The sequence below is a fragment of the Camelina sativa genome, chromosome 9 (assembly GCF_030686135.1).
Source record: "Camelina sativa cultivar CO46 ecotype springtype chromosome 9, ASM3068613v1".
Taxonomy (NCBI): domain Eukaryota; kingdom Viridiplantae; phylum Streptophyta; class Magnoliopsida; order Brassicales; family Brassicaceae; genus Camelina; species Camelina sativa.
Genome location: NC_141888.1, coordinates 15,902,349 through 15,963,855, shown reverse-complemented (window position 1 = coordinate 15,963,855; position 61,507 = coordinate 15,902,349). Strand labels below are relative to the sequence as shown.

The following is a 61,507-nucleotide window of genomic DNA, read 5'->3' as shown; positions in this document are numbered from 1 at the left end:
TTGTTTTGTGCATATTCATGAGCATTTAGGTTGTTTAGGCTGCATTGTGCATCCATTTTGGTATCTCATGTGTTGGAATAGAGTTGTACAAGAAAAGTGTGCTTTGCAGCTAAATAAGTCAAGAATTAGCATTATAATGGAAGCCACACATTTGGATGCGCACAAGATGATTGATGATTCGGAACCAGTCTGCAGTCCCTCAAAGATCGACTCGTATGAAGACCTTTCCTTGGGATTTAGCTCTGGAGTTCTTCACCAAAGTTATTGGAAATTGAGTAAGCTTTGCAATGGAGGTTATTTCAGGACAATCGGATGTGTGTGTAAGTATATATACCTGTTTTAGTGAACGTATATACAGCCAGAGTGAAGACTGGAGCCACAGGACAAAACGATCGACCATTTGGTCGATCGCGTGGTCGATCAACTCATCCCCAGACTTGAACGGACTTCAGATTTCAATAATCGACATCATAGGGTCGATCAACTTGTGCTGGACTTGAGCAGACTTCCGAGACTTGACCAATCGACCAAGAGATCGACCTATGGTCGATCAAACACTATTTTTGGAACCAAACCCGGTTTGTTCCGGTTATCTCTGATTTATTTAATTGCAATCCGGTTTGTTCCTGTTTAGTTTCTATTTTCCTATAAATACTCTAACCCTATTAAGGGGAGACTCATCTCATCTCTTATCTTATCTATTATCTCTTGTTTAGCAGCCTCTTAGGTTCTTAAGCATTTCCATACTTGGTTTTGTTGAATCTTTGGTGGATTTTCCAGTTTTAATAGCAATTTTTCTTTCTAATCTCTTAATCTACAAGCTTTTATTATGATTTCACAAAGACAAACCTCTTTCCTTTGTGTGATCATGATGATTAGTGAGTAGATCTTTTAAAAACTTTGGGCTTGGTAGATTAGGGAGATAGATGGTTGATCTTTGATGTCTAGGGTTTATTTATGCATTTCCTATCTTGATTAGTGATAATAATGCTAGATAGCTTTGATCAAGCTTGAATCTAGACTTTAGGATTTCCATGCCCACAAGGTGTTTGATGAAATTCCTGAACCAAACTTTTCAAGAGCTTTGCATACCTAGCCAATTGAAATTGATGATTAGGGTGCTTAGTGGTATTTAGACTTGATATTAATGCATGCTTGTCTTGTGATTACCTTTGGAAATTGTTGATTATCACTTGATTAGCATAGAATCTCTATCATGGAAATGGATTGATGTGCATAAGTGTTCTTAGCCATAGGATTGTTCTTGATTGTTGCCTAGACATCTAGGATTGACTAGCTATCTCCCAAGTCAATTACCTTGCCCAATGTTCTCTTGTTAATTCTTGATTTTCAGTATTGTTGCTAGTTGTGTTCTATTGCCTTGAGTTTGCATTGTCTTGTTTTCCTTTGTTTGAATCATTTTGTTAGCTAAAATTGTGATAAAAGAACTTTTCCTTGATTAAGAATAGATTAAGCATCTTTGTGTATTCTTGGTGTGTTGGTTAATGCAAATTGTGGATTGATAATAATTGATAAAAAGTTACTACATCAGTCCGGTTATCTTAGTAAACCGAGATTATATTCTGGTTAGTGTTGAGTATATAAGCTCAAGGATAAACATTAATTGAATTAAGATCTTGTAACAAACTTTTGATCAGATTAATAAAACGGTGTTTCCCACCTTTACTCTTCTCTGGTCGTTCTTCATCTTTTCCGGTTAATCGGAGTTTAATACCTAGTCTAGTTGTTGACATAAAATTGATTTTAAGCTTGATGTTTATACATGTGCAGTACATAAACTTATTATGTTATTTATCTTCTAAGGAATTATCTTCTCTACATAATAAAGAACATATTTTTTCAAAGTCGTAGGCTATGTGATGCCAGTTTTCTCGATGAACTACTTCCAACTCCCTGTGGAACTCTGTTCTGAATTGGATAGTATGATGGCACGGTTTTGGTGGGGAACAACTACAAATAAACAAAAAATGTCTTGGTGGCATGGAAGAAGATGATTGTACCAAAAAAATAAGGTGGACTCTAGTTCCGTGACCTTCACTTGTTCAACCAAGCCTTGTTAGCAAACCAAATGTGGAAATAAATCCAATGGCCTCACTGTCTTTTATTCCGACTCCTAAAAGCAAGATACTTTCCAGATGAAAGCATTCTCACAGCAAAAAAAGAAGATTAAAGCATCATATGGATGGAGTTCGTTACTGTTTGGACGTGAGCTTTTACACAAAGGACTCAAAATTAGAATAAGAGATGGCCATAGCATTGTACTTGGTATTGACCCATGGTTACCAACTATGCCTCCACGTGCTCCCCAGCTACTACCTACGTCGGATACAACTCTTCTAGGAGAAGATATTATTGATCCACTAACTCGCCAACGGAATGATGACAAAATTTGTTCTGCAGTGGTTCCTGAAGATCGATACTTAATACACAAAATCTTCCTACCTACAACACCAGTTCCTGATAACTACCTCTGGAGTTATAAAAAAGATGGAAACTAAACTGTTAAATCTGGATATTGGATGGCATTGCACAATACAAGTGACGACCGTGGCCCAAAACCGCCCCTAGCAACTTCCCCTGCACTTGCTTATGGCATATGGCAACTACCAATAACTCCAAAGATCAAGCATTTTCGATGGAGGGTGGCATCACGGGCCATTGGAGTGGGCAAAAATCTGCTCAGACGAAACATAAAAGTCAATCCATAATGTGCCAGATGCTGTTCAACAATAGAAACAACATATCACATGCTCTTTTCATGCTCTTATGCTGCTATGGTCTGGAGAAAGGCGGGTTATCCAACAGATCAACTTAGTGACCCAAGGAAATCGTTACAAGATAAGCTTATGGATCTTATTATCTTATTCAAAGACACAACTGTGGATCCTATGGTTCGCTCTTTACCTTTTTAGCTGTTATGGAGAATCTGGAAAGGAAGAAATGATCTTTTTCAATAAAAAGAACATCACGGTGACAGCAATCACCACTCAAGCTTCAACAGATGCAAAGGAATGGTTAAATCATATAGCTACGCATGCAGTCCAATCACCCAAAGGACACTTAGTTAGGAGAAACTCAAGGTGGACCAAACCACAGCCTGGGTTGGTTAAATGCAATTATGACGCCTCACACCATGATGGTGACAAGGCCTCAGGACTCGGTGGATAATCAGAAACTCAAATGGTCATGTGTTACATTGTGGCATGGGAAAATTTCAAGGACGTCCTACTCCAGCATAATCTGAATGTTCTAGTCTATAATGGGCTATACAATGCAGCTGGGGTCTAGGCTACAGATCGGTGATCTTTGAAGGTGATAACTTAAATATCACACGTCTACTCAACCAAAACGGTCTCAATCACAGGTTAAAACCTTATCTCGATACGATAACACAGTGGCGCCATCTATTTACATCTGACCTTCTTCTTTCGCCATCGAGAACAGAATACATGTGCAAGATATGCTAGCAAAAAAAATTGTTGCAAACACCTCCCCATGGGAGATTTTTAATTTTTGTCCAAGTTTTTTACAACAGTCTGTAAACATTGACCTCAACTCTGATCGTTAATAAAATTATTGGAGGGAAAAAAAAACAAAGAACAGATGTGTTTGAAGAGAATATGTTTTGGTCGTGAGCTTATAGACCACTTCATAATTTAGTACATAGTGAGTGTACGAATCAACTAGTGAAAATAGAAGTCGGAAATGATAGGGAAGGATTTGAATTATTGTAGTTGACAAAAGGCAGGGAGATTAGTACCAAACCCTAATTGTTAAATGTTTACATTAATTGTGTAAGATGGTACACATTATTCAATCTTATTTCCATAAGACAATAAACTCTCACATATTGTAATTACCATCTGATAAAGATATTTTAACTTTTTTTTTTGTCCCCACCTATTTCATTAATAGTCTTAAAAAGTTTACATGGTGAATAGGAGCCCAATTACAAAACATAAAAGTTCAATTAACCCAAAAGTATTATAAGTGCATAACAAAAAGAATGGGTCAATAAGGGACATGTATATAACACGTGTTTGCGTGCATGTTGAAGGGAAATTGCGACGACCGACTCATGTTACTGTCACTGCCTTTCCACCGGAGCTGAAACTCCGACCACAGCCAAATTTTCCGGTAAGTAAAAGTACTTTCTCCACAATACGGGTCTGTCAAATTTCAGCTTCTAACTCCGAAATTCACCATAATCTTTCTGCAGCTTTCTCCGAGTATGAAAGAAACAGAAAAACTTGAATTTTCAGATTTGTTAAGCTCCAGAAGACGCGAGAAGGTGAGATGTCAGATCAGTCGCAAAATACGCTCTCTTAATCTGTTCTTCACCAGCCACCGAATTTCTTTCTTCACGATTCACAAACTCAAGGAGAAACCGTCATCCATAGCCAATCTAATGGTCCTAATAAGGTATGAGGATTTACACCCCTCATGAATGGAATCGAGCAATCCAACGATCTAGAAACTCCGTCCACTATTTGGCTTTGACTTCCTTAAACCACAAGGAAATTTATCAGGTTCTGCAAAAAGAAGAGAAAACAAAAGAAATAGCCACTAAGACTATGATAAACTCGCACTTAGGCGAGAAATATATCCGGGTTTAGCTGGAGACAAAAACCCGACGATAAGTTTCGCCATAAAATGAGAACGAAAGCTTTCCCTCTCTAAAAGATTTGAGAGAGAGAAGAGAGAGAAAGTCTTTTAGATATTTTAACATTTTGGTTGAACCAATAAATTTTCTATCTCTTGATAATAAAAGAATTATTAAAACATATATAAGAGCAAACCCATTGCACAACCTCAAATTAGTGTCTCTAAATTTTAATAATATTAAAAATAATACTAATTTAAGTTTACATCTTCATCCCATTGTTTTTAATTTTTATCCTCCCATTAGTCATCCCCAAATATGGGTGTCTTAATTCCAAACTCAACAAAAAACTAAACACAAAACTGAACACAAAACTAAACATTAATTTCTTGTTCTATGTTGAAATAATGCAAATCACAAAAAAACGACAATAAAGTTATATCCAAAAACATTTCATCTGTTTTAATTGACAATTGCGTTTGCGTTTCAAAACACAAAAGCCAGTTGTAGATAGGAGAGTAAAACACCTTAGGAAGTTGATGATCACCAAGTGGAGGACAGAGTTGCAGAAAACAAATTAGTAGAAGCTCTCTCCGGTGCCAAATCCTGCAGTTTGCAAAGCTCTCTTCACCATCTTTCTTATACAACCCTTAATCCTATTTCATTTGACCTTTCTACATCTCTTCTCCTATATATTCAACTTCCATCTAGTTAAAGCTCTCTCTCCATCTCAAAGAAAAAGAAAAATCCCATCATCAATGGCTAACCGAGGAGGAGGAGAGGTCAATCAAGCTGGCCATGGAGCCAATCCACTTCCCTTGGCTTTGTGGTCATCTAATATAAACGTTGAAAAATGATTCAGTGTACATACATGTTCTCAGATTTGCAAAATCACAAGTGTGTACTTATTTAAATGGACTTATGCTCCCTATCGGATCTTTAGATGACTCAAATGGAAATCAGAAACTTAAAAGTTAAAACAGAGGACACAAATTGAAGAATCATATATATAATACAAAATAATTTCCCCTAATTGAGAGATCATCTTACTACAAATTGATTTCAAAATAAACAGATCAGACAAACGATTACTGATATTTTTATTTATAAAATCAAAGATCTCTATCAATTTCAAACTAATGATTCTGGATTCTATCACAAAGATACAATCCAATTCCACTCTCAGAAAACAATTTAACAATCATAAGAAACCAATCTGTCTTGTATCACATCTCCAAATTGTAACCAAGTTTAAATGAAACAAGAATATTTGTTCTTTATCAAACAACCCAATCGACAATCCCAAACACAAACGAATAAGGAAGAAACACGAGAGATAGATAAAGAACAACACCCTAAAATTGAAACATATTCGGCTAAAAAACCAAACAAATTAATAAGGAATCAATGAGATCAAGAATAAGCAATTGCGAATATCTTTTCTAATTTGGCAGCTGTGGATCGAATCGAAGATGAAGACGACGAGGCGAGATCTCTTTCTCAAGTTTATTCAGCAACCGATCTCGATAACATCTCAGAAAGAAGAAGACGACGACGCGAGATCATTGATTCTGGAAAACGATCAAAGGTTCGCACAATTTTGATTTCGATTTCTTGTTCCATCCTTTCGATTTTTGATTGTATCGAAAGAGTTTTGATAGTGACAAGCGAAGGAAAAGAGAAAATATTAAAAAAAACAAAAACATAACGCAACCAATAATTTAGTGACACGTGTGGTGTCTCTGAGGATCTAAAAGGATCTGGGCAGAGAGACCGGTGTCTCTGGAATATTGAGATTAAAACTTTTTTTTTTTGGATTATATTAGTAAACAAATCAAAGACATATTGAGAGTAGAGATTTTTAACAAATGTGCCACATTTGCAAACCAATTTTGTGGGTTCTACCACATTCACCTCGTTCTTTTGCTATTTACCACAGTAAAGAAATAAAAAGACTAGTATATCCCTCGAGCTCGGTTTCTTTATTTTTCCGCTGAAAATAAATATTTAAATTTTTGAAAATCAACCGTGCATGTCCCGTCTTTTCGTCTGACAATTAATATATATTAAGTTTTTTTATTTTATTTTTTGTGGCTTTAATTCTCGAACTCTTCCTCTCTCCAGAGTTTCATTGTGCTCGAACTCATCCAATTAATACTCAACTCTTCCTCTCTCCGGAGTTTCTTTGCGACCGCCGGAGTTTCTATGCCTAACCCTAATTGCGCGCGGCGGAGCTTGTTAGTTTAACCTTCCTTTTTTCATTTTTCACATAATATCCCTTTCGTTTATTGCTTATTGGGATTCTCTTTTTATCCCATCAGATTGCTTATTCTCTTTTTACATAATATCCCTCTCAATTTTCACATAATATCCTTATCAGATTGCTTATTCTCTTTTTATCCCATCAGATTGAACTGCAACTTTAACGGTGGCCTACCCCCGGAAATAGAAACTAACGTTGACGCCGGTGAGCAGACCGTAGATCCGGGAGCAGTTGGCTCGACCCCCAATTTTAATCTTATTCCCGAAGAAAGTACTTTTCGAGACCCTCTCGATTCTGCTGTACCAGTGTTGTCGTAAATTGTGACCCAGTTTCATCTTTTTCTTTCTCCTTCGACCACCTTATTAAAGTCGTAATTGTTTTTGTCTACACAGATGTCCCCCCCAGCTGAGAACAACGTTGATCCTCCACCTCGGGTCCCTTCGCCCAACTTTGTCCTTATTCCCGAAAGTACATTTGTGGAAGCCCTTGAATCTGCTGACCCAATTGATGGAGATCTCGAATCCGCTGACCCAATTGTGGGGTAAGTGGCAACCGACATATATTCTCTAATATTGTCGGTGGACAACCATATACTAATTCCATCTTCTTTTGTCTACACAGAGATCTTCCAGATTCGACATCAGACCGTGTACAAAGAGTCGATGGACATCTTCCTCCGCGTGTTTTTGTCGGAGATGTCCAATCTGGTGACCCAATTGTGAGGTAACTGGCAACCGTCATATATTCTTTCATTTTGTCGATGGACAACCATCATATATTCTTTCATTTTGTCGATGGACAACCATATATTAAGTCCATCTTGTTTTGTCTACACAGAGATTTTGTCGATGATACCAACGAAGGACATCTTCCCCCGCGTCTTTTTGCAACGGATCGCTATCCTTTTAAGGGCCGTATAAACTCATATTCCAAGCCTGAGTATCTGCTGGACATCGTAGAGGCGTTAGATGGGACCCCAGAGTTAGATTGGCTCAAACGGTCTTGCTTTGGTCGTCTTCTACAACTTCCTGTCCGTAAGAGTTCCCTCTCCTGCAAACTTGTCAACCAATTTCTTTGTCGATCACTGGTCACCAGGAAAAACATGAAATGTGGTTCGTGTATGGTGGGCATCCGATCAGGTTCTCTCTTCGAGAGTTTGCAGTCTTGACTGGTCTAAATTGTGATCCATTCCCTTCGTCTGAGGATGATACATCTTCTTCTGAATCTGCTGCTTTTGCTGATCCTGATTACCTCAACACTCTTGTTAGTCCGAACAAGAGTTACACAATTAGGCAAATTGTGGATATTCTTAAACAAGACAAGAGGTTGCCGGTTTCAAAGCGGATGGATGGTGATCGTAGGCTCCGACTGTGCCTTGTTGTAATCGTTGATTGCATTCTAATCTGCAATTCATCTAATGTTAAAGCTAGCAGCAAAGTTGTTAATTTGGTTAAAGATCTAGAGTCTTTTGTCAAATATCCATGGGGGAGGCTGTCTTTCGTAAGGACCTTGGAGAGGGTTTCCATTGGCGAGGTCATTCAAGGTACGGCAGAATTAGCTGACCAGTTAGCACAATCTCACACAGCTACTCACGGGTTCATTTTATCATTTCAACTGCTTTTTCTCGATGCAATCCCACTTCTTGAAAGAATCCTTCCAGATGGAGACGATGCCCAAACATTTACTGATCGTTCTGTGGTTCACTTATCAAAGCTGAAGAGCTTTCATAATTCTAACATTTTGGAAACCAAAATTCATCCATTGGTAAGTGTTTTAACTACTATTTACATTTAAACTAGATCATATATTCATCACATTGTGTGTTTTTCCCTTTCTTAGCTTCACATATAAAACATTCTTCTTGGCGAATATCTACCAGAATTTCAAAATTGCTAATGGGATGGTCTTGATGACGAGGATCCTTGTGTTGATTTCATATTACAAAAACTGAAAGATGGTCACATGTTTAGTAAAGAGGACTGGCATGGTGGCCTTTCTTCTTTCCCATTGATTTCAACTATTGTGGCTAAGGACAATACAGCTTTTGCAGCTCCTAAACCTACCAAATCTAGAGGTCCAACCGTTAAGAAGGCCACCAAAACCAAGTCTAATTCTAACCCGCCAGATGGAGGTTCTTCTCCTCTCCACAGAGATTGCTTATCCGGAAGAGAGCTTCTTTAAGAGGTGGATAGGAGGAACGAAGAACACACTTTGAAGATAAAGGAGATGTTAACAGCTGAAAGAGCACAATGCAAAGCTGAAGTTCTTGACGAAGTCCTTAAATCTTTGTCTGCTAAAGGAATCATTCCCAAATCACCTATCGGTATGCATTCAGATCTTTTGGCACAGATGCATCATTCTGCAAATTTGCACCAAAAGACCAAGGAAAAAACACCAATCAACTCGACAAGGTTACCACAAAAGGTATTATGTTCAGTTTAATTTGATAATTTAATTTCATCACCCGTTATCTTTTTACTTTTAAGGGGCTCTAACAATAATTCACTTGTATTCAAGGACCGACAACAACTCGGACCCTGTGGACAACGTCAACAACTCTCGGTGGACAAGCTTAGGTGCAAATTTGTTTGAAAACTCAAACTCAGAAACTCACAGTGGTACCCGTACCCCAGCCAACTCGACTACTATCCTAGAACAGGTTTTATTTTGAGATTTTTATGGGATAGGTGGATTAAATGTCACGTTTTCTCTTCACGTTTAACACTTATTTCATTTGTATTTCAAGGATGCTGTGGACAACCTCAAGGATGATGTGGACAACCTCAACGACTCTCGGTGGACAAGCTACGGGCCAGACACCCCAGGAATCCTAAAGAACATAGGTGAACTATACGGGGAAGAACCTCCTTTGGTCAAGAAGGTATTCATATTCCTTTTTTTTTCAACTACTGGATGTAATGTCCACCTACTGAAATTAAATTGGCAGGTTAATTCCCAAGTCACACTACCGACTCAGGGGATGGTACGTCCGGCAACAATTCTGGTGATCCGTCATTATCTGAAGATCCTACAATGGACGATGTCGAGCTTGCTAGCCCCAAAAAAAAAAGGGGGTCCAATCTATTGGAGCTCATCAATCCCCCCCCCCCATCCCTTCCAAAAGAACGAGGACTATGCCAAGAAGATATGGTCAGTCCTCTTCATCCAAGAAAAAGACTTCACGACCAGTGGAGGACCCTCCGTATGAATACTCCCCTTTCCGTATTGTAAAACCTGCACTGCGAAAGAAATTTCTGACCAGACTATCCTCATATCCTCACAAGTAAGTCAGTGGACAAAAGATGTTAAGGTCTATATCTTCTATTTAAATTTGAAGAAATATATTCATATTATCTACTTTTTATCTACAGAGAGTATATCATAGATGGCCTCGGCGTTAAGCGTTCTTTCTTTGAGGAATTGTACTCACCCAAATATTGGGTCGATACTCTGGTATGTTTTGTCCAAATATACAACTTCTCTTCATTTTTGGGGTCTCTTAATAAGGCACATACCACTTGAACCCTTAATTCTATGTCTCTTTTACTCGGTTTCTATAGCATATGGAAGCCATGCTCACCTGGCTGTGGAGGACGATGGGCCCTTATCTACGCGAGACAAGAGTCGTAGTGTTGGATACTTGGTTTACTCACATGATCAGCACTGACTACGCCCTCTACAAGAACAAGAAGAATAAATCAACATTTCAATGGAACAGCCTCATCAAGAACTATGTCCGTGGCTCTGTCTACAGCCGTCAGTGCAATCTCGCGTGGTTCAGCGATGTAGACACAGTTTACACACCAATGAACTGGGGTAAGCGGCATTGGGTTGCTTTAGCGATTAAATTAAAAGAAGGTGAAATTCAGATACTTGATCCCCTTATTGTAAACCACGACCAGTCTAAGCTGCCTCGTCTCATGAAACCGCTAGTTGAGTTGTTACCTATCATCATCAAGGACCTAGTCAACCCCGACGTTACCAATTGTCCTCTACCTAAATCGTTCAAGGTTGATAGATTGGTGGACGTCTACCAAAACGACAGAACCGGAGATTATGGTCCTCTGACTGTGAAATTCATCGAACTACACGCCCAAGGCTTGGGTCTTGATAACCTCACGGAGAAGATGGTGGACGACATTAGAATGAGTTACGCGGTTGATGTCTACCAAGAATTCGTTGTTCATTTGTAATTTTGTGTCTTCTACTTCCACTACTTATCAAATTTGCGGTTCGATCTTGTAACAGAGAGTTCCTCCCTTTTCACTTTCTCATTAGTATGCTGATTTAAGACCCTACTATTATGTCTACCATGGACTTCTCCATTATTTTTAGTCCACAAATATTAAAACTGTGTCCACACTTTAAAGTCTTTCTTGCCTTTACCAATTAACACAATACCTGTCCACAGGGTATACTAATGCCCACACTTTTAAGTCTTTTTTGCCTTTAACAATTAACAAATTACTTGTCCACATTGAAATAGTAATGTCCACATACAGAAATAACTGGCAACAAGTTGCAATCCTCTTTAGTATACTGGATAGCTAAACATAAGTGGGTATGAAACATAACAATTCTTCTTTAACATCAATTTAAGAACATTACAGAGCTCCCAACTAAAAAACATTAAATACCTCACAACTACAAAACACAGTTCATTATAATCTCTTTTAATGAGGGCCTATAACGTTCCACTATTTAACCTACTACTACGAACACAACTACATCACGAATACAACCATTTTACTCTTACAAAAACCATTTCTTATTTGGGGCAACATCTTTTACTATGTGTCCACTTTCATTAACCACGGTAAATCTCCTCTACTCATTGCCCGATCATCTTCAGCTTTGCATAATCCATCGTTTAGGTAAATATGGTTTCCAGTTCCTAGGACCACTTATGGCTACGGGTAAAAATGGTTTTTCCCTTGTTACTAACTCATATGTCCTCAAACAAACTTGTCTACGTACTTTTTAAGAGGCACCTTTTCTTGTTGACAAGTCTTCAAAGTTCCACCCTTTCTTCATAAGGTGTGTTAAGGCTGGCAACCCGTACACCTGTTACCTGGAAAGTCTTCGTCTTGTAGCTAGAAAAGGTAAGATTGATGAAGCCATCAACCTATTGTTCAATGCAATCCCATTTTCTGAAGAAATACAGTTTGCACTTGGTTTGTTCTTAATATGTGCTGGTCATTACCACGATGGTGTCTCAACGATCAAGTCATTTACGGAACGTGTTGGCTCATATTCAATGGCTGAATATTTTGCTGAATCGGTTTTTCAAAACATTCGTCAACTTGGCCCACGTAGGATCAAAAGGTATTGCGATACTTGGCAGTTTCTAAATGTTCCAAAGTGTGCCGGTTATGGATACACATGCACCATGGATTCCCGTTGTGAAGCTTGTTTTGTCTGGTGGAGGAGTATTCAATTCATATGTATGTTTTAAGCTTTAACGTCTTCCCATGTTACGGTGGACATGACGTTTTCGCCATGTCCACCGTTAAACCAAGTCTACATGTTCGTTTGCATGTACTTCAATGTTCTCCATAAGTTAATGGACATATCTCTATTCAGTTCTAATTACTAACTTCATGTCCACCATAACATGCAGACTAAACAAAACGAGACTAAACAAATATATGTAACCATCATTATAACCTAACTATATTCTGGACCAAAACGATAACGTTTGACTGTACTTGCTCCATAACGTCAGGTCGCCATCAATCAGGTAAGACATTGCTCCTTGCCACACACAATGTCCAAATCACTTTACAGCCTGTAACACATCCTTTTAAATTAAAAAAATAATTTAAAAATAAAGTATTAAAATTTAAAAACCAATAAAGGATGGATAACATACACCATCACTTTCATTATCCCCTTTCTTTCTCTTAACATTGTCTCTGTTTTACCAACAACATGGGTCGATACAGTTACAGTCAGCCTTCTTCCTCCTCGGCTGATTCTGTTAAGTCTCGCGACCGCGAGAATCAAAGGTACGGGATACCCAGGAACTGCTGGTGTGGTGGAAATCTTGAACTAAGTACCCACCAGGAAGGTGTAAACCAGGGCCGTCTTTACTACAAATGTGCTAGATCTGAGGTATTAATTATTCCTTATAATTTCTGAAGCTCTGTTTCCATTTATTTCACTTTAAATAACCAAGATCTGGAATAACAAATTGTGGTCTCTCTTAAAACAAGGATGGCAGTTTACACCTCAACAAGCTGTGGCACGGGGCCATCAACGAGGAAATCCACGACCTACACTCAAAGCTTGATCAGCGTGATGACCTTATCAACTACTTCACCCTTGGACCAAATGGCACGAAGGTCTACCCCTCTATGCTGGCCGCCCGAATGGAACATCATGGAGAAGAGATTGCCCACCTCAAACAACTTATTCGTGAGATCAGTGATGGCTACGAAGAACTTGCTTCCAACGTCCACAACCTTACACCAAGGAACAATCACCCTTCTACTCCATCGACCTTTGGGTTAAAAGGATTCACCATTGCCTTTCTCTTTTTACTACTTATTGGCCTACTTTTTTACATTATTAAGCATTAATGTGTTTGCTAGAAATCACCGTACTTTATGTTGTCTACCAGTACAAGAATCTTGTCTACCAGTCCAAGAATCTTGTCTACCAGTTCTTTCTGTTTCCTTTTATTAAGTTATGTACTCTCTGTTTCCAATGTCCTCTATCTTTTCTTTCTAAGTTATGTACTACCTGGCCATCTATCTTTTGTGTTGTTTTCAGAAGACTAATTTAAGCATGCCTTTAATTGCATATCCACACTTTCAAAATTACTTGTCTATTACCACACTTTCAATATTTCATATTATGTTATGTCCACAGTTAAATTACCTTTCCATCATCAGGCATAACTCAGTCACATGTTCGAATAGTAGCCAAATGCTGAAGGTGTGTGTGGACTAAAACAGTTATAGCCAAAAGAGTCTTACAAGCATATCCCCCAAAAGAGTCTTACAACCATATCCCCAAAATAATCTTACAACCATAATAACCATAGCCAAAGGTGTTTGTCGACTAAATCTTACAACCATAATAGCCAAAAGAGTCTTACATCCATATCCCCCAAAATAACAGCCATACTACCCAATTTGATTTCCCAAATGCCATACTACCCAATTTGATTTCCCAAATGCTGAAGGACATTAAATCTTACAACCATAGTAGACAAAATAATAAGGGACTCATAGTGAAAAATCCATCAGCATCCAAAAAATGGAATGCCAAAAAACACTTCCTTAACCAATCTTCATCTCTTCAAATTAGCGTCGAGCATGTTTTCCTGTTGTGACCTTGTCCAAAACATCTCCCACATTTTGTTACTCCCTTCTTCTTCTGGAAAACATTCATATCCAACCAACAAATGGTTAGTTAAATGGACCATGTTTCATAAGAGTGGACATAAATGTTTAAATAGAGTGACTTACGTGATGAACTTCACCCTGTGATGGAATCCTTCTCTTTTTTGGCCTTCCCCCCTGCCGCTTTGTCCTTGGTGGGTTTACAGGTACCTCTGTCAATTCTTCTGGGATGTCCACGTCTTTCTCATTTGGACGAGGCATTAAAAATCCTTTGTACTTTTCCCTCCATGGTCCAACGAAATAACAGCGGCTTATAAGTGTGTATGGGTCAATGTTTCTTATTCGACCAGCAGCCAGAGCATGACAGCAAGGTACCATAAGTACGTCAAAAACCCTGCAAGTACATGTTTTTTTCTCAAGGTCAACTATAAACTCACACCCAATCTCGTCGTTCACTTGGTAAATCCAGTCAGTAGCTCCATTGACCGCACAATTGAGTGACTCCTTCAGATGGTCAATCAACAATTCTTCAATTTCTGGTGTACACCTTGTCCTTGTCTTCCCAGCGAATGTCCTTCTACACCAAAACCACCTCATCAACATTGCTCTTATGAACTCTACCATTGACACTATCGGATAATCAACAGCCTTTTGCATTGCGGCGTTCAGAAATTCCTTAGCGTTCAAATTTTTAGCTACACGAGGAACTGAAGAAGGAAGCTTCAAATTTCTGTCAACGTGTAGCATTAACAGCCAATTCCTTAGCGTTCCAGGCTTTCATGTACGATATCATTACGTTCAACTCTGACAATACCATTTCTGGTAACTCGCATGCCCTTGGTCCTTTTTTCCCATTTGCAAATTTCCCTCGCAAAAGTCCAGCCAATATCTTCGCCGTTGCTTTAGAACCATATCTAGACCTAGCCGTAACGTCACAGTTGTGTTCCATTGTAACAGTTCTCACTTCCAAATTCAAGGTGTTTGGAAGAGTGACAGCATAAACCCTCCAACCACAATTCTTGTCCACGCAGGCTGCAATTACTCTCGTTTTGTCGGAAGCAACTATACGGAAGCAGAAAATCCTCTTCATAGCATAAAGTGATAGCGCATTGTGCATCTCGGCCTTATCGAAAAATATTATACCTACATAGATTGCATCACCCGCTCATTTGAAATCCATGTTTCTTTCATGGCTTGGCAAGCCTCTCATATTATCATGGCATGGTGGAGCGTCATTCAACAATAAAGGGTCAGTTTCATCTATCACAAGTCCTCCAACAAAATCAACAAAATCAGCATCCCAACATTGATAACCAGACGATGAACCCACTGCTACTATCGCATTGTTCATTGGGATGCCGCTAGAGTTCCCCTCTACAAGAACCACACCCTAATCTTCATCATCAGTTACACCCGTCCTCTCCATGTTAGGATCCCAATCCGGAGGATACTCTTTGTTAATCCGTTCAGTCCACTCATCGTAATCATATTCTGGACTGCTATCCCCAACTATGAGATTGTCCACTGCTACTTCTACAGTGGACAATGGACCTACAACATCACCACTTTATTTGACTATGTCTACATTAATCATATTGTCCCCCATCTCTCTCATATCAGAAACCGGTACATCACAAAGCCAATCTTCCCCATTGACCACCACCTCAACATGGTCACCCACCATTACATTGTGATCAGGTTCTAATGCAGTAACCACATTAACCTCATATAGACCTGCTTCACAATTATTGTCCAATCCAATCCCATTGTCTGACGACGCAGCTGTAGTGGACATCACCTGATTATCCTGGTCCACCAACGGAGCTCTTGTGACACCCCTGAGTATCTTTCTCCACCAACGGGATACTAGTGGACAACCCCTGATTACACTTGTCCACCAACGGAACTATTGTGGACACCCCCTGTTTATCCTTATCAACCACACTAACCTCATATAGACCCGCTTCACAATTATTGTCCAATCCAATCTCATTGTCTGACGACGCAGCTGTAGTGGACATCACCTGATTATCCTGGTCCACCAACGGAGCTCTTGTGGACACCCCCTGAGTATCTTTCTCCACCAACGGGATACTAGTGGACAACCCCTGATTATACTTGTCCACCAACGGAACTATTGTGGACACCCCCTGTTTATCCTTATCCACCCTTTCAGCCATCCTTGCCTTATAACTTGCTTCTACCTCCTCCACAAACGCCACCAAAACTTCATCATCAAGCCCATCATCTCCTTCATCCGCAACCATACCAGCGCACACAAAATCGTCACTCTTTTCTCTATCAGCCGAACCTTTAAAACTCACATAGAGATATAGTCCTGGGTAATCCGCCATCAACCCCTTGAACTGATTCCAATCAATTTCTGATTTTAACGCAACAGGGGGCCATTTTCCTTGACTCATAATACCCGCTTCTCCTTTAAAGCAAAAGCTTAAGATTAATTTTGTCTCCCATAAGCACACCCTGAACGCTTTTGCAACCTTCTCTTCCAACTCTACCAATGTCGTCCCTTGATTATACCCTACACACCTTGCCAATTCTCCCACGCGAGGAACAAACTTCCAAATCCCGCTTGTTGCACAAGTCCAATCCCCAACTAAAACACAAACACTTTCTTCCATCACCTACAAATGCCATCTAAAACATGTTACGACATTTTCAAAAATTGTTCTTTTTATACTATCATAAGATGGACATTTAATGCAGCACAACGAACATACCAATTGGCTATCAAAACACTTGAAATACAAATATTTGTCACAATAAATGTTCACATACCTTCGTACCAGTGTCTTCGTCCACCACAAAAAACACTCTCAATCCTTCTCCTTCTATTAAACGCAAGCAACTTGTCCGTTAAAAACAAGAAATTTTAATATTTTATTCTTAATACTATAATGCTTCCTTTTACCCAGCATTCAACTTCTTTGTCCGCTATTAATGCCAATTTCAGTTACCCATGTCATTAATGCCAATTCGTAGGTTGTACTGACTCGCCGAGCACCTATTTTGTTTCGCAGGAAGCAAACAACTGAGGGTAAAAACGTCATTTTCTGTAGCTCAATTTGGTAGATTTCAAAAGGTTCATCGAATGTGGTATAATTGAAAAGGTTTATATGCAATGTGGTACATTTTTTAAAATTCCCTTGAGAGTATGTGCATTGGATTTGCTCTAAGTAATATAACCTTAATGTGGGATTTTTTTTTTTTTGTCATATGATCTTATATTGCATTATGACCTTAAAAGGCCTCAAGAGTTACATACTATTGTTTACAAAAATGCCCACCCTTTCCCAATCTCTTCTTTCAGTTAGTCTAATCTAACTAACTACACTTCACAAAAGCCAGATTCTATACAAAAGCAGCTCAACTATAAAGCTTATCCTTTTCAGGGATCCGATCCTCACCAAACCGAAAGTTCAAACTTTTTCTTCCTCAAATTCAGTAGCCATCCATGCTGGGTAACCCCTTTCCACATAGGATTGAAGTCTCAGGTCACCTGTGACACTCTGAGCTATTAAGTTTGCACCTCGGTTTGTTGCTACCGATTCACCACACAATCACCAATCCTTCATTCTGCCCAAAAAGCTTCTTATCGCCAATGCTTGAGCTTTAAAGTTTGGCCAAGCTATCGGTCTCTCCACCGCTTGCACCAAACCTTTATCTTGAACCCCAAATAAAACTCTATTTACCTTATGGCTGGTCATACTCTCTATTGCCCATAGAACCACCCTAGCTTTGCGTCTACCGCATTCCCAATATTTCCAAAAGCTATACGGCTATGTAGTAACACCTCCCCCTTTTCATCTCTTAAAACCCAGGCTCCACCTGCAATTCTATTTCTCTTTGACCAGAAAGAACCCACATTACACTTTAACCAATTTTGTGGAGGTTCTTCCCAGACTTTCACTTCCCTTTGGTCCCTTCTATCACCCCTACCATTCTCCCTTTGATCATACACTGGGTCTCCTCCCGTTTCTTCATTATGAGCCTCAAACCATTCCGTGACATCTTCTCTAATTTTTCCAACTGATTCCAAGGCTGAGAAAACGACCCCATCAAAGAACAGAGAATTCTTGTTTTTCCAAACTCTCCATAAAATCCAGGGGAAACTCATGCGTAGCTCCAAAGGCCAATCTTTATTGCTTCTGTTCAATAATAGATGATACACATTTGAGTAAACTGACCCGAGTTGGAAACCCTCCAAGGGAAAAGGAGAATCAGTTAATGCCCATATCTGTCTGGCCGCTGAGCATGTGAACAGAACGTGGTTTATGGACTCACCTTCTTCTCCACATAATTGACAAACACTATCCATCTCCATGCCTCTTCTATTTAGCGCTTCTGCTACTGGTAAGGCTCCTATCAAAACTTTCCAAAGAAAAATTTTTAACTTTGGGTCAGTCTGTAATCTCCAAACCAGTTTTTTCAAATCGAGGGTAGAAGGCAAGGTCGAAACTTCTTTGATCAGACTGTCATTTTTTTCTTGGAAAGCTAGCCAGTAAGCTGATTTGACTGAGAAGTCACCACACTTGTTAAACTTCCATGCAAAGTAATCCTGTTGGGATGCTATAGGCTTTATGGCTCTTATACGAGTTATATCCTGAGGCAGAAAATGTTCTTCAAGCATATCTTGATCCCAGTAGCCTGTTGAATCATCAATAAGGTCATTGACTTTTAATCCAACTTCAAAGAACAAATTCTTCCTCCAAGGTGCTCTATACTCCTCGTCGTAGATCCACTTATCAGTCCAAACACTTAGTGTCTCTCCATTCCCAACTTTCTTAATCAGTCCTTTTTCCAGTAACTCCCTCCCATAGAGAATGCTTCTCCAAGCGAAGGATGGTCTCTTACCCAAGGAAGCCTCTAAAAACCCCGACTCATCGTAGTATCTGCTTTTCATGAGCTTAGCAAGAAGGCAATTTGGAGATTGAAGTAATCTCCATGCTTGTTTGGCTAGGAGGGCTTGATTGAAAACTTGAATGTTCCTAAACCCCAAACCTCCATAGTCTTTTGGTAAACACAACCTATCCCAGCTTTGCCAATGTATCTTCCTTGAATGTCCGTTTGAACTCCACCAAAATGAAGCCATTGCACTCTGAAGATTCTCACACGTTGAAATTGGAAGTTTGAAGCAAGACATAGCGAAGACTGGCATCGCCAACGCTACCGACTTGATCAAAACTTCTTTGCCTCCTTGTGATAAGCATCTTGTATACCATCCGGAAAATTTTGACATCTGCCTATCCTTTAGATAGTTGAGCATCTCCACTTTCGACCCACTGAAGCATTCAGGTAGCCCAAGGTATGATCCTGCACCCCCCTCTGCTTGTATCCCTAGGATAACTCTGATGCTTGCTTTCTTTTCTTCTTCAACCTTAGCTCCAATGGTTATAGAGGACTTAGATGGGTTTATAGATTGTCCAGAAGCTTCCCCATAGATCCTTAAGATATTTTGCAACACTTGGCTCTGCTCATTTGTGGCTTTGCAGAGGAACAGTGAGTCGTCAGCAAACATAAGGTGATGCACACTTGGCCCATTCTGATGAAACCGGATTCCTTCTATCTGTTTTTCCCATTGTACTTTGTTTAAAAGATGCGTTAGCCCTTCGGTACAAAGCACAAACAGGAAGGGAGAGAGAGGATCTCCCTGTCTCAAGCCTCTCTCGGGGATAACCATTCCATACGGGGAATCATTAATAAGAACTGAGTAGGTGACTGAGGAAACACATACCATTACCCTGTCCACCCATATCTGATGAAACCCCAAAGCTAGTAGTAGAGATCTAAGGTAGCTCCACTCAACTCTGTCGTAGGCTTTTGACATATCAGACTTTATTGCCATGAACTCCGAAGCTATTTGAGGATGAACTCTGAGACTATGAACCAACTCGTGAGCCACTAGGATATTGTCGGTGATAAGTCTTTCCGGCACAAACGCAGACTGAGTTTCGGACACAATCAAGGTCAGGAACGGTTGGATTCTTTTCACCATAATCTTTGCAATCACCTTATACAGCACCGAACAGAGACTAATTGGACAAAGGTTAACCATCTCTGTAGGATGATGTGTCTTTGGGATTAAGCAAAGATGAGTGTAGTTCCATTCCAACGGCATTAACCCATCCTGGAAGAATTGTTGAACTTCTAATATCACATTTTGTCCCACAATTGACCAATACTGTTGAAAAAACAGTGCAGACATACCATCTGGTCTCGGAGCTTTTGCAGGGTTGATTGCGAATAATGCTTCTTTGATTTCTTCAGCACTGACCTTCTCAATCAAAACCTCATTCATATCGTCAGTCACTCTTGGATTGAGACCACTAAATCAATCAGAAAAGCTAGCTGGATTTGAGGAAGTGAATAACCTTTGAAAGTAGGCTGTTGCTACTTCGCCTTTTGCTGCTTCGGAGAACTGAAAGTTCCCATTGATATCCTTTAGTTTTTCAATCCGTTTCCTTTGCCTATTCTCCTTGACCGAAGCATGAAAGAACTTTGAGTTCCGGTTTCCTCTCCTTAGCCATTTTTTTCGACTCTTTTGCTGCCAATATTTCTCTTCCTCTCTGTACTCTTTTGCCAATTCCCTTTTTAGCACCAAAACCTTGTGCCATCTTGGCCACATTGTCGACTGTTCAGTCTCTAAGGCTTCTTCCAATAACTGAATCTTTTCTTTTGAATTGGTCTTGTTTCTTCTTTTCCAAGAGCTTAAGGCTTTTCTACAGTTTTGCAATCTTCCCGCTACTGAGACATTGGTATTGAAGGCTCTGGGACTCCAAGCTCTGACTATAGCCTCTTTTACATCTTCCTTGTAGAGGAATCTCTTATCAAACTTAAACTGTCCTCTATACGAGTCTTGGGAAGACATAATTTTCACTAGAACTGGCCTAGGGTCAGAACCTCTCATGTCCAAAAAAATTTGGTTTGAAGCTGGGAAGCAATTAAACCAATCTTCATTTCCAAAAGCTCTGTCTAGCTTACACTGAACCCAATGATCGCCTCTTCTTCCCGCCCATGAAAATGAATTTCCATTACTTGGCAGCTCTATCATTCCACAGGCACTTAACATCTCAGAAAAGTATTTTGAGGCATTTTCACTTCTTCTTGGCCCCCCAACTTCTCACCATTATGCAAAATCTCATTAAAATCACCCAGCATAATCCATCTATCACTTCTTCCAACACCAATCCTAGAGATTCTCTCCCACACCTCGGATCTTTTGCTTCTATCCGGGTCCCCATACACACATGTGATATAGAAATTGGAGGCTCCAAACTGTACTTGAGCATCCAATAAGTTTTTATCCGAAAACTTAATATCTACATTCACACTACTTTTCCAAAAGAGAGCTAAACCGCCGCTCTTACCTATAGGATCCACTGTATACACACCTTCATACTCCAACCATACTTTAAGATCTACTAAAACATCCCTCCTATACATTGTTTCCATCAAGAACAACACCTCCGGGAATTGTTTTTTACGCAATTCCTTTAGGCGAGGAATTGTCAAGTCTTGAGGCCGCCCCAATCCTTGACAATTCCAGCTCAAAACACTCATTGGAGTTTAGGCAAACCCCCCTTTGGGTTCACCTTTTGAGAATTAAGCTTTGCCAACTTTGCAGTGCTTGTATCCTCATCATCTGCTTTCCTTTTTTCTTGACTCCCAAACTCAATTCCCACCTTTAAAACCTCTGACTTCTTTCCATCAGCTTGAGACATCACCTTTGGCTTTCTTTTGCTTTTTGTTGGTCGACCCCTTGGTTTATTCTTTGCCTTATTCAGAACAATCCCGGAAGATCCTACCTCAAAAGGTTTGGATCCATAAACCGTTGCATTGTTCTGAAACGGCTGGGATAACGATAAGAATTTACCAGATCTAACCAAAGAAGAACTAGCCCCGTGCTCACTCCAGCTGGACTTTGAGCCATCACCAGCAAAATCTCCCATATTAGTATCTTTTTGCTCATTCTCTTTAGAGACCCAATCTAGGGTTGGTTTGTCATAGGAGAACACCACCCCCTTATTCTTGTTTACATCAGGGTGAAAGATGGGAGGCGGCTCCAACCTGAGAATGGATTTTGCTGCAATAGGATCTTTTTCCACTTCTCTTACAGACGCTTTAACTTTATCAGCTCTGAGTAATTTCTCTTCTTGTGAAGACACTCTCATGTATTGCCGCATACCTTCTAATACTGCAGGTGCTATCTTCGGTCTACCACTTACTGGATCGACTCCCACTTGGTCTTGTTTAGAATTCCAAAGAGTGGATCAGATTCTTTGAGGATCAGTGTCTGTTTAGTAACACCCACAGATTTCCCTGCTCTTTTTGCATCGTGCATCTCATTCTTCTTCTGGATTACCAGGGGGCAATCATCTACCTCATGTGTCATTCTTTGACATTCAAAACACCTCTTTTGTACTCTTTCGTATTCAAAGAAAACATTTGCCGTTCCACCCTTTGGTAGATTCACCAACTTTGATCGTCTAAGTGGTCTAGACACATCAAACAAGATTTTGACTCTTACATACTCTTCCAGCTGAGGTTTCTCTGTATCAAACGCTACCTCTAACACACGACCAAGTACTTCTCCAAGAGCTGTGATTGCTTGCTTTGTGTAGTAATTGATCGGAAGATTCCAGATCTGAACCCAGATGGGTGTGAATTGCAGATAGTCGTCTGGAATAACTTCTTGCCACCGAGCCACCACCACTGACCAATCGTTAAAAGTATGAATCCCTTTTTGTATAACTTCTTCCAGATCGTGATCCGAATTGAAGAAAAATTGAAATTTCTCCTTTGAAAGTGCAACTCCTCTTGTTCTTCCTTCTTTCTACCATTTTCGGGGCATATTACGGATAAGATTCTTCATCGATTGACATTTAGGGTTTAGTAGCCTCCCCACTAAACTTTGGGCATTTTCTTTCACCGATGAAAACTCAGGCAAATCGGGCATATCAAAGGGCACATCCTCCTCCTCCAAAGACATGGCCATCAAAGCTCGATCCATTGCTGACGACATTTCTCCTTGTGAGAATAACCAAACGAAAAAACCTTCAGATTCTTGTAATATCTTGGCTAATACTGATGAGCAGACAAAGCGGCTGTAAACAGGTTAAAAACAACTAAAGGGAAAGTGTTTTTTTCCAAGTCAAAGCTCTATTCCGACCTAATCTGAAGACACTAGTTCAGAAAGAGAGTCTTAAGCCCAAACAAGGGAGTCTTTTATGATGAAATAGAAACCACTTTAGTTATGGGGATTAAGCCATGTAATAATATGAAAATAAATATGTATTTGCTCTTATTTTTTACTGTATAATAATATTCGTATACACATACTTATTTTGAATAGAATGGAAGATAAGCTATCCATATTCTTATTTATCTAAAAAAAAAAAAAAACGATTTCAATGGTCCAACCCCCAAAATAAAATCAGTAAAGTTTAAGGCAAGAAAACAACAGAAAAAAAAAAAAAAAAATTATGAAGTTTTGTGGGTAGAATTAGATGAAGAAGAAGTGGGAATGGTATCGGTATCATCTTCTTCGCATTGTTTCAGCAATTCACTGAAGGCTGGATCATAAGCCACCACTCTTCTCAAATACTTTGCAGCTTCATCTCTCCTTCCTTCGTTAAATATAGCACTGAACACAAAAATGGTCAACACATTACACAAGACCTAACGCTTGAGAGTTGAGACTAATTTACTTGTTAATCTTTCTACCTTGAGTAGAGAACCAATGCGTCCAAATAATGAGCTTTGCTCTTGGGATCTTCAGGCTCTTCCATGTGTGCTACTCTTTCAAGGTGTGTGATTCCTTCTGATGTCTTTCCCTAAAGCCATGAGCGAATAATTCTTTTGAGTATCAACGTGTACAAAAAGATAGGTGAAAACATAAAGTGTGTCAATAATGCACCTGTCGAATATTGGATACACCTGCCCATTGAGATGCAACAATTAAAAGATCGACTTCTGCAACTTCTGTTGGACAAGCATCAAGAAGCTGAGAGGATCATAATTACCTCCGATTAACATGGTTATAGGTTTCTTATTAGATATCATAAAGAATAAGATCAAAGAACGTCGTCATCTCACCTTTGAAGCAGCCTCCTCTAAGTATTTTGCAGCTTCAGCGAACTGGTCTTTCTGATATAAAGCCTGGCCAAGAATAATCATAGCTTGAAGATATTCAGGATCCTTTTCTAATGCCAATCTGAAAAGAAAAAAAAAAACACAACTTAAGTCACTGGAACAGCCACATCGACAAATACGGATCCAAGGATATGCTTTTTTCCGATGAGAAGAAATCCTAGCTACATAGTTACCTTAATAGCGGAATTGATTTTTCTTTGTGCCCTCCGGACAAGTATTTGGCAGAAAGCTGGTAAGGAAAGCTGTTCACATCAGTAACAAAGATGTGGAAGATTAAATATTGTTAAAAGATCCCGATCCATGACATCGACTTACAGCAACCAACTCTTTAGGGGTTAAGTTATGCACTGAGATCAAGCGTCCTTTCGAGGATGAATCAGTGAGTTGCGCTTCATTAATGTTTGTCAATATAGGATTTCCAGCCTCTTTCTGAACAGTGTCGTTTCCTTGTAGACCCAACTTAGCACTTACAACAGGATGGTTGAGGATTGATTGCTACAAAGCCAATGCACTATATGAGGGAACCAAAGGGTACTTACATATCTAATGTAAAAGGGAAGGTAGAGTTGTTGTGAACAGAGAGATACAGACCATAAGTGATTATTGTAAACTCTTTTCTACCCATAACTAGCATAACCAATCTCCCTAGACAGAGTTACTAAACTTTTGACTAATTACTACAGAGTTATCAGTAACTTAGGGCTAACGTCTACGATAAGCTTTGGGTCCTCAAGTCAAACACCCGCAACATCTATCCCTGACGCAGATGCTGAGTAGAACTTGCCACTAGGTAACAGAGTTTTTAGTTTACATGAATTCAAGATTACAAACCCTAAATAATTTCTTGATTTGGCCAATTTTCACAAATTCTATATCTAACCAGTTTAACTATGATCTCAAGTTTTGCCTGAATTCGAGACTCTCATTTTTTGGTCTAGAGAAAGCGTGTCCCAATAGATACCACATCAGACAAACCATAAATATCACACCATTAGTAGATCTTAGACTGCAATCTTTAGAACAAACCTGAGCTATGCTGAATGACAAATTGGTAGCCCAGTAGAGCAGACTTCCCTGTGAAGTAATTATGACAAGAAAAAAAAAAAGAGAATAAATGAAACTTTTGAACAGGTAGCGATGTAAAATACAGTATTCCCAATAGAAAGAATGGAATGAAAATGGCTGTTCCAGGGAATACTAGTAAACTGAGAGCAGTAGCTCATAACAAAACTCAGCGAGACACTAGGTTTACAATGGAAGATCACATACTCTTGAAAAGGAAAGGGTCTAGTTTGAATGGCATAGTTTCAAGATTAGTCGCCAATACAGATTTTTAAAAAGTATTTAAGTCAAGTAAATAGTTGAATGACCTTACGCTGAAACGGTATCAAAATATAGTAACGATAATAGAAAAGACTATCTGGCTGGAACCTTTTTTTGTACCAACATAACCGGAAACAAGAATATGTGAGCTTCAGAAGGGGGTATATGATGAGAGATTAATCTACCTGAGGCATTTGGAATGAAAGGAAATAAAGAGCAACTGTCAAAAGATTCAGAAATGTCTTGTAAGCCTGCAGATACATAAACACACATCAATTGTTATGTAACATGCATCAAGAACATTTGAGATATTCACGACAAAGTTGAAAAACTCACTTTTGCCAATTCCGCGAATTTATCAACTTTGTGAACTGAAGATGCTGTAAAAGTTATCTACAGGAAAATGTACATATATTTCAAACAAGCAGAAAATACAAGAAGTATAGTTCAGCAGAAATTATTCTAGTTGATACGATGTGGCATGCAACAAGAGAAACAACAGTACATACCTGCGTGTTTGTGTAATGCAAACCAGCAATTAAAAAGGGGAAAAGTGGACCATAAAGACCATTGGGAATTTCAGTCAAATCTTGAAACCATAAAGCTCCACCCTGCAACCAATGGAACAAGGGATTCTATCAAAAGGAGAGTGAGGCAGAAGACATTTTCCAGAACATAAGCTGAATTACGATAGAAGGCCAGATATACAAGAAAACAATAGTCCTTCAATATATAATTTCAAAATATGCTTATAAGTGATCCCAATATACTGGCTGGTGACTTACCGAATCAAATCCAGGATGATGAGTAAGTGACATTCTTCTTACGCTAGTTATCCACAAGAAAAAACATGAAATCTGCCAGACGAAAAAATGAAGGGAGTAAGCCTACAGTTCTTGCCACTCAAAGAACTATATCTCATGTCATTCGATACAATATATTTACACCCACAAAGAATGTTACGTAAGTGGTAATAACTAAAAGACGCACTAATAACACAAAACTAGCCATCTAAGCTCCATAAATATGGTCTCATTGACTCAGACATGGAAGAGTCAACAGGGCTATGAAATTCAAAATTTCTACAGAACTATGAGCGGCATGGAATATAAGATTACTTCTAGTTCCTCAAGAAGATATGAAGTATCACCTGGATGGAGAAATAAGCAGGAACCCACAAAAACGAAGGGCACCCGATAGCTTTTCTTTCCTTCCGGAAAAGCTTAAACTGATCAATAACACTCCTTCCTGAACCCTGTGGAGGCCAGAAAGGCGGTACTACAAAAATACCACTATCAAATCATCAGCATCTAATCATTATCAAGTGAACATAAGATTTCATTTTACAATGCTTTCACAACAACCAATGTTGAGTTCTGAACTTAAAGAAACATTAGCGCCACAAAATGCTCACACTTAGGTAGGAACTGTGAAATCCGTTTCGTTTGCTTGCGCTGCAGAATCAGGACAGGAAGCAAAGCCGTTCTGAAAGCCACAGTAGATGAAGCAATCACTACCCACCTGACCAATTCATCTGAGGCAAATTAACAAAACTAATAAATTTCGCAAAACCCTCAAAAAGACACAAAACTACGAATCTTGACTTGTCAATTAAGAGTTGAAAGCTCAAAACTTTCCATCAATCTGAACTGAAATAAGCAGATAACTAATCATACGATAGAAACCCAAATCAGAACTATGAATTGTTATTACCAAGGCAGTCCAGTAAGGTCATGGTAAGAATCAAGCAACGAGATCACAGGTCGAGTCAAGTAATCATAGTTTGACACACCAGCTCCGATTAAATCTTGGCTTAAATCGCCCAACTCTAACCCATGACCATTGCTTCCAAATCCATCGACTGAAACGTCTCTGAGTCGAGTCAGCTCAGAGTCCATGTCCGGGGGAGTGGAAAAGAATCGGGATTGGAAAAGACCGAGAGGGATTGACGGATGTGCCGGAGCGGAGACATGGTGAGGAGAGAGAGAGGAGTAAGTGTGACGAGATCGGCGGAGGTGAGAGAGTAAAACCCTACGAAATGCCATTTACGGTGAAGAAGACTGTACGTGTGGTTCCTTCTTTGATATATGAAAAAGTTAACTGTTTACGGATATGTTAAGACTTAAAAGACTTTTGACATTTAATTGATAGTATATGAGATAAACATTATTTTTTCTCATAAATGTTTCCATTTTATTTTCTACATAACAAGTGTTACAAGCTTTGACGCTCTCTCTCTTCTCTAAAAATCTTTTAGAGAGAGAGTCCACCGTTTCGATTCCGGCATAGATGGCTTCTATAGCACATGTGGCTGGCTTTATCTCCAGCATAGGTGGCTTCCATAGCACCTGTGGCTGGCTTTGTCTCCGGCGATATCGGCTTTCATAGTAAGATCGGTCGGCTTTACTTATCACTAGCATCCAGTTAAATTCTGGCTTCTATCCACAACCTCCGGCTACCATAGTGGTGGTTGATTGGATATCAGTGGCGTTGTTTGGCTCACTCAGCAATCTCAGCCAGTGTTATTTCCGGCATCGGTGGCTTTTTAAGCGATGATGTCTGGTTTTTCTTCCGACAAAGACTGGCTTATAAAACAGTGTTTGGTCGGCTTTAGTTTTTACTTTTTGATCTCGTTCGATTCTAATCTGCTTCGGGTTTGCTTGACTTTGATTTCTCTTTTTCATTCCTTTGCTCTAGATTTGGAATTCTTCAATCCTCCTTTCTTCTAAAGGGTTTATTTTGATCTTTGAACTTATTGGGTATTTTTCATTTTAAAGATCAACTTTTTAGATGCGGATTGAAGTTTAATTTGGTGTCTTTGGTCTGATTTTGATGAAATTAGAACAATTGTTTGTCTTTCTCACTGCCAACGCTTGTGGAATCGTTTGGGTTGGTTTGATTTCTGGTGTTCTTATGTTTGCATAATAAAGACATGCTCGATAGATTAATCCTAGCAAAAGTTCCTTGAAGATTAAAAGCTTGATTGAAGATGAAGATGAAAAATATTTGCATCAAGTAGAGTCATATTCTCATCAAAGTTCAATTGGAATCTCGCCTTTATTTCTCTGGGCGAAGCTTGAGATCTCTAGCATCTTTCCGGCGAATCTGGCTGGAGTTAAAGCTTTCCGGCGTAACAATACTCTGCCGGTGTTTGAGACTCCCTTCTCTTCAACTTCCCACGTGTCATCCAAATCGTTTTCTAATTTTCACGTATACTATGTGATGTATATTGCTTTTCCTTCAGTCTAGGGTTTCTTTATTTGGGCTTTTAGGTTTTTGGCCTTTTACACTTTGGGCTTTCGTTTGTAAGTTTTTTGACTTATTAAAGTTGGCTTTTCTAATAAAACAACACACTTGTGAAAAAAAAAACAAGTGTTACAAAATGAAATTAACATTCTAGCAAAAAAACAAAAAAATTATGTAAAAACATTATTTATTTGAAAATATTAAAAATAATATTATTTTTCTCCTATTTTTTTCATTAAAGAAGTTACCAGTCGATTGACCAAATTAAGAGAAAAGATTTTCTAAAATAAAATTAGGGAGCATATAATAAAAATTCTGTAATTTAATAACCGATCTTTAATTGGACATGTATAGTTTTGAAAACAATTTGATAATAAAATAAAATAATAACTTTTTGAATATGACCAGCTAAATTTAAAAAGCTTTTACTCTTTTTTTTTTTTATCAAACAAGTTTCCATTAAAACTTAAATCCTCAAAGAGGAGAGTTCATACAAGGAGGAGCAAATAAAGTTACAAAGTTTAACAAGGTTACAAAGCAGATAGAGATATTGGTTCCATGAGTTATCCAAGAAGATGCAAGTCTTTGGGAGGCTAGCAAAGTTTGAAAGATCTGTTGGGACCAAGGTGGAAGCGCCTTTGAAGACAAGCTCCGCGACTTCCTCGATCAACAAGTGATCAACAATAGCTCTTGCAAGATATGCAGTGGAGCGTTTACAAAGGTGGTACATAGGTGAGACAATGGAGGGTGCTCTAGCCAATGAGAGAAAATTCAAGACAACTTGATCAAAGTGTAAAACAGTTTCTGGCTCAATTCTCATAGCATGGGATGAAACTACATCTGGGACTCTAAAAATATATATGCAATATCGTAACAAAATAGGTGGGTCCTCCCTCTCATAAAACTAATGGCCATGGAGGTTAAGGAGTCCCACACAAAGCTTGTAGCCGATATTGCAATGTGATATTAGATCAAACCTGAGTTTCCACCCTATTGGTAGTTGGAGGAGAATGAAGGGTAGGGTTGTTATAAGGTTGAACCTAGGGAGAGACAAACAAGGTCATAACAGAGCAGGTAGGTCCTCCCTCACATGAAGCTCAAAGCCATGGAGGTTAAGGGTTCCCACACAAAGCTTGTTGTCGGCTTTGTTGTAATGCATTAAGATATACACTAGGTTGGAGCCAAGAGGAGAGGCTAAGGGGTGTGGTGGGCGTTTTGTATATACTTTCCAACTAATCTTGACAAATGGATTTATCTAACCATTCTAGGAAGGCAATTACACAGCTATATGATTGTTTGCGGCCAACCAAAATAGAGGCAGAGAGACCTATCCGAGTTTGGTTCGATAATCTTCTAAAGGGTCGAAAGGGCTCCAGGATCAGACATATAACCAATACTAATCGAAGTACTCTATCTACCAGGGTTTGCGGATGAGAGTTGGGTTCAAACCTGGATCGAGAGGACAGAGGAGGAGTTTGTAGGACGCTGCAAAGAAAGCGTGTATCGTCAAAGCTCAGTCCAATAACAGGATCAACATAAAGTAGAGTGGTTTGATTTGTGAGGCAAAACTTCATTAAATAAAGCGGTAGATCGGAGGAGAGCATAGCCAAGACACAAACTAAGGAAACCAAGGATACAGGAGGGGGATACAGGGTCACAATGATTGCCGCTTTTATCGACCAGGTCTTGCGCAGTTCTGGCGTCAGAGCAGAGCTCACTTCTAGCATCGGCCAAGTGGAACACTTGGTGATGGGGTAAGAACCCTAGGACGAAGGAGGTCATGGGACTGACTTCAAGGGGAACCGGTAAGAGAGGTGAAGAGCAGAACACACATGGAGCCTAGAAATCTCAGATTTATCATCGAATGGTTGGGGTCTCGGGAGAATCACCTCGTTGAGACAAACCACCAGTTGAGCAGAGGGGTGGGAACGGAGTTGAATCTTGCGCATGACCGGAGTAGCGTGACAGATCGAGAAACCTCCGGTGGAATCGAAATCTATCCAGAAGCAGTGTTGATACAAGAGGGGAGAGCCGCAGTGAACGGAAAGCAGCCCAGCGGCGCCGATTTGGGACGACGCCACCGGAAGGAGGAAGCTCGGGAGTTGTGCCAGGGAGAGAAACGGCTAGGACGAACTCTTTTGTTTTATCAGTTTTTTTTACACGTGCGAAAAATTAAAAAAAAAAAGCTTTTACTCTATGTTGTATAAGAATGACTAAACAAGGACTCTTAAATTGAAGCTTTGCAGTGAAAATGAAAAAAATTGGATATAGTAAATTCATCTTATATTAAACCAAATTGATCTTAGAACTTGGTAGATTAACACTTCCATTTGAATGTTAAGACAAGGGAGTTTAATTTTGACATACAACATTTCAAACATAACTAAATATAATTAAAGTTTTGGTTCCCATAATTAACACAAATGTTTTGTATTCAAAAGCATTTATTGAAATCTAGTTAATGCATATTTTTTAGTTTAATATCCACCAATTAAACATAGATCTAAGTTTTTTTTTTTGTCAACCATTGGGCCACAACTGGCCGATCCATTAACCAAATTCCTACATTCGTAGGAACCAGGACTCGATCCCGGGTGTGATGATGCTTTTTACAAATGGACTTACCTTATGCCACTATACTAAGGTTACTTCACATAGATCTAAGCTTATACAGTGTAAATTATTTTACTTTTAAATTAGTTGTGGAATGTGGAATGTGGAATAAGACTATTTCACACGTATTAATAATTTTTTTTTTGTTTTATTCCTAATTAATATATTGATATATGCTAAAATTATAGAGATAAAATTAAAAGATTTCTCAAAAATGGGTATTAAAAACATGAAAAGATAACTAATTTGAAACAAAGTTTAACTATTAAAACGACAATAATTTGAAAGTATTTTGTTTTTATGGTTAAGATAGTCATCTTGTATTTTAACTAAGCTAATATAATTCAAAAGACTTTTTCAATAACTGAAAAAAAAAATTAACCACAATCTAAAAATGGTACAATTAAATTAAGTTCAAGTAAGAAACAGATCCATCTGAGACTTATTCTCCTGACCAATAACATCAAGAAAGACAGGATCAACGGTAACGAAACTATCCACGTGGACCCTAAAACTATGATCCCACCACATAACCTTAGCCGCTCCTTCAATCGTAAGCTTAGCCTCAAGTTTCATCTCTCTCTTCGCCACGTCAGAAAAGAACTGCCGCGCGTGTTGCGCAAGCTCCATCCCGTTAAGACGCGCCGGTAGCCGGAGTAGCTGACAAGATCTCGCCGGCTGCGAGCCAGCCTTGACCTCGGCCGAGCCAAGAACCGTGCCATCGTAGAGGATCGTCATGGTGGTGGAGGAGTAATGGATGGGTGCGATGTTAGGGTTAGTGACGTGTACGGTAAGCATTAGCTCTGCGTCGAGGATAGGGAGGTTAAATTTCAGTGAGGTGAGGTCTATGGAGATAAGGTGGAACGTTGGATCTTTTGGCTTGGCGCTGAGGAGTGAGGCCGCTGCTGTTGCTGATACTGCTCCGATTAAGGCTGAGCTCCAGCTCCATTTTACTTTTTGGTCCCTGGATCCCATCTCAAGATTATACACTCTTTTGCCCTTGTAGTTTAAGGAAGAGAAGAGAACAACTTCAATTTCAATTGTGCCGACCAGTACGATGAAGTGATTGACAAAAAAAAAACGATGAAGCTATCGAGATTGGGAAGAGTTTGGAAAATACTGTAATGACCTTGATTTTATAGTTGTTGTCATAAATGTGACATGGGTGTTTTAGTCATTCCCACAGCTAGCTGTGTTAGACTATCTTCATTATTGTGTTTCTTAGTTGTTTTTTAATGCAATTTTTAATAATAAAAAGGAAAGAAGAAACGCAGTGCCATCAAGTATGGCTTCAATCCTTGCCGGAAGTGCAAGCACCAAATCATTTCTCGCAGCAAGCTCTTCGGTTAAAACAAAAGACTCACAGTGGAGCAGGGTAGCGACTATAGAAAAAGCCTTTCCCATCATTTGTCCATGTAATTCCACTAAACTTAACCTGATCCCATAACAAGAATGACCATTCATGTCAATGATGAAGTTTGTAACTAACGAGTGAAATAATTCATCATGAAGGAAGGAAGCCTTACCCAAGATAAAGTATCAGGCTCCACTTTCTTATCTTTAATCTTCATCACTTTGATTGTAACCCAATCACTACCACTAGAGCTAAGACCATAAGCCAAATACTTGGCATCCTCACTGATACAGTAAGTGTTTAAAGAAACAGTTCCATCATCACTAAGGGCATGTGCATCGGTGAAGGACAATATTTGGTCCTTCAAATATTTTATTCTTATTTTGAGAGTTTCTTAAGCTTGGTATTAGCATTGGTGTCCTTCACTTGGTCCTTCAAATCTCTTCATGTAGGAGAATCACACACTGACACTACCCCGATTTCTCTTTCTCCCTATGTTGCTTTCGTAGGTGGAGACATGTTACTCACAAGGGAACCCGTAACAACCTGCATTCGAGACAAGAAAACATAATATTTATAACCCGCAAATGTGTAACTCAAGTAGTATGAGGATGTACTTAGAAGAACTGAGTAGAATCCTTTGAGTGTTTTACCTAATTGAGCACAAATGAACCCTGCAAGCTCAAGCTTCGCTGTTGTTCCCGAGCTATCCCGTTCCTACATCATTTATCGAGAGTGAGGTGATAGCATCAATGCACAAGCTAAATTTCATCTTTTGTGATACCATTACTACCACAATCACCCTAGCCCACATCTAGGTATGCTTTGGATCATTATCGGATCTTTAACATGTAGTTCTAACTAAGCAAAGCTTATCAGCTAATCGACTCATGAGGTACAAGAGTGAAAGTGTTCAGCTAATTGACTCATGAGGTACAATAGTGAAAGTGTGTTCGACTCAGTTCATTTACCTCCATTGTTAATCTGCTCCTAACAGCACAAAACACGGAAAGAACCATAACAATGTTAGATGCAGCCGTATAGAGCCTTAAAAGGTTTACTCTGCTGCGTCTGCAACCTATTTAACAGAGAAAACAAACATATATAAAAGAAACATAAACAAAAAGGATGCATTTCGTTATGCCTAACCGCCAGAACAACAAAGAAGAGACGGTTAAAACCTAATTCTCCTATCAATGAAGACACAAAGCCAGCAGCAGCAGCTGCAATTGCAAGGGTGTTCATCTCCTTAAAATTGAGCTAAAAGAGATGCATACATCTCCATTACAATATCCATCACTTTAACTAATGCTACAACAACTTCAATATCACTACAATCTCAGTGACATCAAAACTTGACTATGAATTTGCTAGGCACTAAACTAAAAGATTTGGTTCATTATAAAGCTGGTAACATTGACAATGTATATGAGATTGAGCTAATTGCAATTTGTTCAACTCCCTCAATTGTGAGAATACTGATCACATACACTACTCCTGAAAATTTTAAGAGTAATATAACAAACATGTATTGATGAATTCAGTTCTCAAGTATGTAACACTTTGCAATGCATCACAAAATCGAATTTTATATATAGACCATATCAATCCAAATCAAAGAGTACCTGAACAAAGATCAAAGGACGGAGACGAGCGGTATGAGAAATCGGATCCATCGGTACCACTGGGTCTTCCCGCCGTCGGCTTTCTCTGCTGCATCTTCTCCGGCAAAATTGGTGAGCTAAGTTTTTGGCGACGATTTTTTTGGTCTCATCCTACCCAAACGACAGAAACAAATAACACGCCGCCACGTGTTATGAAGGACCGACGAAAATACGTCCGTTTTGTAGATACGTTTCTTCAATATTTGGTTAATTTCGATTTAAATTAAAAAAATAAAATGTGACGGACGGTGTGAAAATACGGCGATGCAGATGCTCTAAGAGTATTAGGATCAAGCAAGACCTCTGCTTCAGAATCCAAATCATCCTGGAAAAGTTCAAATCTTAACGAAACTGGAGATGGGAAGAAAAAGTTACAAAAGAAGATGATTTGATAACTCTCTGCTTCAAATTAATTTACCTTAACATAGAGCACGCTCTGAGCTTGAAGACCTGAGTTATGGAAGTAAAAGTAATTGTTCCCTCGCTTAAAGGGCGTACCGTAACGAGGGTAGTCAATAAATTTCGTGAATTTCTCATGGAGCTTTCCCTTGGATTCGCAAGTTTTGAGCACTGAATCAGACAGTTTCACTTGCTTCTCCACAAACTCTTTAACTTCTTCAGCCAAGCTACTAATATAACTAGACATTCAGTGTGTAGCTGAACCCTGAACCAAAGTGTTAAACATGAGAAAGAAAGCTAACCCTCTTGACAGCAAGTCTCTGCAACTTTACAACTTCCTCCGATAATCGACCCTTGGTCCGGCGGATCTCAGCGTTCATAGCAACAACATCAGCTCTATTTTTCTCCTTGGTAACAAGTTCAGCTTTCTGCAAATCAAAAATTACATGTCACATCTCATTCAAGAATTTCAAAGAAGAACCTTAAAGCTGCACATATCATAAATTAGGTAAGGCGTTCAAAAAAATTTCAATTCCCATCACGAAAACTCGATTATCGTATACAAAATCAGGACTACTCATATAAATTCGAGACCGGAATATTTTCAAATTCTATGTCCAACATTGTGAAGCAAACTTCGTTAAATCCTCAGAGATTCATCGGAACCGAATCAAATCAAGTTAAAAATCTCAAGGATGCAACATAGAAAAAGAGAAATCATCACCTCGAGAGCGGTCTCGATTTGAGTTTCACCGGAACCAAATCGACGCTGAATCCATGGAGAATCAGACGTGGGAATTAATTGGAAGAGAAGAAAAAATTCGATCGGAATCGCCGATTTCGTCGACAGAGCGAGAGAGAGAAGAGAGAACACACGAAGAGAAAGAGAAATGCAAAATAAAATTTATCAAATTAATCTCATCGTGCCACCTGTCCACCAAGAAACGTTTCTTTTGATCCTAAAATAAGAATCGTTTCTTTTAATCTTTAAGCTTTTGTTTCATTAATAATTATAATTATACCTAAGAAATTTCCTAAGAAACATCTAAGGACTACCAACGAGGATAGTCTTATATATTGTTTTTGTGGTGGTTCTAAAGTATCATAAATCACGGACCAGGCTTATGCTTTGTGAAAACATGTGATATTTTCTTGTTCAAATTGATTTAGATTATTATTATGTATCGACCTAATCACGTCTAGTGTGAGAGTATATATATGTCTGATCAAATTTTTATCTTTACCAAGAGAAGTGTTCGTTCGCATATAACTTATCATTTTCAAACATGTCAATATCAAAAGAGAATGCATTAGATAGTTTTTTCATCTAAGCAAATAGTAACATCAGAAACGTAAAAGAGTACTAGACTCGGATATTGACATGGAGTAGTGTGCCTCGGAGTTGTTGGCTCTACCAACTAAATTTGTGTAATTTCTTTAGGAATAAAGCTAAGTTTTAGGATTCGAGAAATGGTGGCCGCAAGTAACTTATTGACCTTTAGATATCTAGCTAGCCCGATCGAAGAAACTACAAGATTAAAAATCGATAGTTTCTTGATTAATCGAAAAATTTGAAAATAGGCATTAAAGAATCATAAATTATAGACAGTTTGATGATAACGTTGATAACATAATCTAACGTTTGATCGGAAAATGTCATGTTGTTACAAAAGCATGAATCCTTCACTACACAATTCTCAATCAATATCACTTAATTTTTTAATAGCTAATAAGTTAATTATCCTCCAACCCACGTTCACAAAATCAAACTATATAATAGCCAAAAAAAATAGGTTTGTCTTACCGGCAATTCCATTTACAAATCAATTCAATTACACAAGTGAACTATATGAAACTTTGAATAATTGTATCAGTGGTTCAAAATTCCAAAATCAATGTGAAGATAGGTATCTAATAAACATTTCAAAAACAAGATGAAAGTATTATTTGCATAAACATTTCTCTAAGACAAAAAGGAATCAACAAGAACTCTCAACTCGAAGGCGTTGAGGCCTACTTCCTCTAGCCCCGGCATCATCTCCAGCGTCAGCCATTAACGCAGCTCGAGCAGAAACAATCTGGCTCGAAGTAAAAGCAGCGTCGAAGGCCGAGAAATCCATCCACCCCATAAGCAACCCTTCTTTTCCCCAACTATCCGGTATAGGAACTTTTCCGGCAACCTCATCTCTATGTCTCTTCAGCCTCTCACGTCCTGACAACACCGTTGTCTCAGGCAAACATGTCTTTGTAGCCGTCTTGCTTTGTTTCTCGACCAATATATGATCCCTTTGAGAAGATCTTGGAGAGATTGGTTCCTTGGAATCCTCAGGCAAATGGGTGTTCTTCATTCTTGAACTCTCTTTCTTGCAATAGAGATTTTTAGTGGTTTCGACGTGTGTGTTGTGTATATAAAAAAGAAGTTTTAGAGATTTAGATTCGAATAATAAAGAGAAGTAAAAATAATATACAAGGTTGAAAAGGAAGGAGAGAATGTGACAGAGATTTGTGGTGGCCGTGTCTTGTTGTAGGATCACATATAATAGTATTACCATTCTATGGTCTTTGACGTTTCTACGTCTCATGAGTCGTCGTGACATGTTTTCTTTTTTCTTTTTCGTAATCGGTTAAATTACATAGAGATCTTAAACACCGAAAACAATAAAATGTCTTTTTGTTTCAAATTATTAAGTATTACTTGGCATATATAACAGTTTGCCAATTTGTATATGTTACAAATTAACAATACGTTTCATAATTTTTGAATAATTTATTTGAAAGATATATATTTTTATTTAATTGAGTTGTGTGGTTTTGCTAGATCCTAGATATTTTTTGAGTGTCTCCTCTTCTCAGATCTTTCGTTATTTCCACTTTGGGAAGAAAACAACGTAGCAGGAAGAATCAATTTTGTCTCTCCTTTACGTCACAACTCACACGCCATGAAAGGCACATTTCATCTTTCTTTTCTTCTTCATCAGACAAATTTGATCAATTATGAAGATTCAAAATATGAAACATTCTTTACTCGTTCATACAATAATTTAATAGTAAAACGGATCAATGTGAAAACATCAACCGATAAATAAATAACTGAATGATAATGTTTAAATTAACTCAAATTTATGTATACATAGATTTTAATAACGTATGTTTTGCGAGTTTGAATACGGATAATGACTCAAACAGTCAAACACTATTCTATAAATCTATGTAGTTAGTTTCACTTAAACACTGATTATGCTGCATTATTGGACTTCTTTCTCTAAAGCCAAATCACATTTATTTTTTCTATTCTCTGTGTGGATTGGGTCCATGTAATTTAATTTAAAGCATCAAAATCAAAAGGTTGCATCTTTGCTTCATCTCTCTCCCCTGGCGTCAACTTCATTTGTAAGCCACAAAACAAGATATATTGCAACTTGCAGAAACGTCTGTCCACTCATGTTGTGATCATACTCATAATTTCTTTTTGTCGAGTGAAAGCAAATGTATGAAAACTGACCATTTTTTTTTCTTTGAGAAAAAAAACTGACCATTTTAAAAAGGGAAATTATTTAGAATATTACATAAAATTATTACTAGAACGATGACGTGGACCGGGTTATGGATATATTGGGTCGGGCGAAGAAGAAAAACCCGGTTTTGGTTGGAGATTCGGAGCCGGGTCGGGTGATTCGTGAGATCTTTAAGAAAATTGAAGTCGGAGAAGTTGGGAATTCAGCGGTGAATAACTCAAAGGTGATTCATTTAGAAGAGATCAATTCGGATAAGGCTTTGAGAATTAGGGAATTAGATGGGTTGCTTGAGACTCGTTTAAAGAACTCTGATCCTGGCGGTGGTGGTGTGATTCTCGATCTTTGGGATTTGAAATGGCTTGTGGAGCAACCGAGTTCAACGCAACCGCCGGGTACGGTTGCGGTGGAGGTTGGGAGGACTGCGGTGGCGGAGCTACGGAGGCTTTTGGAGAAGTTTGAAGGAAGACTTTGGTTTATTGGAACAGCTACGTGTGAGACTTATCTAAGGTGTCAAGTTTATCATCCTTCAATGGAGACTGATTGGGATCTTCAAGCTGTGTCTGCTGCAGGCTGCAGCTAAAGCTCCGGTGAGTTCCTCACTTCTTCCAAGCTCCGGTGAGTTCTATGATTTGCTCTGCTTCCACACATTAAAGTCTGTTCCTTTTGCTCTCTCCGATGGTGAGTTCTATGATTAGCGATTCCTTAGTTCTCCGATGGTGGTTTCTTAGTTCTCCGATGGTGTTTTTTAGTCTTAATTCTTTTTGTGTGGTTTCTCAGTTCGATTCGCTGTTTTTATAATAGAATCATTGTGTTTGATTTATGTATGTATCTGAAGTTTTATGAATCTGGACTTTGGAGTGATTTGGTGTTGTAAAGATCAAGACTTTGTTTTTTTATTTATCTCAGAAGTTTTAAGTGTGGTTGGTTGTTCAGTGGAGTTCTTTCCTTAACTCTGTGATTGTTACTTCAAACATTGGATTGAATAGATAGTAAAATAAGATGAAATTTGTACTTGGAAATCTTAGTGAGATGGGTTTTAAATGTGCAGGTTTTGCAAAACAGGACTGTCAAGTGATATCACTGTTGTTGTTGATGATGTGAAGTTCCATCTTCATAAGGTAAATATAGTTTCGATTATTCTTTGATGCTTTGCTTTCTTCTACTGTAAGTTTGGTATCACCTTTATTTATCTTCTACTGTAAGTATGTGTTTGACCGTTAAGCAGTAGAACGTTTGTGTGAATCTCTGAGAAAAACTAGAGACTTTATTATCATGGAAACAATGGTGGATTTAGCTAGCTAGGTGGTTCTTAATCTGCTTACTTGAAAAGAGATAAGTGTAGTTGGAACTAGTCCTCTTTGAATTCCCCTTTTTGCAAAGCTGGTGTTGGAGAATTCTAGTAATTCAGTTTGTATTGAATTAGAATTTGGCCTTTAAGATTGAAAAGGTAGCAACTTTGGGATTAGGCTGAGTTCATCTATAAGTACATAAGTATTGTTTGTGGTTTCTCTGTTTAATGTTTTGTACCTGAAATTATTAAGCATTGTCGACAAAACCCCTCTTTGATTTGATCATATGGATGAGTTTTCCTAACTTTTAACTGAACCGGTGAACATTTGCAAAGCTTTATTTAAGTATTGTCTTAAGATTGAATACCTTTTTTTGCTTCTTAAGATAAGTGTAGTTGGAACTAGTTCCAGTAGTTCTTATTTGTTATTAATCGAGTATGACCCCTGTTCTTAGTCCTCTTTTTCTTGACTGATTGGAACTTTGGTTTTGGTATGGTTGCAGGTGATTAGAGGAAACAGCATTGTCACTGTTGAAGCTCTTGAACCAGTGGGCAGATCTTCTTAGCTCGGTATATGCATTGGTAATCATCTTTTTGTGTTCTAAGCACTAGCTTTGAGAAAATTTGGTGGTAGGTTCGCAGTTATTATGAACTGATTCTGTAAGAAGTATACATGAATACTCTTTCTTGTACTAAAAAGATTGCAGTGAACTTATGTTATTCTAAAATATTTTGAGTATTTCTAATCTCTATTATACTTTTATTCATATATCATTAATCAGAGGTAGCTAAGCAGAAACAGTTGCCACAGTGGCTGTTGAAAGCTAAACCTGTTGATCGTTTACCGGTGAGTTCTTGTTTTTTGAATCTTCTGATATGATTGCAGATCATAGTTTGATCAGTTTCCTAACGTTTGTGGTTTGTATTTTGGTTTTATTACAGCAGGCAAAGATTGAAGAAGTGCAGAAGAAATGGAATGATGCGTGTGTGCATCTTCATCCTAGCTTTCATAACAAGAACAAGAGGATTGTTCCGATTCCGGTTCCTATAACGTTGTCGACAAGCTCTTATGGTCCTAATATGCTTCTTCGTCAGCCGTTACAGCCTAAGTTACATCCCAATAGAGAGTTGCGTGAGAGGGTGCAGTTGAAACCTATGAGCTCTTTGGTGACTGAGCAGGCCAAGAAGAAGAGTCCTCCTGGGAGCCCGGTTCAGACAGATCTTGTTCTTGGACGAGCAGAGGTATGTCGATTTGAATATTCCTATACTATGATGGAAGTGATTATGGATCGAAGTCACAAACCTGACGTTGGATACTTATGTTTGTGTATTTTCAGGATTCAGAGAAAGCTGGGGATGTGCAAGTGAGAGATTTTCTCGGCTGTATATCTTCTGAATCAGTGCAGAACAACAATAAGATTAGTGTCTTGCCTAAGGAGAATCTTGGGAATTCGCTAGACATTGATTTGTTCAAGAAGCTCTTGAAAGGAATGACCGAGAAAGTTTGGTGGCAGAACGATGCAACCATATATTTTTTTGTCGTGTTGTTATCAATTCTTTTAAAATTTGTTTGTGTTCTTTGTACACCTTGTATGGTTTGTATGAATGAACTTGATTTGTGGAATTAGTGGCGCTTATATTAACAATCACCCGCAAGCAAGGTGCTAAGGAGGATGACTGAACAAATGTAGTGATTATAATTAATCTTCTCCCACACTTTCGTAGTTAAGAGTCTTCGAGACGTGACAGCAATTTGTGTGTTGAAGGAACACACCAAAACTGAAGAAAAATGAAACGTTTATCGTTTTTTATCGTTGTTAACTGCACCTTCTGTATCCATTATAGATTCTTTTAAAAATATATATATTGTATACTATTGTAAAATAACATCTTAAGGTATTTGATGTAGAGATGTTTGAGAAAATGGATTAAAGGATGGAGAAATAGTAGAGATGTTTGAGAAAAGAAGTGGGTGAGCTTAATGAAGTGATAGATGAGAAATAATATCTACTTAGAAGCTATAGAGAGTAGAAGACGGAGCCTTTGCAGAAGATAAAAGAGTTGCAAGGAAGGACAGAGATTTGTTTGGTTGTAATTAATAGAATTTTAGGATGAATGTGAGGTTTTATGTACAACTAGATCACTTAGGTGCAACTGAGAAAATTTCAGTATAACTTGAACTACTTGGTGCAACTGTACTAGAGCTATTAAATAAGTTTAAATATGGATCATGTGAAAACAAAAAAAATAGATTTTTTGGCAGCGGATATTCATTTAAAATCATCACACGTGTGATAAAATGAACCAAAGACAACAAGATATTAGTAAAAAATTATTTGGTATACACATAGTTGTCCAATTGTACTCTCATATTCATAGTTGAACATTTGCATTTTTTCGTATTTCCAGTTGGACTATAATATAAATTATTAATTAGCAGTTGGCCACAAGATTTATCACTATTAATTAGCATGTACAAGGTTTTCATAACACAATGTTCATAAAAACTTGGGTTTCACCTCTTTTGCTTCATTTGAGGTGATCACTTACTAAGTCTTCCTTATACTATAAAGAGTGTTTTATGTGAAAACGATAGTATGTATTAGAAAGTAATAAATTCTTGTATTGTTGATTAAACATGGTTCTTTAATAGTTCAATATGTATAGAAATTCTTATAAACCTTAATTATCATTTTCATATTTTAAATATAAATGTAAATCTAAATATATATTTAGTTGTACCTAGTTGAACTGAGTATTATATATTTATGTTATCTAAATATTACCCTCTATAGTTAAAATGTAATTTTGTATGGTTATTGTTCATTACCTCTCGAAAATATGATAAATAAATAAACAATTACGAATTACATAGGTTGTTCTAGTAACATCTCTTACTTTTTTAGTAACATCTCTTACTTGTTCTATTTCCGGTGAACAATAACGACAATATTAGCTAGGGTTATAGAAGAAGATATGTTGAAGATGACTACAAAATTACAATAATGTTGTTCATTAAAACGGATTTATGGACCTACACTAAGCAAAAGAACGTTATGTACGTACACTAATCTCAAGAACATTATGTATGTATAAGTTCATATGTACGTACACGTTTAAATGTACGTACATGTTTGATTTTAGGTTTAATGAACCCGAAATTACCATAATATCCTCATCTTCTACCTCTAACATACGACTGAAAACCCTAATTTCCCCTGCCTCACTTTATTTTTTCACGACTTATGTCTATTTTTTTGGTTTCACTTGTGGGGTTTTTACTCAACTATTATAGATTTTCATCTCAACATCTGATTTCTAAATTAAAAACCTATAAAAAGTGAGTTATATAGATTTCCAAAACGATATCTTGCTCTTCCATGGATGAACCCAAAGGAAAGATTTCCGAAACTGAGTAAGAAAAAGACGTTTGCTCCGGCCGACAAACAGAACATGATTGATGAATCTGCTACAAACTTTATTACATGAACACCATTATTCGGAAGAACAACAAACATGTTTAGATCTTCCTCCAATAAGTCTATTGCAACGCTAGACTGTCTTTGCCAGCTCAAACAAATTCCTGTTATTCTGGTACGACTTTACAGCTGTCAATCTTGCTTACTAAATCTACCACGGACAAGAAGCCTACCACAACACAACGAAAACTATTTCAAAAAACAAACAAAGTACACCAAAAATATCTGTAACGAGAGAAGGCTGTCGCATACATCTGTCGCAATAGACCATTAGTCTACCATAAATATCTTATGGGTCATATTGACTGTTGAAGGTGTACGTCAGATATTTTTGGTACACTTAGTTTTTGATACACATATACATCCACCGATAAGTGTACCAACACTACAACTAAGTGTACCATCTACGTTGACCGATAAGTGTACCAAGACTACAACTAAGTGTACCAAAAATATCTGACGTACAACTTTAATCAGTCCACCTGTATAAATCTACCATCAAAGGCTCGGTAGACTTAGTCCCAGTTTCCAATGTTTTATTTTTCTAATGGCATTAACCGTAATTTCGTTTTTTCCGAACACTAATTTCAGGGATAGTATAGGTACAGTGGTTTATTCTAGTAATTACAAACAATTGTATGTTACTTTTGTAATAAGGAAGCTTTTATACAATATTCTAGTAACTCTCCCTTTTAAAAAAGGAAAAATTAGGTTCATGAAGATAATTTTGTTCATAATTAACACAATAACCTATATTAAAAAATACAGGCTGTATAACCAAGAAAATTTTTATCAACTAACCACAAAAAAATAATTGATGTTTTTTTTTAAACTAAAAGTGATATTTTCTACACAAAAATGATATTTGTCTCTTTTTGCTTTGCTTTTTAATTGTTTCTTTTCATTCTCTTTCTTTTATTTTATAACTAGATAAGGCCCGCGTTATTACGCAGGTAAAATGTTTTAAAAAATATTGAAAATAATTAAGTAGTAGTATACATGTTTTTTAATTTTATCTTGTAACATTTTTATATTGATTATGAACCTCTCATATTTCATTTTAATACTTACTCAGTTCTATTATATAAGAGTTTTAAAGCTTTTTTTACTCTATTTTATAATAATTTCTCAAATTTCTATGTACAATTTTTATTAATATAAAAATTTATGATTATTTGAACTATGCAGTATATTTCCTATTGGTTGAAGTTTTATAAATGACATAATATTTATAGTTTATTAATCTATGTGTTTTTACCCAAAACTCTTATAGGACAGGGAGTACCATTTAAATATCTATACCATCATAATAAACCATATTTTAAGTTTAATTATATATTTCATCTTAATGTATGGAACTAAATATTTTATATCAAACACAATTAATACATCATATCAAATCTCTATCTTAGTAATAATTAAAAATACAAATAAAAATTAACAAAATATAATTTGCAAAAAATCTGAATCAACATTATTTAAGATTTATTTGCTATGTTGTTATCTCATAAGTACTAATTTTACCTCATGTCATAATCAATTTTAAATAAGTGAAATTTATAAAATAAAAACATATATAAAGATATAGAGACATTCTCATCAAATAACTGAAGATCCATTCCTATAATTATAATCTATTTCGAATTATCTTATGTTTTAACATATGCATTACAAAAATAAATGTGTTAAAATTATAAAATCAAACAAAAAAAATATTACTAATATTTTTAAATGATACATATTAATATTTGGAATTTTTTAATAAGAATAAATTTCATTGTTAGACATTCAGTTTAGTAATCACGTTTAACTATCTATTTCATCGTAAAACCATAATTCACTTCTTCATGGATTAGAGTTAAAATTTTAATAAAAAAAAATATGAGCATCATATGAGATTATATGTATATTGGTTAGTATTTTAAATTTAATAATAAAAATAATCAGTAAAAAAATCAGTTAGCAAAACTATACTAATACACATCATGTATTAAAAATTTTTCTTGAGAATTTGTTAGAAATGCCCTTTTTGGCATATCCCTTTTCAAAAATGCCTCTTTTTTTGAACATTTTCATTTTTGCCATCTTTTACACAATTATACTAGGTTATTTTTAGAGTTTTTGTTTTTAGGTTTGGGTACCCAATTTACATTTAGGGTATAGTTTTTAATGTATAGGGTTTAGTATTTGGGGTTTAGGGTTTATAATTTTGTCATTTTATATATTAGAAAGGGGTATTTTTGAAAATGGACACCATGAAAGGGTATTTTTGAAAATGAAAAGTGATGTAAATGATTTGTTCTAAGATGTAACCTCTCTTCTCTCCTTAAGATGTTCTTGTTGAGTTATTTACGTCAGTGATTTTGTGATAAGGTGCTAGCTAGTATGACTGGTATGAATTTGTAAAATACGTTCTTGGATCAATATTGGGGAAATAAATTCTTACTAGGAGAGTTACCCGCACGCTTGTATGGGCAAGAATTAAATAACAAAAAAATATCAAATTAATATCCTATTTTCAAATTAATTTTTTTTCTTTTTAAAAATGTTCAAAATTGTAATTATTCTTGTATTTTAAACTTTTAATGTCACATTTTGAAATGGACAACGAAAAAGAGTATTTAATAAAATGTTTATTAAAGTCTTCTATATATGTAAATTTCTTAAAAATATTTTGAAGCCCATTTGCAAATTTTCAAGAATTAAATGAGCCCAATACATATTATGTGGTTAATTAAAATTAGGTAGAATTTGGGTCAAAATAATTTCTAATTTCGTTTAGACCATTAAGAATAATTAGAAAGCAACCCATAAAAGGATTTCTAGTACTTGATCATACAAACTTTCAAAATAATTATAAAGTTTGCATATACAAAAAGTTTGTTAACTAATGTGCCTTCAGCTTGAACTCCTCAAGTTTACCCTTCATGCTGCATTATGTGCTTTATGTAATAACGTCCAGCAAATTCCGAGCTAAAAAAATTAGAAAACACATTCATAAGTTAAACCCTAGCATGATACACTACTTGATATTTATGAACATTAAAAACTTACATAGCCTTGTGATGCTCAAGTCCTTCAAACTCCGGTTTTATAAAGATCTTGGAGGAGGCCAAATTGTTTACAATACACGGTTCACCTAGGGATGTTTAAAGTGTTAAAAAAGTTTGCTAAATGAGTATACAACCTAGTCTTTAGCATTTGTTCAATCTAGCAAGTTCTATTAATAGTACATACCTTCATACTCTCCAACCCTCCAGAAACGCAGTACACAAAACACCGGTTCAGTTTGATATGTGAGATGGCATCCAGATGACTCCCATGAAGACATGAAAAGGTTAGCATAGTAATTCATTGCACGACACTTTACAGTTTCATTCCTACAGATGAATATACTTGTTACATTCTATAATAAAGACAAACTTATAAATCTTAAAATCAGTAAAGATGGAATAAATGTGTCTTACCTGCCATTTAATAGTGTCAAAACAACTTCATTACCACCATTTCCATTTCCATGATTTCTTCTGTCATCCACAGCTACTACACATCCGCAAACATCTACTTTTGGAAAAAGTCAGAAATTTTCTTTACAATGTATGTCTCCAAAGCTTTTTAACATTCACATGAAACTATTTTGGTAAAAGTTCAATTTGTACTTTTTCTATTGGAGGGACCAATACACAAAGTTCCAAAATTCTTTAAAAGTTTCTAGATAACTCAACACAAAGATAGTAAAAATACAATCAAGTTTAGTTATCCTATGATTTACAAACAAATTTAGAAAAACGTACCGAAAGAGATGTGATGATTGACCCTTCCACGATATATATCATCCAAATCTTCGAATCGGAAGTAATTTTTGGAGATGATTGATTCGAGCAGAAACATGGTTGAATCATCCGTAAACTTGATCTGAAAAGGATGATGAGTATTCCTCTCCCCGAGGGTTGGATTGATGATTTGGAAATTCCGAATTTCATACCATTCGCCCTCGTCAATATACTTCCGGAGCTTTTTAAGTATAGTTGGGACAAAGGCGACCTCAATCGTGTCACCCTTCAAAGTTTGTTAATAATTGTGTAAGTAATCTAGTATATAAACACTTCTAAAATAACAAATATATGTAAAATTGACATTCGATTAACTTCTCTAACCTTTGTATCCACAAGAAGAAGAACACGTTTTGTGAAGAATTCGGTGACATGCCAAGAATTCAAGACTTTAGCGTGGATACACCAGTTCATTCTCCCTCGATGAAGATCAGAAATATAATCGATTATCATGATTTTACCAAATTAGGGTTTCTTCCTGTTTCTTCTCTGTTATCGAAGACGAAAACGGGATTCCGGATTTGTAAGAATACAAATAGTCACGATTAAACGTAGCGTTGCGTCTTAATCGTTTTAGTGTCTGATATTTTTTTTTTGAATATTTAACATTTTTAATATTTATAATTATGATTATAATTACATATTAAATGTATTTTTATAGTCAGTATATTTGATATTAATTTATTATTACAATGTACTAAGAGTTTATAATTAAAAAATACATTTTATGATACATCAAAACTTTTCATTTGCAAAAAACATTATTGTAACTAATTTATCTTATCAACATCGTCATTTCTTGGTCTTAGAATAGCTATTTCACTAAAGAATTTTGGATCAGTCCTACTGGTAGTTAATATATAGACATTATGATACATATACCAATTATTAATTTCATACAACATTGTTGATAATAATAACAAAATGTTTTTCTTCAATATGATATTCTATATCCTAATTTCATAGCAATCTTATCATTTGTGATATGTTACAGCAAAAAATAATATTGAGGATTATGGCAAATTTGTAATGTTAAATCTATTTTTCTGTTATATTTTGAAAACATCTTTGATCTTTTTAATTTTTATAGTAGTTAATATGCTAAGTCATTTTTTGTTTGTCTTTTTTTTTTTGGGAATGTTTCATCATTATTTTATTTTCCACAATTTTGATAACTGACTTTTTAAAGAAGTAATGTTCTTACCAAAATAGAAAAAATATTTAAAACCTATTAAACTTTTGTATTTTAAAGAGAGAAAGGTAGGATCCTGATCAATAATTAAATTATTATATTGAATTGTTTTTATTTTTAGAAATATTCAAAATTTGCAGTTAATTTGTATCTTAAGTATTTAATTTCACCTTTTGAAATGGATATATGAATAAGAGTAGTTAATAAGATTTTTATTATTTTCCTATATATGTAAACTTTTAAATAATTTTTTGAAGCCCAATTGCAATTTTCATGAATTTGATAAGCCCAATACATTTGTTATGGTTAATTAAAATTATGTTGGATAAGGATTTGCGTCAAAATAATTTACTTCGTTTAGACAATAGAAATTATATTAGAAAGCAACATAAATTCGAGGTCATACAAACATTACAAATAGTTATAAAGTTTACATATCCAAAAAAGTTTTTTAAAACTAGTTTGCCTTCATCTTAAGCCCCTTAAGATTATTCTTCATGCTCCATTATATGATTTATGTAATAGCGTCCAGCAGATTCGGAGCTAATATATAGAAAGCACATTCATAAGTTAAACCCTAGCATAATATACTACTTGGTTTTAATAAACATGTAAACTTACATAGCCTTGTGATGCTCAAGTCCTTCAAAATCCGGTTTTATAAAGATCTTGGAGGAGGCTTCAATACACGGTTTACCTAGAATGTTTAAAGTATTATAAAAGTTTAGAAAATGAGTATACAAAATAGCTAGTCTTTAGCATTTATTAAATCTTGTCATACCTTCATACTCTCCAACCTTCCAGAAACGCAGTACACAAAACACCGGTTCGTTTCGAAATGTGAGATGGCATCCTGACGACTCCCATGAATACATGAAAAGGGTAGCATAGTTGTTTACAGCATGACACTTTATAGATTCATTCCTACAGATGAAGATAGTAGAAACATTTTATAAAGAGTGAGACTTAAAACTGTTAGTAACATGATATGTGGAATAAATGTGTCTTACCTGCCATTTAATAGCGTGAAAACAACTTCATTAGCATGTTCTCTGTTGTCCGTTACAGCAACTACACATCCGCAAACATCTATTTTTTGCCAAAAAGTCATTTTTCATTCCAAAAAGATGACAAAATGTTTCCAAATCTATCATCTACATACAACTATTTAGTTAAAAAGTTCTATTTGTACTTTTATATGGCAGAAACCAATTCACAAAGTTTCAAAATACTGAAAAGTCAAAAGATTTACCAACACAAAGATAGCAATATCTATGAATAAATGTTTCCAAATCTATCATCCACATAAAACTACTTAGCTAAAAGTTCTATTTGTACTTTATATGGGAGGGACCAAGTCACAAAGTTCCAAAATTCTTAAAAGTCTAAAGATTTACCAACACAAAGATAGCAAATATCTATATCCACGGGATATAATTGAAATTATTATAAACCGTATTTTAAAAATGTACCAAAGAGATGGGATGATGGATTCTTGAACAATATATATCACCCAAATCTTCGAATCGGAAGTAATTTTTCAAATTTGCTGATTCCAACTGAGTCATGGTTGAATCATCCGTAAACTTGATTTGGAAAGGATGATGAGTATTCCTCTCCCTTAGGGTTGGATTGATGACTTTGAAAGTCCTAATCTCATACCATTCACCCTCATAAATATACTTCCGGAGCTTTCTTAGTGTTATTGGAACAAAGGCCACCTCAATTGTGTCACCCTTCAAAATTTGATAAATTGTGTTAGTAATCTAATATATAAGACTTTTAAAATAACAAATTTAAGTAGAATTTTCATTTGGCAAATTCTCTAACCTTTTCGTCCACAAGTAGAAGAACACGTTTGCTGAAGAATTCGTAGACATACCAAGAATTCAAGACCTTGGCTTGGATACACCAGTTTGTTCTTCCCCGATGAAGATCAGAAATATAATCGATACTCATGATTCTATCAAATTAGGGCTTTTTGTTTATTCTCTGTTGTCGGAGACGAAAAAGGGATTTTGGAATTGCAAGAATACAAACAGTCACCATTAAACGTTGCGTCTTAACGTTTTAGCGTTTCACATTTTTTTTCACTATTAGATATTATTATTTAAATTATGATAACAGATGAAAGATAGAATTTGTTGTTAATAGATATGATGCAAGATTATAAGTTAAATGTGTTTGAGATTTAATAGTTAATATTTAGACTTTATGATACAGTCAACAATTATATTTACCATTACATAAATATATATTCTATCTAATTACATAGCAATATTACTATTTTAGATATATTACAACAAATTGTAATGAGTATTATGACACACATTGTATTTTAAAGATCATAAAATTTGTTTATTTAATTATAGAAAATAAATTTAGATTTAAAAATCCAAAACAAATTTTCAATTACAAACATAATAATTAAACAGTCTCAAAAACCTCTTTGAAAACAACATTAAGTGTTTTATTCTGGCATTTCCCATCTTTATCTGTAATTAACACCTTCAATCCTTTTCTGGTTGTGACTCGAGAGACGGCAACATAAAGCTGTCTATGTGTGAAAACCGGTTTCGGAAGAAACAATCCAACATGTTCTAGCGTCTGACCCTGACTCTTGTTTATAGTAATTGCAAACGCCACGGTAATAGGAAACTGTCGTTGCCTCATACGAAAGGGAAACTTTGCATCAGGTGGACTAACATACATCCTAGGGATAAGTACTCGATCACCAACCTTTTTTCATGTCATGATCCTTGCTTCGATTACATGATTGGCCATCTGAGTAATAATTAGCCTCGTACCATTACATAAACCTCCCTTAGGATCTATATTCCTTAGCAACATGACAGGTGCTCCAATTCTCAACGTCAAAACATGGCTTTGCAGTCCAGAAACTTGAATACTGTTAAGGAATTCCTGAGTGTAGATCATATCATCACGTCCGCTTGTATCAGACGTTTCAATACTATCAGAGCTAAGATATCGTCTCTCCTCACCTGTAAATAAAAAAAAATTTAAAAATTTTATATGTTTTGAATATTAGATTTTTTTTTAAAAGTAAATTTCTATATCCTATTTAATTTGCATACCTGGAAGCTTAGTAAGCATAAACTGATTTATCTTATCAACATCGTCATTTCTTGGACTTAGAATAGCTCTTTCACTAAAGAATTTTGGATCAGTCCTCCTTGTAAATTGTTCTCCGTAGATTTCTTTAACTATTGCTTCAATATGATTTCCACTTGTATTAATTATTAAATCATCCGGAATTTCTATCTCCACATCCCCACTATCTGACTCCTTAATTTTGCCATCCCCGATATCAACAAGCCACTTAGAAAAAGTAGCAAGAGCACCCGCATCCATACTATTACATGCTTTGCGAAGTCTCAAATTTTTGGTAAGTTTAAGAACTTTACAACTATTCCAAAAAACAGACGAGTTGATAGATGTTAAAACTGTCGCTACCCTTCCTCCTTCCGTAATAACTGGTAAAATCTGTCTAAAATCACCTCCTAACACAACAACTTTACCTCCAAAAATCTGGTCACACCTCATGATATCTCGCAAACTCCTATCTAAAGTTTTGTAACAAAGCTTGTTCATCATTGGAGCCTCGTCCCATATTATGAGCTTTGTTTCTCTAATTAAATCAGCAAGATCAGATTCGGCATCTATCGAACACACAGAATATTCATTAAGATTGATTGGAATACCAAATCTTGAATGAGCCGTTCTACCACCTTCCAAAAAGCAAAGCAGCTATATCACTTGAAGCATATTAAGAACAATATTACCTTTAGACCTTATATCAGCACCAAGAATAGTCCACATAAAAGTTTTCCAGTACCACCAAAACCATGGACAAAAAACATACCACCTTTGTTGTGATTCACAGAGTGAATAATTTCTTCATAAACACGTTTCTGCTCATCAGTTAGCATCGGTAACAACTCATCGTACAATTCCTGTTGTTTATGAGGCTTATATATTCTCTCATCTGCGATAAGCCTATTTACTCTTGTGTTCATTATACTATCATCTGGTCAAGGCATTCTCTCGAAGGCCGTAAGAGATGTCCCATTCGATCGTAACATAAGTTCTATTTCAGTTAAACATATATTTTCTATCTGAGTCCGTGACAACATTAGACCTACCACAGAAAATTTAAAACACTTTATTATAATGTTTTCTTTCGGAAAATGAAATAGTTTCATGAAAGAAAATAAGTTTATGAAGTACCTGGATCGTTCCTGTTTCTCCTTTCTTTAAACAAAATATCTTCACACAAGATGTCTTTCGTTTTATTCCAAACTTCAAGAGGAACAGTTAAACTCTTTTTATGCAGAAGGATCTTAAAAATTCCCCAAAACACCATTCACCTGCTTCATTTATAGCTGCAATGTACTCCTTATCGTCATCCATTATTCCCAAAGCATAGCAAGCTTCTTGGAAATCCTTATAAAGTACACCATTGACTGTTTTTAAATAGTCAAAGCTTGTTGGTCCTGGAATTTTATTAAGCAAAACTCGCAAGTAATAGGCTTGTCCTACAGAAGGCGATACATACGTAATTCTGCCTATTGCAAAACTTTTCCGTTTCTCCGACCTTGGCTTCCAAAGTTTTTCTCTCCTATTCCACACAAATTTAGTTGGAAATTCAGCATACGTGAGTTTTCTGGCCTGGGGATAAATCTTGTTGCATTCCATCCAGCCCAAAAATTTAGAAGTTCTATTTGTTGTACGGTGCAAAACATCTTCTATTGGATCATCCTCGTTGTAAATAGCCAATTCTTGTCCTGGACAATGAAACGGGAATTTTTCTATGGCTGTAGTACGATAACAAATCGGGAAAGCAAAAATTCGCCAAGAAGCCTCACATGCAGATACATACCTAAAAAAGCTTGGATTAGTTTGACACACGTTCTTGAAATACTTTTAAACTGTAAATAATTAAATATGAGAATGTTTGACAATTCGAATAAGTTGTTACCTGCAATTGAAAAACTTTTTAATTTCATTATCCTAATCTTCTTCTCCTACTTTGGCTCTAACATAGTCCGGACCTTTAGTGATGTACTTGAACAAATACTTTACTGAACGTGTCTGGTTGCACCACTCAACATTTATATGAGCACGAAAACGGAGTGATAAATCACGATTATAGTGAATAACGTAACTATTATCGTATTGAAAACCCCTTTTCTCCACAACTCTCCCATCGTTTCGTCGTCTATATATTGGATAACCAGCATCGTCGACAATAGTATTATCATGAATGGTTTTGGGAAGAATTTGGTGCATTGCCCATTATTCATGCAGACACTATCTCTGTTCATAGGACCACACGGACCATGGATCATAACATAAGAAACAACTTCGTATAAATACTTATCCACCTCTTTATCAGGAATTTCAGCGCTTATGAATTTATCAATGTCGTCTGTTGTACGCATCTTATTGTCTTGGTGTAAAAACAGAATCATGTGCGCATGAGGCAGACCCCTCTTCTGAAATTCTATTGTATACATCGCTGAAATTTTTGAAAACAAATAAACATTTATATTTAAACATTATTAAGTTACATTTTTCGAAAGACTAATATAAATAATAAATAATAAAAATAATATAATAAATACCAGAATTTACGATACCGAAAGTTTTTTCCTTTTTCACTTGGTCCATTAATCTATCAAGTTTCATCTTGAAAACTCGACTACATATATTAGGTCTATCTTCTTTACTAAGACGATGCCTTTCTAGATAACGATCTATTTCAGGCCACCTTGGGTTGCACGTAAACGTTATGAAAAGATCAGGAAATTCATAATACTTGCAAGTAGCCATGGCGTCTAGATAATGTTGCATCATATATCTCTTTCCACCTGTAAACGATGACGGTATAAATATTCTTTTTCCATATTGTGCAAGATCTCCATGTCCTTTTTCAGCAGCTTCAATTATCTTATCGACTCTTTCAGTTCGGAGTTTGCTTTGGTTCATCCAAATGTAGTTCAACCTGTTTGACTCGATAGTAGTGAATGCATCGACTAGCCGTAAAATCTCCGGGTATTAGAGCAGCAACCTCTTTGCTGGTAGGAAGATTATGAGTTCTTGCATCAGTAGTTCTTTCATTAATCGCAAACCTTTGCTACCGTCTTCCATATTAAATCTTTCACGTGCCGATCTAAACGCCCTAACATGCGAATTATGACTATCAAGCATCTTTTTTAATAGCCCAACAATCTAATGTCTTAAATCTCCAGAAGATCCTGATGTTCTATATCAACATCAAAACACAAAATTTATAATAATCATGATTAGTAGAATATAACAAATTATATAAAAGATATTTAACAAATATTTAATAATAATATGCAGAGATTCTATTAGCTACCTCGTTACATACGTCATGTATATACAATTGCAAAAACATTGGTTCCTTGCCAGGTTCTGGTAAGATATCACCGATACGATGATAGTTTTCTCCGCACATCTGAAATAGATACGGTCCTCTACCATTATTTATTAAATGGTTAATTTTCCTACCTAACGATGTGAACAAAAACATCATGTTGTATGCTCGTATGTTATCGCGGAAGTTTTTACCCCTATCGTCGTTATTATAAAACAACGCTAATATCGTTTTAGGTGCAGTCTTCAAAGTAGGAAGTATTACTTTGCCGCGATGGCAACACAGTGAAAAATCCGGCTTTGCCTTTTTAGTCCGTTTATTCACCTATTCTCCATACCTCATATATGCTCCACAATTATAACACAAAAAATAAGGATCTCCATAATAACCTACATATATTTTTAAAAAATATATTTTAAAATACATTTTTACAAAAATATCGTATAACGAATCAGATATGCATCGAGTTATACCATTATTTAATAACTTAGCTTTTACAGGAGGGAAGCCAAGAAACATTTCAGATGTCGCATCGTTATCATTAATCTCGAATAAATCCCCATCAGTAGAGCTATCTGAATCACTTTCATCGTTCGTATCCGAATCAGTTGCGACGAAACATGCAAAATCTTCCTGTAATCCAGGAAGAAGAAAATTTTCTTCATAGGTAACAATTGGATTAGTTATTAGCATATATATATTAAATTTAAAATTCCTTCCCGAACATATAACCTTTTTTCTTCTTTTTTGCCATATTAGATTTCAGTATTTGCATTCTTTTCAACCTTGCCGTCTTATGTTGATCAGGATACTGTAAATTCAATGCATTCGTAAAAGCAGGTAGATTTATCGTAGAACTAACACCTGTAGTTTAATAATGTTGTTGCGTACAATCTATTAGTTTTGAATGAAACATATCTCTTAATGTAAAGAATAGAAATTGTCTGTACGTTTCCTAGAGACGGCATGTGTCGTTACATTCTTCCTCCGATATGGAATCTTCGAAGGTTTCATTATAATACGTCAAGTGTACCAATCTCCAAAATGAAATTCAAAGTACGATCAAGAATTCATATAATCTACTAATTATGACCATTTTAGTATAAAATTCGCTGTTAGGTTTGTTTATATAAGAAGACGGTGCAGTATATATTTTGTAAATTAAAATGTACTAATTATTGATATATACGAATATTGACATATGTTTATATATATCCTCTTATTTTTTAAAAATATGTTATTTATCTTTCTAATTATGTATGGGGATCTCTAATACGTATTTTTTGAGATTTACTTTCTTGGTCTTTATCAATATATTTTTTTGGTTATATTTCCATAATCTTTAATGTCATTATCGGATCATTATTGAACCATCAGTTTTTATAAAATATTTTTCTAATTTATATATCATTATTGTTATAACAAAAAAATATCTCAACTTCTATTTTTTTCCATTAGTAACATTATACTATTATCGAACTTTCCGCTGGATTGTCATATCATAATTATTATTAAAAGGCAATTTCATTGTGTTATCAAAACTAATATCCCTTAAAAAATCAAAACGAATTATAATAACATCATGATAATAATTATAAGTAAAAATAGATATTATTATTAAATATTTAAATTAAAATTTAAATTCAAAAATGTTTTTTGAAAGTCAATCCTTTTTCATGTTAGATCTTTGCGTCCATATGTTGTTCTTCTCACACCAGAAAAATCCAGTAACACCCTTATCATATGTGTTAATTGACTCATTGATAGTCATGGTATTGTATTCCATCCAAGTTTGAAATCGAGATTTCTTATTCGTTTATTTCAATATACTATCTTCACCGTCAACAATGGATTTTTGAACGTTAAGATGCCCCAATGAGTTATCTTCAGAAGACCTTGATTCTTTACTGCCTTTTTTGTATTTTTTTAACCAGTTCCGGAATGCTATCCTCACAAAAGAAAACAAATTGTTCTGGTTGAAGTTGCGAACGGAGTGCATCTTCATCAGCTTTTGGACTTTTCTTGGTGGATCGACGAACTCCAGATGAACGTTTCATTATGATTCTGCATATATACATTTGAAAAATGTGAATGTAAATTTACAATAATACAAAATAATGTAAAAGATTGATTTTTGCTTTACCTTTTACGTCAAACAGCAAGAACTCAAGAATTGGTTCAGTTTTTTTTTTTCCTAGTTGACATGGTAAAATAATAAGACTTATATATATATAACATGTAGAAGATAAGTTTTCACATTTGATAATATTATATTTCCTAAAATTTCGTATTGAATAAGCACAATATTCAGGAATACCATTAAGTTTTTATTATAATAAAATTTGTTAACATATTCGTTAATGATCATTTTCTTAATTTCTCATATTGAATATTCAGATTATTAAATTTGGCCTTTTATTTTTAACGTATTATCATTATTTATGGAATTTTGATTTATTTCAAAAAAGTTTTACTTTGGGATTTAGAGATATTCTAACTATCATTATTTCCAAACGATTATATAGTATGTTTTTTTTTATTTATATCAAATTATATATATAATTATAATATTTGTTTATTTTTAACATAATTATAGTAAATGACTGAAATAAATTTTTACCAATACCAAAACGTTAAGATGTTTTGAAGCGTTAGTAATTGTCTACATAATTTAAAATTTTATTTCAAAAATTAAACCAAGAAAAAGTCCAAAATAATAATAAACCAATATCATGTTTAGAAGTGATGTAACTTGTTCAATCTCGGGGTTCAGTTTTGATTTTTTTCCTTGTCTTCATGCTATGACCCCCGTTCGATCGAACATTGCTTTCTGTATGTTCTCTCTTAGATAAAGTCAAACTCATTTCAGCTGGTGCGATTTGCAACTTATGATCGTCGACATCCGAAGAATTATTTGAAAGTTCATTCCTTCCATAGAGTTCCTACATTGAAATTATATACATTGAGATTTAAAAGATATAGAAATCATAATGGTATTATGGGTATTTGATTTTTTTTTTTGACTTTAGTACCTTGCCAAATTGCAGATTTGTCGCTATTTAAATTCTCAATTGTAACCGAAATTTTAAACAGCATAGTCTTCCCTACTAAGACAGAGAGACTTTCAGGAATAGCTGCAGTATCATCCTGACCAAAGGTGAATGCTTGATTCAATACTTGTTTATATATTTTAAAACCAAAAGGACTTCAATACTTGTTTATATACTTACTTTAGGTTTTTCCAAAGCCAGTTCTTCTGCCTTTTTTCCAATAAATAGTTGGGCAAGACCGTCAAAGAAGAGCAGCTTAATCGTTTGAGAACTTCCGTACCCATCATGAAGTATGAGTTTATACCTTTTTAACAGTTTGACATAACTTAAAATGTGCGTATAGTTCCAAATCACAAATCTTAAAAACATTTAAACAGACAAAGTGAAACTTACTTGTAATCAACATCCGTAACATCAGCATCACAAACTCCACAATTATAAAGTAAATCTTTTCCAGTTTGAGATTCTGGTGGATACAGCTGCACCTTCTTATTGCAAACTTTACAGGCAATATAATACCATTTAGGCAACAATTCAACAGAATAAATTGTCGCGATTGTCACACATGTTCGCGCTTGTAAAGAATAAATCAAACATTCGTTCCCCCATAGATAATTCAGAAACAATTTAAGTTTCACGATATCAATTTTTCTTAAGAAACATTACCTCAAGTGAATAAATGATTTGGTCCATAGTACTTTTTTCGTTCATAATGAAAAACTCCTCATACAATGTCACTTTTGGTTTCTGAGGGCTTGGATCATCATCAAGTTGTATTAAATCAACAGCATCAGTGGGCAACCTGTAAAGTTATGCTAATAATAAGAATATGTATATGAATATAGCATGACTCGTGGAATAATATAAAAGGGATATATATATATATAAAATATATATATATATATATATATATACTTACTTCTTTCAAAACGCGTCTACTTCAGGCATAAATGGATTTATCAGAATGTTGGTAGAGTTGAACGCATTGGAAATACTATAATTCCCTGTAACATGGATTTTATTGGAAAAGTTAGATTTGACAATCATAAGCTATAAGATTTCATCCGAAAATCAGATATTACCTTTCCATTCCTTCAAGCATGCAAATCGTATTACACAAAGGACAACAGTATCTTGATGTTTTTTTATTTGTGTATCAAAGTCCTTTGCAAGATCACCCCACATCGTGCAATTTAACCGGGTTCCACTATATTACGAATCCATGAAATAAGAGTATAAAATTAGATATGATATTTTAAATTAATCTTAATTTTTAAAAATATTTACTAAGGTTTCATACGTTAAATCTTGCAAATCGACGCTCAATTTGACATTATCCTTCTCTTTCGTTTTGACGCTATCAAGATTTCCGACACCAACGATCTGGCCGATTACATCTACAAAAAAACATTTGAATTAATAAATTTTTTTCTCGTAAATTTAACTTTTAAAAACGAAGTTAACAACTCACCAAACAATACATTCTTGTCTAGTTCTCCAGCTAAGATAGAAGTAAAAGTCTGAAAATATTTTTCTGGAACACGAACTGGGAATTCATTACATGGTTTCACAATAGTGGTTCTATAAAAGACGATTTTAAATCCCAAAGAACTTGTCTTATAACTACTATCAAAATCCACTAAGCTGAATGTATCAACTATTTTAGACTCGCCGACAGCAAGTTGGTTTTGAAATCTGCTGACCAAACTATCTTCAATAGATGCATGTATCCTTGTACCCTATATATAACGATTTGAAGTTAATAAACTATTATCGAGATTCATTAAAAATTTCATAGGTATTTCAAATAAACATGACGTTTCAATTTTTTATTAGAACTTACATCACTATCAACGAAGACCATCTGTAGGGACTTGAATGACTTCCAAAGTCTTATGATACGGACTCTAATCTTTTGATGGTCTAACGCAGGGTTGAGATTGCCTAACTGAACAAAAGGACGAACGTTCATCTTTTTAGAAGTCATATTGAGTTGTGCATACAACTCTTAAACACATTAGCGAGTCAATATTTGTAGAGATGTTATACAACCGACTTGATTTTATTTTTTTAGAATATTTTCTTACTTTATTTTTTTAAGACGATAATGATGAGGAATGTAAACATATCATTTATAAATATTCTCGATATGCTTAATATCATTATTCAAAAAGTAAATTTATCATTTATTTACTCCTACATATTTAATGAAATTCATCAAGCAGTTGTAAATTACCATATGCCGGTCTTTAACATAAACGTTATTTTGTAAATTATAATAATGGACTTCAAATTTTAAAATTACACAAATGTCTTTATGTTATCATTTGCAATTAAAATAATTTTATAAATAATCCGAAAAAATATATTTTAATTAACTTATAAAATCTCAACAAATCTTCAAATACAAATTAACAAATGTGTTTATCAATAAACACTAAAAATACAGAATATCGAAGATCGGATCTGAACATAGTTCTCAATAAGGATTTCGATGCTTCTCAAAGGAGTTGTGAAAACCCGTCCCATGGATCCCACTAGCCAACCCGCTAGCTTGCCCCCATAGGCCCAAAGCTGGCCCTGCAGGGCATCGATCCTAACCCCTCACTGGGCAAATGGAACTATTCATCCAAATCTACAGTAAGTTATTGGTGCACCAGGCGTTCCTGGAACCCTGGTCCTCACCCTTTAACAACCTTCCCACAGGACAAGTTGCCACCAATTGACCTGCATATCAATTGGTGGCAACTTGTCATGTGGGAAGGTTGTTAAAGGGTAGGGACCAGGGTTCGAGGGACGCCTGGCGCACCAATAACCTACTGGTGGATTGGGATATCCACAGTGATGAATTAGGATCGATGCCCTGCAAGGCCAGCTTGGGGTTTGTTGGGGCAGCTAGCAGTGAGGCTAGTGGGCTAGCAGTGAGGCTAGTGGGGTCCACGAGACGGGTTGTTACAGGAGTCCTCAACAGCAAGATGAATATAGGAGTCAAGTGCATCACTGTATTTTGCAGAAGGATAAATTTTAATCAGTATTAATCATATCAATTAATCATTAAACAAATAAAGTTAGATTTGTTTATTACCTTAGGTCCATATCGAACCTATAGTCGGTATCATCCAAATCTTTGATTCTTGACTCACCATGATCAACGTAATTGTACCTACATATTTGAATATAGTCAGATATATCCAAATATTTTAAATATTTAATCGAAAGATGATCCAACGGAAGACTCTTAAACGACCGACCTTTTTTTAATAAATAATAAATAATATAATAAATAAACTACAGCTAGTGGTCCCATATCCACTAGCCACCTAACCACAATCACAACCAACAGCAGAATAACCAATCTCAATAACCAATAAATAATATCCAATAAATATAATAACCAATAGAATAATAGCCAGTATTAATTCCAATCGTAACTAATAATCCAAACAACATAAACCAGTGAACCAGCAATCCTAAGCAACATTCTAGGACTCAACTCTAGCAACCTAACAGAAGCTAGACAACCAAGCGAACCACTAGAACATCCTCCTCTTCATTGCCTTGATTCCACGGTCACACTTTGCCTTTACCTTCACCACAAACACATATTGCAATGCATGAGTATTTTATAAACACTCAGTAAGGCAATCCTCCCATCTACTGGGCTATACACACAAGCAATAGAGTATCAATAACCAACACACAACAATCAACAAACGACAAT

General features: G+C 36.1%; 6 protein-coding genes, 1 non-coding gene and 2 pseudogenes across 20 annotated transcripts; 1 reads left to right on the top strand and 8 right to left on the bottom strand.

Moving 5' to 3' along the window:
* Positions 1–13,818: 13,818 nt before the first annotated feature.
* LOC104710902 (uncharacterized) lies at positions 13,819–17,578 on the bottom strand. Of its 2 annotated transcripts, XM_087466933.1 has the most exons (3): positions 17,036–17,578; positions 14,363–16,881; positions 13,819–14,270 (listed from the first exon to the last, which is right to left on the bottom strand). In XM_087466933.1, exon 2 carries the CDS (start codon positions 16,876–16,878, stop codon positions 16,039–16,041), a length of 840 nt encoding a protein of 279 aa, XP_087323059.1. In that variant the 5' UTR covers positions 16,879–16,881; positions 17,036–17,578; the 3' UTR covers positions 13,819–14,270; positions 14,363–16,038. The 2 variants fall into 2 exon arrangements, with proteins under 2 accessions (XP_087323059.1, XP_010425856.2); XM_010427554.3 differs by having other exon boundaries at positions 14,363–17,061.
* Positions 17,579–19,616: 2,038 nt separating this feature from the next.
* On the bottom strand, positions 19,617–21,960 carry LOC147938135 (uncharacterized; annotated as a pseudogene). The gene has a single exon (XR_015566750.1). The product of XR_015566750.1 is annotated as an uncharacterized LOC147938135 (transcript).
* Positions 21,961–22,478: 518 nt separating this feature from the next.
* LOC147938134 (uncharacterized protein At4g02000-like) lies at positions 22,479–23,279 on the bottom strand. Its single transcript, XM_087465492.1, has 2 exons — positions 23,187–23,279; positions 22,479–23,090 (listed from the first exon to the last, which is right to left on the bottom strand). Exons 1-2 carry the CDS (start codon positions 23,277–23,279, stop codon positions 22,479–22,481), a joined length of 705 nt encoding a protein of 234 aa, XP_087321618.1.
* A 251-nt stretch (positions 23,280–23,530) lies between these two features.
* On the bottom strand, positions 23,531–28,023 carry LOC104710903 (ALBINO3-like protein 3, mitochondrial). Of its 8 annotated transcripts, none has more exons than XR_015566747.1 (14): positions 27,446–28,023; positions 27,147–27,266; positions 26,883–27,010; positions 26,518–26,589; positions 26,242–26,343; positions 26,069–26,125; positions 25,918–25,983; positions 25,436–25,483; positions 24,725–24,904; positions 24,583–24,638; positions 24,353–24,470; positions 24,174–24,238; positions 23,981–24,090; positions 23,531–23,900 (listed from the first exon to the last, which is right to left on the bottom strand). XR_015566747.1 is itself a non-coding variant. In XM_010427556.3 (14 exons), exons 1-14 carry the CDS (start codon positions 27,465–27,467, stop codon positions 23,738–23,740), a joined length of 1,329 nt encoding a protein of 442 aa, XP_010425858.1. In that variant the 5' UTR covers positions 27,468–28,023; the 3' UTR covers positions 23,531–23,737. The 8 variants fall into 8 exon arrangements, 4 of the variants coding, with proteins under 4 accessions (XP_010425858.1, XP_087323058.1, XP_010425857.1 ...); XR_015566748.1 differs by having other exon boundaries at positions 24,174–24,260; positions 24,725–24,920; positions 27,147–27,253; positions 27,446–27,856; XR_015566749.1 differs by having other exon boundaries at positions 24,725–24,920; positions 27,147–27,253; positions 27,446–27,856.
* Positions 28,024–31,931: 3,908 nt separating this feature from the next.
* On the bottom strand, positions 31,932–36,112 carry LOC104710905 (uncharacterized). Of its 4 annotated transcripts, none has more exons than XM_019230445.2 (8): positions 35,733–36,112; positions 35,311–35,436; positions 35,028–35,238; positions 34,571–34,934; positions 33,917–34,023; positions 33,599–33,662; positions 33,118–33,491; positions 31,932–33,026 (listed from the first exon to the last, which is right to left on the bottom strand). In XM_019230445.2, the coding sequence occupies exons 4-7, from the start codon at positions 34,662–34,664 to the stop codon at positions 33,466–33,468; spliced, it is 291 nt and encodes a 96-aa protein (XP_019085990.2). In that variant the 5' UTR covers positions 34,665–34,934; positions 35,028–35,238; positions 35,311–35,436; positions 35,733–36,112; the 3' UTR covers positions 31,932–33,026; positions 33,118–33,465. The 4 variants fall into 4 exon arrangements, with proteins under 4 accessions (XP_019085990.2, XP_019085989.2, XP_010425859.2 ...); XM_019230444.2 differs by having other exon boundaries at positions 35,028–35,235; positions 35,733–36,051; XM_010427557.3 differs by lacking the exons at positions 34,571–34,934; positions 35,028–35,238; positions 35,311–35,436; positions 35,733–36,112 and adding an exon at positions 34,127–34,312.
* Positions 36,113–36,785: 673 nt separating this feature from the next.
* LOC104710906 (protein BIC2) lies at positions 36,786–37,550 on the bottom strand. The gene has a single exon (XR_015567140.1). It is a non-coding gene; the product is annotated as a protein BIC2 (transcript).
* Positions 37,551–38,181: 631 nt separating this feature from the next.
* On the top strand, positions 38,182–41,535 carry LOC104715229 (protein SUPPRESSOR OF MAX2 1-like; annotated as a pseudogene). The gene is made up of 7 exons (XR_015566204.1): positions 38,182–38,193; positions 38,591–39,138; positions 39,572–39,641; positions 40,315–40,359; positions 40,596–40,658; positions 40,754–41,053; positions 41,149–41,535. The product of XR_015566204.1 is annotated as a protein SUPPRESSOR OF MAX2 1-like (transcript).
* Positions 41,536–46,340: 4,805 nt separating this feature from the next.
* LOC147938133 (uncharacterized) lies at positions 46,341–47,576 on the bottom strand. Its single transcript, XM_087465491.1, has 5 exons — positions 47,448–47,576; positions 47,085–47,349; positions 46,758–46,851; positions 46,528–46,670; positions 46,341–46,429 (listed from the first exon to the last, which is right to left on the bottom strand). The coding sequence occupies exons 1-5, from the start codon at positions 47,574–47,576 to the stop codon at positions 46,341–46,343; spliced, it is 720 nt and encodes a 239-aa protein (XP_087321617.1).
* Positions 47,577–48,803: 1,227 nt separating this feature from the next.
* LOC147938132 (uncharacterized) lies at positions 48,804–54,324 on the bottom strand. Its single transcript, XM_087465490.1, has 9 exons — positions 53,961–54,324; positions 53,675–53,854; positions 52,704–53,150; positions 52,199–52,321; positions 51,411–51,995; positions 49,326–49,404; positions 49,097–49,239; positions 48,937–49,012; positions 48,804–48,858 (listed from the first exon to the last, which is right to left on the bottom strand). Exons 1-9 carry the CDS (start codon positions 54,322–54,324, stop codon positions 48,804–48,806), a joined length of 2,052 nt encoding a protein of 683 aa, XP_087321616.1.
* Between the last annotated feature and the right edge of the window lie 7,183 nt (positions 54,325–61,507).

What these genes read in the sequence shown, in the direction of transcription:
- LOC104710902 (XM_087466933.1), bottom strand. Translation starts at nt 16,878, where the DNA reads ATGGAAGAAAGTGTTTGTGTTTTAGTTGGGGATTGGACTTGTGCAACA.
- LOC147938134 (XM_087465492.1), bottom strand. Translation starts at nt 23,279, where the DNA reads ATGTCGTCAGCAATGGATCGAGCTTTGATGGCCATGTCTTTGGAGGAG. An exon ending in ATTTGCCTGAGTTTTCATCG is followed by an intron (nt 23,091 to 23,186) that starts GTGAAAGAAAAT and finishes CGAAAATGGTAG; the next exon opens with AAAGAAGGAAGAACAAGAGG.
- LOC104710903 (XM_010427555.3), bottom strand. Translation starts at nt 27,777, where the DNA reads ATGGCATTTCGTAGGGTTTTACTCTCTCACCTCCGCCGATCTCGTCAC. An exon ending in TTCACAGTTCCTACCTAAGT is followed by an intron (nt 27,011 to 27,146) that starts GTGAGCATTTTG and finishes GTATTTTTGTAG; the next exon opens with TACCGCCTTTCTGGCCTCCA. An exon ending in ATCATCCTGGATTTGATTCG is followed by an intron (nt 26,344 to 26,517) that starts GTAAGTCACCAG and finishes CATTGGTTGCAG; the next exon opens with GGTGGAGCTTTATGGTTTCA.
- LOC104710905 (XM_087467239.1), bottom strand. Translation starts at nt 32,566, where the DNA reads ATGGGATCCAGGGACCAAAAAGTAAAATGGAGCTGGAGCTCAGCCTTA.
- LOC147938133 (XM_087465491.1), bottom strand. Translation starts at nt 47,576, where the DNA reads ATGATAATCGATTATATTTCTGATCTTCATCGAGGGAGAATGAACTGG. An exon ending in CAATCATCACATCTCTTTCG is followed by an intron (nt 46,852 to 47,084) that starts GTACGTTTTTCT and finishes TTCCAAAAGTAG; the next exon opens with ATGTTTGCGGATGTGTAGTA. An exon ending in TTGACACTATTAAATGGCAG is followed by an intron (nt 46,671 to 46,757) that starts GTAAGACACATT and finishes ATTCATCTGTAG; the next exon opens with GAATGAAACTGTAAAGTGTC.
- LOC147938132 (XM_087465490.1), bottom strand. Translation starts at nt 54,324, where the DNA reads ATGAACCAAAGCAAACTCCGAACTGAAAGAGTCGATAAGATAATTGAA. An exon ending in TGCAGCTATAAATGAAGCAG is followed by an intron (nt 52,322 to 52,703) that starts GTGAATGGTGTT and finishes GGCTTATCGCAG; the next exon opens with ATGAGAGAATATATAAGCCT. An exon ending in TATGCTTACTAAGCTTCCAG is followed by an intron (nt 49,405 to 51,410) that starts GTATGCAAATTA and finishes GGCAAAAAATAG; the next exon opens with ATGTTTGCGGATGTGTAGTT.